At 35.9% G+C, this 72,089-nt stretch overlaps 1 protein-coding gene, 1 non-coding gene and 1 pseudogene across 2 annotated transcripts; 2 read left to right on the forward strand and 1 right to left on the reverse strand.

The window, feature by feature from the left end:
- Window positions 1-18,671: 18,671 nt before the first annotated feature.
- Window positions 18,672-19,631, forward strand: LOC101616509 (annotated as a pseudogene).
- A 13,035-nt stretch (window positions 19,632-32,666) lies between these two features.
- Window positions 32,667-32,852, reverse strand: LOC123461026. Its single transcript, XR_006637354.1, has one exon. It is a non-coding gene; the product is annotated as a U2 spliceosomal RNA (small nuclear RNA).
- A 37,255-nt stretch (window positions 32,853-70,107) lies between these two features.
- LOC101616819 (tRNA methyltransferase 10 homolog C-like) lies at window positions 70,108-71,486 on the forward strand. Its single transcript, XM_012947886.2, is given in 2 exon segments — window positions 70,108-70,580; window positions 70,582-71,486. Coding segments are annotated over 2 exon segments (1,263 nt in total). The 5' UTR covers window positions 70,108-70,193; the 3' UTR covers window positions 71,458-71,486.
- The last annotated feature ends 603 nt before the right edge of the window (window positions 71,487-72,089 follow it).

Here is a 72,089-nt window from a genome sequence, read left to right on the forward strand (position 1 = left end):
TATATATATATATATATATATATATATATATATATGATTAAAACAAGCGAGTATTTGGAAGATTTGTGTTTTTTTTAATTTTTATTTTTGATTTATTTTTATTTATTTATTTGAGAGTGACAGAGAGAGATAGAGAGGCAGAGAGCAAGAGAGAGAATGGGCGTGCCAGGACTTCCAGCCACTACAAATGAACTCTAGATGTGTGTGCCCCCTTGTGCATCTGGCTAATGTGGGTCTGGGGAATCAAGTCTCAAACAGTGGTCCTTAGACTTCACAGGCAAGAGCTTAATTGCTAAGCCATCTCTCCAGCCCTGGAAGATTTGTTTTTGAGGTTTATGTGCACTCTGGCTTGGTACTGCAAAAGTGGGCAAGGTCTACAGGTCTATGCATGATGGTTTTAATATTCACATTTAGTCACTAGATTATGAACAATAACTAGAGGTCATCTGTAAGCTTGGGAAATTTCACAGTGACTAAAGATTTCCTAGGTTTTGTTTTCAACCATACTACTTGATTTGCATACCAAGGTGATAAAAGTGATATAATTATGAAGAAAAAATTCATTCTACTTCTTCAGATTATCTGATTTCATTCATTCCCACTTCTGAAAATGTAATTACTTTTAAAAATCCCTGCTTGAAAGTCATGTAGAGAAGTATAAGATTCATTGATATTGTGATAGTTGTTCTATTTAAATAATGTTTTTTTCTTATTCACTAAATTTTATTTGTGTAATGTTTTTGAGCAAGATAAAGAATGAATGTTTATGTTAACTTTTTCGGATATGATATATTTCATGTTTTAGTAGCACTGACTTTTAAGAGTAATTTGTACTACATAAAATTATTTCTTTTCATTTTGTTTCTGAATGGACACATGTTTATGGTATACAATTTGACATTTTGATAAATGCATTCATTGTTTGAATTGACTAAATCAAGCTAGTTGACATAACTACTACCTGAAGTGTTTTAAAACTTCTGGTATATGTTAAGAACATTTGAAGCAGACTCTCATTGACTTGTAAGTGTATGTTCTGTTGTTAACCACAGCTAAGAACTTGAACTAATTATCCTTTAAGGCATTTTTCAGAACTCAAGTACTTTGTCCTTTGAGTAACATTAACATTTCTCTATCCCCCACCACATTGCTTCAGGTATCATTACATTCTCATATCCATTCATTTATATTTTTTGAGATTCTGTGTATAACTATGACCACATCGTATTTCTTTTGGTTTTAGCTTATTTCACTCTGTAAAATGACCTCTGAGTTCACCTAGATTGTCACAAATGAGGAAATTTATTTTGTTCTTTAACACTGAGCTCTGAAATTACATTGTGTGCATACATACACATTTCTTTTATTGCATTTGCTAGTTTAGGAACATTTAAATTGATTTTATATGCAGCTATCTGAATATGGCTGCCATTTTCCACAAGGACAATACTAACTAATATTCCCACTGAATTAGAGTTTGCTTTTATCACATCATTTCTAAATATGTGAACTCTTGTACTTTAGATAATAGATATCCCAGAAAGTATAAGAGGACATCACATTGTGGTTTTTCCTTTCATTTGCATAATGATTACTGATGTGTAAAGTTCTAATGTAGTTTAGTTATGGTGGCCTCTTACATAGCATTTTCCATGCTGTATTCAATGTCAGGCATCATATTACATGTTGGCAATATAAGTAGATTGGTACCTCAAGATTGCAAATGACCCTATGCAGATTTAGGGAGAAGTAACTTGTCCAAGCTCTATGATATCTAAAAGTAAAGTGGTGACTCAAACTCTACAGAAGGAATTTCACCACTCCACTTCCTCCCACAGCATCTCAATGATCATGATATGTCCATGTATAATTAATTCTTTGTTATAGAATGAGCTGTTCCTGCAAATTCTGTGGGAAGTAAGTATGTTTACACTGTTTAGATTTTCATGTTTAAATTTAAATTATTTTCTATTCTAGTTAAAATACATTCTTTAAGGCAACATAAAGTCACCTTCATTTTATAATAAAACTGCTTGTTTTCTTTCCAGGTTGCTCTTAAAATTTTCTTTTTCTGCTCAAAGGATTTTTTTTCTGACATATATACACTTTTTATAATGATGAAACAGTGCCATCTTCTGTCTATGTCTTATTCAACAGTTGGGAATAAAGGAAGATTGAGTTAATGTAGATGAAGAAAAAGCAGCAAGGAATTTGGAGATTTTACGATCTTCGAAAAATGTGATACATCTCTGAACACTTGCAAAGAGGCTAATTATTTGAAAGGACTCTAGGGGCAAAAACATGTTTAAAACATTTCCCTATGATTAATTATCCAGAACCTTTGAATACCCAACAATGGAGAGAATAGAAAGGAGGCACAAGAGACAAGTGATAGTGACAAAAACAGGTGGCATGCATTTGTAACATAGTTGAAAGAACAAGGAGATACTGCTGTTTTTTTACTGCCACTTATGAACCCTTAAGTCATTTATCACCTGGCCAAACTATGTTTGTTGATGAAAACTCTCCACTTATCTGTATATTGGAGGTTAAGATGTAAAATGGAAGAAGTTTTGTTTCAAAATGAGTGAATGTGTTTCCCTTTATATATGTACCACAAATTTAAGAAAAACGTTGATAGATATCATGGTATACAAACATTTAAATTGACCATTTAGATAAGAAACATATTTGGTAGAAACCACACTAATTTGAAAGGTATATTACACAGTCTGAAACAAAAAACAGAACAGAGAGACATACAAAATCACCAAATCTATCAAAAACATTTGATTAATTACACCAAGATAAGATGAGAACATTTTACTCATTAGCAGTTATAAATAAAAAACTGGAAAATTAGTGAAATGTAATAAATTAAATTTTAAAGATTGACAGTAAAGACATAAAAATACGGGTGCACATTAAAGACAGCTTTATTCCAAGGCTGAAAGAGCTCTCTGTTCAGGAGTTTCTAGGGTGTATGTGATCAAGTTGAATATTCAGAGACAAATTCTTTCCTTGAACAGGAAAATGTATGTGGGAAGATATCAGAAAGCAATATGCCGTCAGTAATCTTGAAAATGTGAGAGGGCACATAGGCTTGATTTGGGTTGAATTATTTACTACTATTGTTATGTAGAATCTCTCCAAATATGTATTACATTTCCAAATATATTTTATTTCACAATTTTATTAAAATGTTTTGTCTGGCAGAATAATCAGTGGTAGATAAAAACCTATTAGACTTTCATGTAATTAATGAAGAAACAGCTTACCATGACTTCAAGATCAGTGATGTCTGAAGCTTGGAAAGTACCTGGGTTTTCAGACCAATATATCCATTTCTCATTATTTTATGTGAGGATCCTCAGACAACTTCTAATCTGTACTAATATTCATATCCAATTGATGCCCTCTCAGTGTATAATATATCAATTTAAAGATATAAAACAATTCATAGAACATTATTAATTCCTGACATACTTTGATAATTCAATTCAAAAAGATTCAAATATGAATTAATTTATGGTGTTCTTGGTTGACAGCACTTTCTACATTTATTAGTTTCAGCACCTTGTTCTCTTTGCAGAAGTTCATGATAAGCTAATTTATAAGACGAATACTTTTATTTAGAAAGACCATTGGGCATTATCATTCACAATGCATTTCAATGTATATGAACATAGATTTGCTTACCATTTTACATGATTATAATTAACTAAAATATTTAATTCTTTGTCTTTTAATTAAAGCTGATTATCTAAATATATATCAATGCAAATGAAAATTACTCTGAAGAGTGTTAAGTCTTTTGATTTCCCATCGAACCAATTAATATTATTTCTCATGGACCAGATGTCAAGCCATTTCACTAGTGTCATAACAAATAAAACACACATAGAGGTCAAGACCACTTCCACAAGGCAAAATCTAGATGGAGTATCTTGGTGGTGTTATTAACATAAAATGAACATAGAAATAAAAATGCTAATGTTACATGGTCAAAAACTTATAGTCAGCCAATATTATAGTAATATTTGCCAATGTCTAAACATTGACGCTGAACAGTTGTGTTATGTACTGTGTGAAGAAAGAAAATGATGCAAACTATAGATTTAGCGAGGTAACTTTGTAAAGTTTATGCTTGTATTAAACTATATTGAGAACTATGCTATAAGTACAATATAGAAATATAACTAGTAAATGTCTGAATTGGAATTAAGGTTTGGAGACTAAGAATAATATTTTTATCATAATTGAGAATCATTCACAAGTGACAAGAAGATTTATAGGAAAAGCCATTTGTATTTTTAGAAGTTTCTCAATTATTTGAAATTGTTTCTTGGTACTTCAGGAAATTATATTAAACTCTAGTGTTACAGAAATAATAGAGGAGCTATTTTTGTTATTATTTTCTGACCCAAGATCAAGCCATGATCACATTTTTATGGTTTAAGAAATAACCCTGACATTAGTCTGTAAGATGAAGTGACCTCTGACAAAAAAAAAAAAAAAATGATTGCAACAACCTAGCAAAGAATTTAAGAATGCTGATATAATAATATAGTCATAGGTATCGAGGGTATGCCTCGAAGTAATATAGTAGAAAACCTTTTGGACTTACTCATATGGTACACAAAAATGTAAGAAGGAAAAAGTGATGATAATGTTTTAATTTGTAATTCAGTGGATGAGCAAGTGGTGTCAATTCATAATAGCTAAGAGCGGGAATCAACCCAGGTGCCCCTCTCCCACTTTCTCTCTCCCTCTACCTCTACCTCTTTCTCTGTCTGTTGTTCTCAAATAAATAAATAAATAAAAATAAACAAAAATTAAATAAAAACACCACCAAGACTCAGGGAAGTTTGCACAAAGGAGGTGGAAAGATGTCCAGAGCCACAGGTTGGGCGTCATGCATAGACGCATTGCCTCCCCCAGTAACTGACTGCGGCTCCCACAGTGCATAAGCCACAGCCACAGGGGGAATGCCAGCAACCCCATTAATGTGGGACCCCAGCACAATGGGGGCAGGGAGGAGGGAGAAGCAGGTACCAATACATGATGTATCCATTCATTTAGTTAAAAAAATGATAATAATAAAAAATAAATTAAAAAGAAAGAAAAATGAAGCCAAAAGTCCATGTGCTTATTTTGTTTCCAATACTATGAGTCATCAAACATTTAGAGTCTAAAAACAATACAAGTCATCACTTTAGAGTTGTGGAAGATATTATATTTAAAGGAGGGTGTTCACTTGTCTAAATTTGAGTTGAGTCCAAGTTCTTACTGGAGAGTCTTTGTGGTTGGGGGGGGCGCTTGTTTCTTCTCTGCTTTGGCTTCTAGAATTTGTCCAAGTATTTGTCCACTCAAGATTCCATCTTCAAAATCAATAATGTCATACTGAGTATTTCTCACATACCAGATATGTTTTCATGGTTCTTGTGTGCAAATCTTCCTGTTAAAAAAAAAATCTATAATGATGTATATAGTGAGGCCAAGTTACAGAGGAATGCACTATATTATAATTATAGGCAACCATGATTTGGAAAAGGTCATTGACACATTGTTACTTGCGTATATTTGTAAATCTTAATATATCATTTTGATTGAGTTCTTGGTGAGTAGGCCTATGTTCTTGTTTGGTTCTCCAGTTCTTGGTTCCCAGACTCTATTCCCCTGCCACTGGTGTGTGAGGGCCTCTGGGACCCTTTGTTGTGCTACATGAGTACACGTGGACTCCAGAACCCCTATACAGGTTTCCCAGGTCTGCTTCCCCCGTGGCTGCTGTAGGGAAACTGGGACCCTAAAGGCATGTGCAGTGAGAGTAGACCCTGGCTTCCTACTCCCTGTATGGTAGGTAGGGAACCACTGTATCTCCATATATGTTGTTGATGCAGGATTTTGGAGTACAGAAAGGGTCTCATAGAGTTTAAGAATCCAAATTTTGGGGTTCTGCCCTAACTTTCATAAAGAGAGAGGTGGTTGTGGAATGTTTCTCCTAAAAAAAGCCTCATCAGCAGAATAGACAACAGAGGACAGAGTAACAGAACTGGAGAACAGGACAGAAGAATTAGACTGAAATTCCAAAAACTCTGTCAAGTTAAAAACAAATTTGTGTGAATAGAGCATGAGGGAACTTTGGGCTACCTTAAAAAGACCAACTATTTGGATCACAGGCATACAAGAAAGGAAAGAAATAAAGGGTAAAGGCATAGAGAACACACTCAACAAAATTATTGAAGAAAATTTTCCCAACTGTACAAAAGAGAACCTGACATAGGTATAGTAAATGTACAGACAGGACCAGAGAAGGACACATAATAATAAATAAACAATATAAACCAGCAATATGACTATATGAGCAGCAAGGCAGCCATACGGAGAATACTGCATGGAATCTTCCACATCCAGAAGAGAATTCAGCAAACACATGAAGAGAGAAGAAGAAATAATAAAAAATAGAATGGGCAGGAAAGCATGCAAAGATAAAGAAATTACCAAACTTTAGAAAACACTCAACAAGACAGGGATTAACTCACACATCCCAGCCATAACTCTGAAGGTTAATGGGATCAACTTTCCAATCAAAAGACAAAGGTTAACAGGCTGGATCAGAAAACTGGACCCATACATTTGTTCTTTAAAAGAAACATATATACAATTAAAGGTAAACACCATCTAATAGTGAAAGGACAGACAAAAATATGTTAAGAAAATGGAAACATAGCAGGAATGGCTATACTGATTTCAAGAAAAACAGGCATTAAAACCAAAAGTAATCAAAAGAGATAAGGAAGGTTAACTCATGCTCATTAAAAGAACAATTCAAGAAGAGGATATCATAATCATAAACTTATTTTCACCAAAAACAGAGACATTAAATTTATCAAACAAAATTTATTAGACAATAAAACAGACACAAATCCCAGTACAATAATAGTGGGGGACTTTAATACCCCACTATCACCAACAGATAATTCCTCAAAGCAGAAAATAAACAGAGAAACAATGGAGCTAAACAACCTCACAGATAAAATGGACTTAGCAGACATATAGCATATATTAGGACATAAAGTATGTCTATACAAAATCAGAAAAACTGACTTAATGCCCTGCAGCATATCTGACCACAGTGCATCAAAGCTAGAGATCAAAACAACAGTAAGAATGAAAACACAGGAACTCCTGGAGACTGCACAACTCACTATTAAATAGTGAATGAGTTGTGGAAGAAGTCAGCAATGAAGTCCATAAACTTATCAAGCTTAATGACAATAAAAGCACAACATACCAAAACTCATGAAGGCTGTGCCAAAAGGGAACTTTAAAGCACTAAATGCCTACATTACAAAAACTGAAAGTTCTCAAATAAATAATTTAAACATCCACTTGAAGGAGCTGAAAATACAATAACAGTCCAATTTCATAAGTATAAAATGGAAAATTATGAAGATCAAAGCAGAAATAAATAAATTGGAAATAAAGAAAGCAAGTTTCAAAAAAATTGAAAAAATGAATAGCTAGTTCTTAAAAAAAAAGTAAAGAAGATTGATAAATCTTTGGCCAAACTCATCCAAAGAAAAAAAGAAAAGACTCAAATAAACAAGATTGATAATGAAAATGGAGACATCAAAACTGACACCAATGAAATTGGAAGAATTATCAAGGCATATTTCAAAACCCTGTATTCCATAAAATTGGAAAACCTGGAAGAAATGGACGAAATCCTTGACTCATATCACTTTCCAAAACTAAGCTCGGAACAGGTAGACTTTCAAAACAAACCCATTACTTCAATTAAATAGAGAAAAAAATTTAAAAACTCCCAAGAATAAAAAAAAAAAAAAAAACAAGTAAAGGATGAGACAGAGACACAACTGTATTCAAAAGACTCTTCATACAAGAATTAAACAATTTATTCTCAATTTTTTTCACAGAATTGAAAAATAAGGAATACTTACAAATTCCTTATTTAAAACCAGGATTATTCTAATACCTAAATCAGATTGAGACCCAAGAAAAATAGAAAATTGTGGTCTAATAGTCCTAATGAACTTAGATTCAAAAATTCTTAATAAAGTCTTTGCAAACCAAATTCAAGAAAATAACAAAAGCATCATCTATCACATTCAAGTAGGTTTCATCCCAGAGATACAGGGATGTTTTGAAATACAAAAATTATTATAATTCACCACATAAATAAACCTAAACACAACAATCACATGATTATCTCAATAGACACAGAAAAGCCTTTTGACAAAATACAACAGCCCTTAATGATGAAAACATTGGAGAGACAAGGAATGGAAGGGTAATATCTCAACATAATAAAGGCCATTTGTATTTCACTTAGGCCCATATATATTAAATGTGGAATAAATTGAAGCCTTACCATTAAGGTCTGGAACAAGGCAGGGTACTTATTCTCAACATCACTTTTAAACATAATTCTTTCAGTTTTAGCTCAAGCAATAAGACAAGAGAAAAAATAAAGGGGATACAAATTAGTAGGGAAGAACTGAAACTAGCCCTATTTATAGATGTTATGATTCTTTATACAAATGATCCAAAAGACTCTACCAAAAAACTTCTAAGGATGATAAACTTTCAGTAAAGTGGCAGGATGCAAAATCAATACACAAAAATCAGTAGCCTTCCTATATGCCTAAGATAAACACATGGAAAAAGAGATAAGAGATGCTATCCCATTTTCAATAGCCACAAAAAAATACCATTGGGTATAACTAACCAAGGATGTGAAAGATCTATAGAAGGAAAACATGAAAAAAATGAAGATGATATAAAAAAAAATGGGTCATGCATTATGGAGTTAGCCCTCAGTTATGGGTAGGAGGAAATGTCTCTGTGTATCATGACCCAATATGTGGCTCTGACAGTCTTTCCACCCCCTCTTCTGCAAATTTCCCTGAGCCATGTTGGGTTCATTTTAGGTCTGCTTCAGTGATGAGGTCTTGGGAGCCTCTGTGTCTCTGGAGAAGGGGCTAGGGGGTAGGGGGAGGACAGGGAGGAGTCTAACAATGGTACCAATTTGACTGTATCTACTGAGTACAAAACTAATTTAAAAAAAAGAAAATAGAGCATAATGACTACATAGAAGAGAACAATCACCCAGTAAATTATAAAATTTATTATTTCTGTGATCATTGTCATTATCAACATTGCTAGTATAAAATTTACTGAGTAACATGTAAATTATTTGATATAGAACCTGGTCCTTGGTCTGAAAAAAATATGTTTAATTCAAAGTAAAAAGATAATTTCAAGGTCAGATGAATGCACAACTTGAGACGTATCGTTTTGCAAGAGAGTAGGAGTGTTGGAGAATAAACTATCGGCCAAATAAAGAGGTGAACTTTGAAAAGAGAAAGAAAGAAAATGGAAAGACGTCACATAATTATGGATTGGAATAATATTGTGAAAATGGCCATCCTACCATAAGCATTATACAAATTCAATGCAATCGCAATAAAAATTCTAGCAATGTTCTTCACAGAAACAGAAAAAAAAATCGTCTTGAATTCATATGAAAGAACAAAAGACTATGAATACCCAAAAAATTCCTTAGCATAAGAAATAGGAGGTATCCCCATACCTGATTTCAAGATATACTACAAAGCCATAGTAACTAAAACAGAATGGAACACACACACAATGATATTAATGGAATAGAATAGAACACCCATCTCTAAATCCAATCAAATACAGCTACTATATCAATTATATCCTCAGTATAAAACCCAAAACTCTAAACAATCTAGAAGAAAAAATAAATGCCATAGGGAAAGACTTCTTGACTAAGATACCAGTAGTCCAGGAAATTAGATCAATACTCAACCACTAAGACTTCTTGAAAATAAAAAGCTACTATACAAGCAAGCAAACCATCAACAGAATCAATAGACATGCCACACAATGGGTAGAAATCTTAACCAGTTTTGCCTCCAACAAAGGTCTAATATCTAGAATCTATAAAGAACTAAACAATAAAAAAATATTTTAAAATGGGATAGAGAATTGAATATCTTCAAAGGAAGAAATTCAAACGGTCTTTACACACTTAAAGGGATGTTCAAGATCTAGTTATCATAGAAATACAAATAGAAATAACTCATATTTTAGCTCACTCCAGTCAGGAGGATATACATCAAAAAGTCAAATGACAGCAAATTCTGGTGTGGCTATTGGGAAAGAGGAACCTTTACTGCCAGTGGGAGTATAAACTGGTATGACCACTATAGAAATCAGTATGGAGACTCAGCTTTATCACTCCTGGGCATATAATGTAAGGGGACTCATTACTACAGAAATACTTGTTCAATCGTGTTGTTTGAAGCTCTACTCACAATTTCTAGGAAATGGAATCACCCTAGAGGCTCACCAACTGATAAATGGATATTGAAGATGTGGTGTACAATTTAACACTACACAGTGAAAGGAACAATGAGATAGTGAAATTTGTAGGAAAATGGATGGAATCCATTTTCTCATCCATGGTAGAAGAATAATTCTGAGGAAGTCGCACAGACTCAGAGAGACAAATGCCCCGTGTACTCTCTCATATGAGATTCCTAACTGGTATTAAGTGGAGATAAGTGTAAATGGTAGATAACACCAGAATTATGGGCATGAAACTAGAGTGAGAAAAGTAAAGAGAAGAAATGGGGTGGGAAGAGAGGAGGGGTTTCCTTCCCAGTGGGTTGGAGAAGAGCTGGAATGTCAGTGGTGGGAAGGAATTGTAGGGGTAGAGTGTGGGAAGGGTGGGCAGTAAATTACATAAAAATCAAGACAGCGCTAAGAATCAGTTTCATGGAAATCCTTATTGTGACTAGCATTCTGCAAGATATAACCACAAATAAAGAGGGAGGGGGCAATCTGAACATAAGGTGGAAAGAGCTTAACCTTACAACATGGATTCTGGCTGTTAAATCCAAAGTCCAAAATCAGAATACCACCACAGTGAGCTGTTATCCAGAAATGCCTATAGGTACACAAAATAATGTAGGTCATATCCAAACACTTGATTATCTGCCAGAGCTTAAATATGAGAACCTATTTCTGAAGACACCACAGGCTGCTGTCACAGGACAATGGATTAACACAGAGTTACCAAAAAGATACCCCCTAATGGTTTCAGAGGGCCCTATTCGATCTGCCAGAGGACAACAGTCATGAATAAGAAGGTGATCCTGCAGACTACAAAATAAGCCAGCCAGACAAGATGTATACACTTGTATAATTATAACATGTAGACTTTCCAGGTAACCAACTTCATTCTGAATGGACATGAGGCCCACTCACTGGGAATAACTCATATCTGGTCCTGAAAACCAAACCAGAATTCAATGGTCAGGAAAGAGTAGGCTGGCAAACCAAAAATCTGAAAAACATTGCATACCCTCTTTAACAAAAATTGCTCTCATATTTGGTTGGAGAATATTTTCTAATTTAATAAATGGTAGACAAAATGGAGGAGAGCCTAGATTCATTTATAAGAAAAGATGAGAGCTGACTGCCAATCATGAGATATTTCCAACTCTACCACATCTGCCAGATTCCAGGAGAAATTGCAGAGGAAGCGACATCATGCATCTGCTCTTACTGCTCCTTGACAACCTTTCCCAGGGCTTTGGTGAAAGATACTTAGAATAATAAAAACTTATGCAGGCAGGAAATCAGAAGCTACAGAGAACTCAACACCAAAGTAGTCTGCCAAAAGGCCTGTCATGGTTCAGGGAATTTTGCAGAAGAGGGAGTGGAAAGTCTGTAAGAGCCCCACAGGGGTAGGAATATCCTGAGGCATGGTTTCCTGCTACAGCATAGGAATTGACTGAGGCCTTCATGACATTACAGTGACTACCATAAGCCCACTGAGGAGGACCACTAGGGTAATGGGTGTTGGGATGAGGGGTAAATAGTGCATAGCATGTAATAATGTACATTTATATAACTATATGTGTATAAAATGTTACATGTATATATTATAAAATTAAAGAAGAAAAAATGACAAATTACAAATTTAAAAGTTCAGAATTTATTTGGTCTTTACTGTGGTCTGTGACTAAATTTAAATGTATGTTGTCTCTGTTACTGATAGGGTAACATTGGCTCATAAGAGAGTACCCTTAAATTATATATACATACATGTATATATGTGTGTGTGTATATATATATATATATATATATATATATATATATATATATATACATACATACATACATACATATATATATATATATATATATGCATATATGTCTACACACACACACACACACACATATATACATATATATTTGGCAAGGCCCACAAGAGTCATCCTATAAACATGTCTGCCTTGAATAATGGGAATACTGCCTTTCTTTTGGGTTGTAAGTTGTAAGCATCTATAATTTACAGTTTCCAGAACTGCTTCTTCTTACTGGACTGGGCCTTGAGATATATATATATATCAATTATGCTCTTTATTATGTCTAAGGATGGCCAGCCATATGTCCTGCTGTTATGTGTTTGTTTCGCGTAGTTTTCTTTATTTATAACTAAATTCATGTCTATTATTTGTTTGGGTGTATATAGATGCATTTTAGGATAATACTAAATTACTAAAGTCAGTGTTACAATATAGTTAAATGATTGATAGTATAGCTCTAAGCACTTGGATTTATGCTTGTTCATGCTTACTACAACAACTAAAAAATTACTTTCTAAATATATATTATCACTTACATCTGTAATGAAAAGAAGTTACTTTTGGATTACTTATAATTAACTTTGATAGGATTGAATGATATATTCATGACTGAAAACAAAAATTCATGATAAGATCTGGCTATCTATAATCCACCTCTGGTTATCCTTTCAGAGCATGTGTAAATCAATGTATATTGCATACACTGGAAAACCTTAGTTGTGCCAAGTGTATCACTACAAAGAAGGCACTTTCACTATATACTATGTTCATGTGCACAACTAATAGTAGAGGTGATTCTTCAAAGAGAATGCACATAACTGGGTGAGGTGAGGTTCATGGTGGATATAGAAACATGACAGCAACAAATTTTGTCACATTGTTGGACGTAAAACATATCTGTGACATAGTGATACCAAGGTTGGAACAAGACTGAGTAAAAAAGGAGTGAGAGAAGTAATATTGAATGGGAATCATCAAAAGATGCTAAAATAAGTATTAAGGTATGAAATATAATAAATAAATGATTACCAAATATCTGAAAAGCCAAGGCTTTATTCAAACTAGAAAAGTGTACTCTTAATTTTTGCATAATAAATATTCACAAATAGTTTAGTTTTATACAAATTTTGTTATATAAATCTTAACAATAATTAGTTTGCAATACAGATTGTTTTTGTTTTGCTTTATTTCTATATTAAACAGGCTCAGCTTAAACATACACACACACACACACACACACATATATATATTTATATATATGTGTATATATATATACATTTATATATATATATATATATACATTTATATATAAGTGTATATATATGTATATATATGTAATAGGTAAATATTGATTAATATAATGTGATCTTCATTTACAATGGCTAAGATATAGTCCTGGACCCATTATTCAGTTTATTTTAGGTTTTTATTTAATTTTTTATTTTTTTGAGAGTGAGAGAGAAAGAGGCAGAGAGAGGGAGAGAGAGAATGGGCACACCAGGGCCTCCAGACACTGCAAACAAACTCCAGACACATGAGCCTCCTTGTGCATCTGACTTACATGGGTCCTGGGGATTCAAGCTGGGGGTCCTTTGGCTTTGCAAGCAAATTCCTTAACCACTAAGAAATCTCTCCAGTCTCCATTATTCAGTTTTGTTCACCTGTGATTCTTGTTTCATATCACTTTCATTTTATTGCATAAGTACTTTTTGTCCAGTAAGAAAGAAGAGTTCTGGGAACTGTAAATTATAGATGCTTCCAATTTTCAATCCAAAAGAAAGGCAGTCTTCCATTTATTCAAGACAGACGTGTTTACAGGATGACTCTTGTGGGCCTTTCTGCATACTTTGCCCATCTCTAATCATTAACTCTTCTCTTATGAATATGGGGCAATATCTGGAGTTGTGGAGCCTAAACACTCAATCTTCAAAGGTAGATTAAACTCTGAAGAATGAACTATTGCAGGAAAACCCTCAGTGAGATATAATTTAAAAACACCAAAGTGATTAAGAAACACCCAGTTCATCATTGAATTCTTGGAAACAAAAATAATGAATTATTCTGTTGGAATTAGAAAAACATTAGAAATTTGATTTTGTGGGTCTAATATCAACAGTTTGAATCTTCTTTAAACCACTAAAAATGTATAAGAAAGGTAAGGGAAAAGGCAAAGGTTAAGTGTTCTGGGATAGAAAGATAACAGATGCCACTTACATTGATATTTGGTACCAATGAATGTCTAATGTGTGTCACTGATGTCTTTTTAAATAGGAGACATAAACTAAGGTACATATTCTTAAATACAACCTAAGCTCACCTGGAAAAGTGGTATGTTCCTAGGCAAATTTTACTCCTATATGAGAAGACACAAGTCAGAAAAAGGCCTCCAGGGTAACAAGACTTGGGATAAGGTGTAATAGTATATAACCTGTGTGTGTGTATGTGTGTGTGTGTTAAAATAAATCCTGAAGTGCATTTGTACATTTGCACCTATATCAAGTTTTTTCCTCTATGTTTTTCAGTTTTTTAGATCTCACTTTATGGTATTTCAAAAGCAGGATCCAGAGTCCAGACACTTGTAATACAAGCCAATGAAAATAACGAAAGAATTGCTTTTAAAAGTTAAAAATAATTTAAAATATAGACCACACTTCAATGCTATATAATATGTCATGTTAGAATAACTACTTTCACTTGACCAATTCACACACACACACACACACACACACACACACACACTTTCTCCTGCAAAGTTCAGTGTTCATTTCTATAGGGTTAAAAGTGTTTTATTCCACAAAGCAGTTTAATGAAAGAAGTGAGAGCATACAAAACCAGAAATCTCAGTAAATCTTAAGCACCAGTTGGTCCTTTTAAGATGCTAATTCAGATGCTCAGAAAACTAACTGCTTACTTTGCTGTATTCCCTAAATGTGCCCTTTTAAAGGAACTAAATTATAATAATTTAATGCACATTTTCTTTCTAATACATTCATTACCTTAGCAGGATATGAAGTGCTTATAGATGCCAATAAATGAGAGTCACACATTTTAAATGTAAGTAATTCTTAAAGTTCAAAATAGAAATACTTCACCTATTAACCATTTTATATTCTGGTTAATTCCTGGAGATTTTGTATTGTATCAGCCTACAGAGGTAAGCTGTATTTGCTAAATCAAAGAAAATTTCTGTCAGCATTTTCCCCTTTGTCTATGTCATTCGGGGTTTTTCCTTTCTTTTTTCTTTATTCTTTTTTTTTTTTTTTTTTTTTTAAGAAGAAGAAGTCAAATGAGGCAGTATTTAATGCTAGTGCCCTGAGTTGTTATAAACATTAACAAATGGAAACATGAACTAAATAGTTTAGGCAGGTGCTTGATGAAGGCAGTAGGGATAGAAAATTCAACAAAAAGAAGTTTCTAGTGGACTCAGTTTTTTTTACAGCGTCATGTGAAGCTACCTTTGTCATGTTCAAGTTTTTGTTGATCTTGTCCCTGTAGATGTCTTATTTTTTCCACTTCCATTTCCACATGAATGTTTCTGAACAGGTGAGCTACCTGCCTCTCTCCCTTTACATGTCAAGGTCAAGAAGTACACATACAGGCAGTTCTGGAGAACTAGCAGAACAGACCCAACATCTAAATTATCATTTCTTTGGCTTTGAAGTTTGCTTAGCTACCTACCATCAATGCAGGCTCATTAGTCACGACAATACCTTGTATTATTACTATACTAAGTAGATAAAACCAAGTTGTTTGTGTCATTTTCATGATATGGTGTGTTGGAGAGGAGGAGATGAACCCTAAACAGACCTTTGCCCTGAGATAACCTCTGTCTTGAGCAACTTCTGACCTTTCCTCATCCCCCTACCCTGCCACACCTAACTGATTCCATCCCCCCACTCCGCCACACCTAACTAATTAACACCCTGCCTGGCAACTGCAGAGACATGAGAACTGTACCATGAATTTTTGGAATAACCACAAACTGTTCTAGGCCAAAGGCCAAGAAGATTCTGTAACTTTCCACCACCTGCCTCCTCCAGCCCCCCCCCCCCAAAACCCTAACCCTAACACTAACCCTTAAAAAGGCAGCTGTGGCTCAATAAAATTGGACTCTTGACAAGTGTACATTTGCTTGAGTCTCTTCCTCTCTCTCGCCCATCTTATTTCAGGTTAGGATCCTCCTCGCCCCCATGAATAACTAGGTCCCGGGACAGGACAATGGTGTATAATCCAATACATTGAAATTCTACCTTTCATTCTAGCTATATTTCAGAAGGTAACCATTAGTACAGTTTCTTGGGAAAACCTAGGTAATACAATGATTCATTTTGATCTATTTTTTAAGGATGCAGAGAGGTTTTTCAACATTTATATCAACTAGTAGTAAGCAATTACTTAACTGTGGTTTAATATTTAGTCCATTGTATTATAGGTACATAAGGTATATAAAGAACGTTATATACAAAATGATACACTAAGGAATTATTATGGGTTATATAATAATAGAGAATTAATATTAAGGACAATTTATGTTCTATAAATAAAATTACGTGTATGCAAATATTTCCGAGCTAAAGGAAGTTAGATGGATATTATTAATCCAATATAAAAGGGCAGACCTACAATAATTGACAATATATTGATATGGAGTTGGCTCTCCATATTGGTATGGAGCTGAGATGGGCTCTGGGTGGGCTTAGAACCCCTGACCCACTGGCTCTCAAGCATCATGCCCTTGTCCATGTTTAGCACAGAACTGAGAAGTGAAGAGCAAGAAGAGTAAATTATGAAAGAATTACTAAGCTATAGTTATAGGAAAGGTAGTAGAAACACAGGAAAGTTGAGGAGAGAAAGAAAGACCAGAAAAGTCTCACCTGGAGGCTTCAATCACGTCCTTTTACACAAATTAGACATCTAATTAGGATGAGCCTCATGACAAGCTCAAATATATGTGATGGGTCTTTATTGGTTGCAGTGCCCAGGAGGAAATCTGACATAGGTAGGACTCACACTCCGGGTATGAATGTCCACAAAAAGTTGAGAAAGAATCTGTACGAACCATCTTGGATGAGTCCAAAGCAAAGCAATGTTCCACTCTCACCAGGGCAAGTGGAACCCATGTTCTCTTCCTTTGGGCCTGTGCCCCTAAACTGCAAAAGAAGGCTACATTGCTTCTAATTCATATTAATACGACCTCACTTTAAAAATCATTTTTCTTGGGCTGGAGAGATGGCTTAGCAGTTAAGCGCTTGCCTGTGAAGCCTAAGGACCCCGGTTCGAGGCTCAGTTCCCCAGGTCCCACATTAGCCAGATGCACAAGGGGGCGCACGTGTCTGGAGTTCGTTTGCAGAGGCTGGAAGCCCTGGCGCGCCCATTCTTTCTCTCTTCCTCTATCTGTCTTTCTCTCTGTGTCTGTAGCTCTCAAATAAATAAATAAAAAATGAACCTAAAAAAAAAAATCTGTTTAAAAAAAAATCATTTTTCTTATCTGGTTCTGGACTCTTCTTTTGTAGGAGGTGTTTTTATTTTTATTACCTTTACAATCTTGATGAGTGTGATAGATTTGTTTAGGAGATTAATCTCCTCTGAGTTTAGCTTTGGTGAGAGGACAGAAAGATTGTTACAGCCACATGTCAGGACATTATACACAGAAATTCCCTCTTACCCATATTTAATGGCTATCCCCGCAATGCATAACCAACACATGAGTCAATTTATGTTTATGTAATTATCCTTTTCCCTCTAACAATTATATATATACATAAACTACTTAGAATTGCCACATATTCTTGTAATACATTATTCTGTCTTTAAATTCAAATACAAACACCATATTTAAATGGGTGCAAATTTGATCAATACTTTTGGCAAGTGAAGTAATATGTATTTCTAGTATTATTAATAATACTCAAGAGAAACACAATTTAATTAAATATTATCTCATAACAATATAACTTACAGAATTGAGTAGGATTCTAAATTTATAACACCTCATTATAAATCTGTAAAAGTTTGTTTATTATTTAATTAGTGTTATGACTAAAATCTATATAGAGTTGTGAGTAATAGATTGCTGTTCTGTTTCAGTTTTACTGGGCAAACTTTTATCCAGATATTTGGTCATTTTTCTGGTTGTGACTATGCGGGTCATTTGGATAAAATAAGTATTTAAACGAATAAAATAAGTAAAGCAAATTGCCCTTCTTAAAGTAGCCGGGGCTGGGGGGCGGCGGGGAGTGGCTCCAGCCTCGGTGATGCGTACCTGGGCTTTCACCTGCCGGAGCTCAACCACATCCTCTCTGTCCACACTAGTCACTAGCCACTCTGCTGGGTTGCTTTTCCCCGAGGGCCTGTGGCCTGGCTCTGGCTCCAGCATGTCTTTCTTTGGGGTGCCGTGGCGGAGTCCCCACGCAAGAATTCTTCCCCCGTGAAGACCCCAGCAGAGACCCCAGCCCTGCCACCATGAACTGGGCCCTGATCCCACACATGCCCATTGCCGTGGGCTTCTGGAGCCTACACCAGGCTGGCTCTGCGCGGCTCTTCTTGTCCTATATGTCCTGGGACCACACAGTGGGCCTGTCCAGCACATGGGCATGGCTCCTCCACTGCTCCCCAATCACCGCCTACCTCCTGCACCATCACCTAGAGGTGATTTTTGATGTAAGACATCCATGCTGAAGAAGCCAGCCCTGTCAGTGCAGAAACAGATCCACACTTTATACCTGGTCAGCATCAGTGGCAACCCAGCCCTCATTCTTCCTTCCTGACAGGAAGCTGCAACAAATTATCCAGTTCACCCAAAAGTACCCACAACATCACACAAAGATTGGACTCGACAACCTGGGATAGTAATCAGTACTGGAGCAACTGGCACTGGGGTTTCAGATCCGGGTGGTATTGAATCCTCAGCGTCTGGCGTTGGCAAAGCTCCTGGGCCGAGCAGAAGTCTTCATGGTGGATGAGGGGGCCAGCCGAATCCATGCCACGGACCATTTGGAGATCTGCCATTCTGCCATGCTTCATTGGAACCAGACCCTCCTTACCATTTCTATCCTTCCCAAGAGCCGGAAGATCCACAGCCCCCACCCTGACGTCCACATGATCCCTTACTCTGATCATTCTTCCTACACTGAGCTGCGTGCCTTCGTTGCAGTGCTGAGGCCTTGCCAGGTGGTGCCCATTGTCAGTCAGCAGCCCTGTGGAAACTACTTTCGGGACAGCCTGAGTCCTAGGCTGCCTATACCCCTCAATTCAGACTCTGTGAAGCAATATATGAGTGCTTCCAGGAAAGTGAGCATGTTCTGGCTATTAGAATGGGAGCCAAAGAAGCCAAGAATCCCAGGTGTTGTGTTTGAATCCCCAGAGGAAAAAGGAGCACCAGAAAGAAAACCTTTCCCCCTAGAGGGAAGACCTGAACATTAAGGCTTAGGATGTGACAAGGTTACCGGTTACTTGAAGGCACTGACTGTTTGATTAAAATAAAGCTCTAAATGATTAAAAAAAAAAAAAAAGGAGCTGGGGCTATCCTCCACAGCTCAAGTTTAGACTAGAAACAAAAAGACTGATAAGAGAGAATTCTCTCTGCTTGATGGGCTTTGCACTAGGAAATCAGTATGTTCCTACCTATGACCTAGAACTAACTGCTCTCCCTTCCTGGGTCTTGAGATTATACCTTGAGCTGCAAGTACAAAATCAGCTTGCTGGCCCTCAGGTATCTGGCCATGGACTGGAACTTAACTGTTGTCCCTCCCAGATCCTCTGATTGCTTATTTACTCTATAGAAATTTTGACTGGTCACATGAGCCAATTTTAATATAACTTCTATGTTTATGTAATTATCCTTTTCCCTCTAACAACTAAAAAAATAGATGAAAAACATAGAAACAAAATAAATCTCAAAATTATGAAGGCAAAAAATAGTATTTTTCATTTGCCATTTAAGTTTATCTTGCAAGTAGTCTAATAGTCCCCAGTTCTACAGAAAAAGAGTAGGAAGATGTAATTGAGGAGGATAGTGAAATATTTTTAAGACTATATGTAGACATGTCTCTAAGGGAATTATGGTATCTTATATATGGAAATTCTTGACTGCTAATTAGAACTGCTGTGTTGTTCAAAACTGAAGCCTAGACAGGGTGTCTGAAACTCCAGTTTCTATTCTCAGACAACTTATGACTCACTATACAAATTCTGGATTTCCCCTTAATTCTGACTGCACTTGCTTTCTCTAATTTCATCAAAATGACAGAATTAGCTCTTCTAATTATATATTTTTCAATAGTAGTCATGATAAGTTTATATTCATATTGATTGGCTCAAAATTTCAAAATATTTTCATCTAAGCACCCAGGAGATGGCAGTCCTTATTCTACATGCTAATGTCAAATGTGAGAAAAAATATCCACAATGCTTTTCTTTCTTATTAAAAATTAAAGTAAATTATAAGTGAGGAGAAAATTTAACTGATATCACTTCAGATTGTGATGACATCTAGAAAACAAGATGCTGTAGCAGAATGGGAAAGTTTTGTTTCTGAGAAGTTGTCAGTTCAGCATCTAGCAGCAAAGATGAAAACAGAGAAGAAAATCAAGGATGAGTCTAGCATGTTTTTGAAACTGAATTCTTTTTCTTCTGGCCTGGTCAACAAAATTATCCAGTAGGTTCTTTCTGTAGATTGGATATTAGCAAGCAACTGACACTTTGAATGCTTTGCACAACATATTGAGAGGCCATCACTGGAAAGCACCATGACTATTGAATTTAATTAGAGCAGAGCTAGCTATGAAATGATAAGAAAGGGCAGAAGTCATAGGTGATCAAGAATATGCACCTACTACGGTATGACACTGCAATTTTGAAATGCAACTTTTTCAAAAAACAGAATTTTTTTATTCATACAATAAAGAATTCGGGTTTGGTTTTCAGTGCCTTCACATAATGTGGTTTATGTTTCTAAGACTCCACTCTGTTGTGTGAAAAATGATTTTCAAGTGAGTCACAAGAGCTCAAGTAATACATGAAAATCTGAAAGTTGAAGCTTATAACAGCTGGAGCTATTGTTGTAGAATTGGGTGGTAAACTACAGGTTCCTCCTAAATTAAACAAGATTCCTACATTGTGATGGACAGACCATAAAGCAAAAGGAATAACATGAAAAATCAAATGAAAGTAAATCCAATACGATTGCACAGTCCCACACTGTATGTATTTAATCAAAACACAGAAGAGACCATAAGATCAGACCCCAACATGAAAATACAAGGTATACAACCCTGGCTAGGAAAATAGAATATGTAAAAACTCAACAAAGGCCCCAAAATTATATGAATTCTGTCCTTGCTAGATTAGACCAAAAATAAAGGAACTAGGAAGGGTTCCAAAGACAGTTAAATGATCTGAAGGAGAGTGAAAAAAAAAAAAAAAAGACCTCAATAACCAGTTGTCTAAGCTCAAAGAAAATATAAAGAAATGCATGGATGAATTCCAGGAAGCATTAAAATATCAGAAAATGACATTTAAAGGGAACTATGCAGAAGGATGGAAACTATACATAAAAAGAGCAGTGGAAAATACAAATCAAACATACCCAAAATTCTATAGAAGCTCTTAACAATAGAGTCAGCCATGTGAAGGATAGAAACTCAGAATTGGAAGACAAAACAGAAGAAACAGTTTATAAGTCCAAAAGTTTCAATAAGTTCAAAAATTTTGTGAACAGAACATGAGAGAATTTTGTCCTAATATTTGGATAATGGGAATACCAGAAGAGGAAGAATTTCAGACCAAAGACATGGAGAACTTTTTCAACAAAATTATTTAAGAGAATGTTCCCACTCTTTCAAAAGCAAGTCCTATCAAATTACAAGAAGCTAACGGAACTCCAAAAGGACTGGACCAAAGGAGAAACTCTCCAAGACATATTATCATTAAGATTCTAATCATAGATCACAAACAAAAAGTCCTAAAAGCATCTAGGAAGAAACAATATGGTACATATAAAGATAACCCCATCAGAATTAATTCAGACTTTTCAATGGAAACTCCGAAAGTCAGAAGGGCTTAAAATATAACACTGCAAAGTCTAATAACTTATGGCTTCCAACACAAAATGCTCTACCCAGAAAAAAGTATACCTCATAAGAGTTGGTGTAAGAAAAACTTTGTATATTAAAACTCAGCTTTGCAACTATATGAACACAAAGCCAAACCTGCAGAGAGAATTTCAGGGAATTATCCACACAAAAGAATCAAATCATCAACCTCAAGTGCCTACAAGAAGCAGATCACAATAAGCAACTTCAGAGAAGGCACAAAAATCTACAAAGTTCAAGAAAACACCAAACCTCATAAACTACCACAATATGGCAGGGATTAAATCAAACCTCACGGTCTTTACCATAAATATTAATGGCCATAATTCATCCATCAAGAGACATAAGCTAACAAGGTGTATCAGAAGATTAGACTCCTCAATCTATTATCTTCAAGAAACCCTCTTCACCAATAAAGGCAGGCACTTCCTCAGGGAGAAAGAGTGGAAAACGATATTCCATGCAAATGAAAATATGAAACAAGTAGGTATAGCTATACTAATATCAGATAAAATTGACTTCAAACAAAACATAATCAAAAAAGAAAAAGAAGGCCACTTCTTATTTATCAAGGGAAGTATCCAACAAGAAGATATCCCAATCATCAAACTCTCTACACCAAACACAGGTACACTACAATTCATAAAACAAAGCCTACTTGATAACAAAACAAAAGTAACCACCAACACCATCATAGCCAGGTACTTCAATACTCCACTGTCAGCAATACATAGATCATCCAAAAAGAAAATCAACAGGGAAGCAAGAGAGCTCAATAAAGCCATAGATCAATTAGACCTAACAGACATCTACAGAACATTTTTACTCCAAATCCACAGATTACACACTCTTCTCAGCAGTCCATGGAAAATTCTCTAAAATAGACCATATACTGGGTCCTAAACCCTGTCTCCATATATTTATGAAGATCAACATAGGTTCCTGCATGATATCAGATCACGATGATGTATTGCTAGAAATTAACAACAGAAAGTATGACAGGAATCTTGCCAGCTCCTGAAAGTGAACAACACATGTTTAAATAATAAATGGGTAGTGGATGAAATAAAAAATGAAATAGCAAAATTTATAGTAATGAATGACAATGAGAACACACATACCAAAACTTATGGTACACAATGAAGGTGGTCCTTAGGGGAAAATTCATAGCTCTAAATGCCTTCATAACAGACAGAGAGATTCAAAATCAATAACCTAACCATCCACATTAAAGGCACTGGATAAACAAGATGAATCCAACCCACAAAATTCCAAAATGGAGATGGGCGTGGTGGTGCATGTCTTTAATCCCAGAACTTGGGAGGCAGAGGTAGGAGGATTTCTATGAGTTTGAGGCCACCCTGAGACTACCTAGTAAGTTCCAGGTCAGCCTGACCTACAGTGAGACCCTACCTCTAAAACAAACAAGTAAACATAAAAACTCCAGATGGAAAGAAATAATTAAGATCACAGCAGAAATTATTGAACTGGAAACTAAGAAAACAATTAAAAATTGATAAAACACAGAACTGGTTCTTTGAAAAAATAAACAAGATTGATAAACCCCTGGCCAAGTGAAAGAGAGAGAGAGAGACATTAAATTAACAAAGTTAGAATTGAAAAAGGAGAGATCACAACAGACAAGAGTGAAATTGGGGGAATCATCAGGACTCATTTCAAAAACTCTACTCCATAAAACTGGATAATATGAAGGAAATGGATAAATTCCTAGACACATAGCACCTACCAAAGCTAAACTCAGAGAAGACTAATATATGAGACAAACCTATTACACCCATCAAAATTAAAAACGTTATGAACAATTTCCCCAAACAGAAAAGTCCAGGACCAGATTGCTTCTCAGCTAATTCTATCAAACCTTCATGGAAGAACTAAAACCAATTTCTTTTTTCTAAAACTGTGCCACACAATTGGAGAACAGGGAAAGCTCCTCAATTCCTTCTATGAAGCTAGTATCACCCTAATACAAAAACCAGGCAGATACAAAAAAAAAAAGAAATAAAGAAAAGAAAAGAAAAGAAAGAAAACTATAGGCCTATTTCCCTGATGAACTTAGATGCAAAGATCTTGAACAAAATCATGGCAAACTGAATTCAACTACACCTCAAAAGCATTATCCACCTTGATCAATGCATGGATGGTTTATATCACAGCATAATAAAGGCTATATATAAAGCTACTAAAGCCCAAATAATACTTAATGGGGAGAGACTGAAGGAATTTCCATTGAGATCAGGAACAAGAAAGAGGTGTGCACTCTCAACTCTGCTCTTTAACATGTACTGGAAGTCCTAGCTCAAGCAGTAAGACAGGGGAAAGAAATAAAAAGAATAGAAATTCAAAAGGAAGAAGTTAAGTTAGCCCTATCTACAGATGACATGATTCTATACATAAGAGACACAATAGTCTTCATCTCAAAACTCTTAAAAGTGATTAAGCCCTTCAGCAAAGTAGCAGGATACAAAAAAATTAGTAGCCTCTCTATATGCAAAAGACAAAGATACAGATAAAGAAGTAAGTGCCATTGTCCAAATTTCAAAAGTAACAACAACAAAACACCTTGGTATTACATTAACCAAGGATGTCAAAGACCTATACAATGAAAACAAAAACACTCAAAAAAGAAGTTGAGGATGACTTGAAAAAATGGAAAGACCTCCCATTCTCCTGGGTAGGCAAAAATAACATTGTGAAAATATAAATCTTACCAAAGGCAATATACAGATTTAATGTAATATCAATAATAATTACAACATTTTCCTTCACAGAGATAGGAAAAAATTATCTCAAAATTCATACGGAATGTAAGAAGGCCTTAGATATCCAAGCATATCTTCAGCAAAAGAAATACCCCTGGAGGCATCACCATACCTGATCTAAAGCCATACTGTAAAGCCATAGTAATAAAAATAACATGGTACTGGCATAAAAACAGGGTTATAGCCCAATGGAACAAAATTGAGGACATGGACTTTGGGTCAAGTAACCATAGATACTTGATATTTAACAAAGGCCCTAACAATGTAAGCTGGAAAAAAGAGAGCATCTTCAACAAATTGTGCTGGACAATTTGAATAACCAGATCTAGGAATACATTTAGCCATATACAAAAATCAAGTCCAGATGGATCAAAGACCTCAATGTAAGAGTAAAAATTCAGCTACCACTAGAAAACAAAAAAATAAAATAAAATAAAAGAGGAACTTTCCATGAGGAAAAGACTTCCTGAACAAAACACCAGTAGCTCAGGACCTTAAACAATCACTCAGCAATGGGGATCTCATGAAGCTGAAAAGATTTTTCACAGACAAATTTACAATTAGCAGAACCAATAGATTACCCACAGAATGGGAGAAAATTTTTGCCAGCTGTACAACTGATCGATGTCTAAATTCTAGAATCTACAAAGAACTCAAAAACCTAAGCACTAAAAAGTCAAACGACCCACGTACAAAATGTGGAAGAGAACTGTACAGGGAGTTCTCAGAGGAAGAAATACAAATGGCAAAGACACACGTAAGAAAATGTTATCATCCTTAATCATCAGGGAAATGCAAATTGAAACAACTATGAGATTCCACCTTATCCCTGTAAGGATAGCAAACATTAAAAAAAATCTAATGAAAACAAATTCTGGTGAGGTTGTAGAGAAATAAGAACCTTCATTCACTGTTAGTGGGAATGTAAGATGGTAAAACCACTTTGGAATGCAATATGGAGACTCCAGAAAATGTTGACTATAGAGTTACTGATAGACCCAGTTATTTCCTTATTGGACATTGACCCCTGGGCATTCAACCACTTTTATAGCTGCTCAGTTCATAATAGTTAAGATCTGGAATCAACCCAACTGTTCATCATTAGACAAATGGATAACCAAGAGGTGGTATATCTACATGATGGAATTTTACACAGTAGTAAGGAGAAATGAAACAATGAAATTTGATGGAAAATGGTTGTACTTGGAACAGATCATTCTGAGGAGACTCACCCAACCACAGAAAGACAACTGTCACATGGTTAACATACCTAATAAGCTTCTTGAGGACCAGGAAATGGGGGAGGCAGAAAGGGAGCTTAGAGTAGAGGGGGGACATAAAACTGGACCTCAATGTAAATGGTACCATAAAATCCTATATCCTAAAAAAAAAAAAAGATTAAAATGTTGTACATCTATAAGGTCCTTAGAGGGAACACCTGAATCACAAAGTCCTGGAGAGTGTATGATGAAGACTAACCTTAATCTTCTCTTCTCTCTCTCTCTTTCTCCCTCTTTACTCTTTCTCTTTGATATTACCTATCTACCTATCTTTTCCTTTGGTTCTGTCCTGTAACTCCCAGTACCAGCATGCCACTAACTGTTGGTAGAGAGACCTACAAGTTTTCCCAAACAAAAACAAATTTCTGTCAGAGTACTTGACCCACCAAAGGTTAATGGTAAGACCCTACCACCCACAACACTGTATGCTGTTGGTACGGAAGATGGAGTGACCTGGCTGGAATCTGGAAGTGAGTCAGTCCCCAGACACTTAGCTCATCTAGTGCCAGAAGTTGCTACCTGAGTGAATGGGAGAAAATGACCAACATCTGTCCAAGCCACTAAGCTACTCAGCATCAAACAACCTGATGTGATGTTCACACAAGTGCAATATCTAGTCAATGGATCTGAACCCATCGCCGGAACTGGGAAACAAGTCAGAAACATCCAAAAAATGAGCCAGCTCTCCAATATTAAGCTCCCACAATTCGTGGGCTAGAAGAGGGCCTACACATACTAAATTCCTTCTAAAATAATAATGAGTATCCCATTTAGCCAGTGCTGACTTCACTCTCTATTGGAGAGTGTTTTTTCTCTTTTTCAGATGGATGATGATCCTGAGGAGAGAATCAGCCCATCACACCTCACCAAGGCCCCAGCTGAAACCAAAAGTAACTGGGGAAATGAGCAAGAGTGCTGCTTTCTTGGTCAACCTAATGCCACAGCAAGGGTGAAGGAGATAGACACAGAGAATACTCAACTCCTACCAAGCCAGAGATCCAGAGACATAGAGGCTCCCAAGATCTCATCACTGAAGCAGACCTAAAACAGACCCAATATGGCTCAGGGAAATCAGTGAAGAGGGAATGGAAAGATTGTTAGTGCCACATGTTGGGACATTGTGCACAATGCATGACCCACATTCCCTAACAAGGAGGGTCCCTACAAAGGGGAAAGGACAAGGAGGAGATTAAGATGGTACCAACATGGCTGTATAAATTCTATGCACATAACTAATTTAAAAAAATAAGAAAGAAAGAAGAAAGACTAACACCACCCAGAATTTCCTAATCAAGTCCTCCTAAAATACGTAATTCTCAGAATCTTTGTGCTTTGTGGGTATATTTTGGATCTTTAGAAAAAAAATTAAACTTGATATTTGTTTTGCAATTATTATCCAAATTTTACCAAAGAGAAAATTCATGTTTCAAAATTACTATTAAAAGTCATGTAGCATAAGTGTATTGGAAATACATACAATCTATTTTCAAAGTACTCGGTGACTTGCTGTTGATTTAATTTTCTGAATTTCCAAATCCCATTGACATAACTAAACAGTGTGAAAAGTGCTTCCATGCTGGCTATGAATAATGTAAATACTAATTTGCCTCCTGTCTGGAAAGACAGAGTCAATCATTTGCAATTTAAGAACATGAATGTGATTATTTTGACAGTACAATCTCAGCTGGGAGCCCAACATACATTTCCAAATGATGTACCAGCATGGTGCCAGAATGAGAGAATAACACCGTCCAATCAGTGGTTTTAAAAATATTTTCATTTTTTTCCTTTTGGCAATAATGGACATTAGACATTGATAGTTTTGTTCTGAATGTTAATATATATATATATATATATATATATGTGTGTGTGTGTGTGTGTGTGTGTTTATATATGTACACACGCACACACACACACACACACATATACTCAAAGTTGATTTCTGGAGTTAAAAAAAATCACAGATTGATGGGAAACTAATAAAACAAACAAACAATGACCTTACTGAGCATGTGAATTATCCCCAAACTTTTCCAGGAATTCAAAACTTCTAGTACTAGTACACTTTGGCTTTAGTGTTCATAATTAGTGTTAGATTTAGTGTTCATAATTTCTAAGACACATCACATGATATAAGGTGTCAAATCTGAATTTAGGTTAAAAGTACTTGTGACTTACATACTTGTTGTTCCATATCCCTCACTCATGCATCTTGATTTTGGGAGAAGGTGAGGATTACGAACAGAGAGGTCCCTGCAGGAGACACACATGGCAAGGGCAATGTGCAGACATCTGCTGTAGCAGCCGGTGAAGATCTGAGGTCATCCACCACTGACGTGACTTCTGAGAGGATCGTCTTGCACCTAGTCCTGGGCTCACACAGCATTTTTTTTTTTTTTAATTTAGTTGAGAGCGACAGACACAGAGACAAAGACAGATAGAGGGAGAGAGAGAATGGGCGCGCCAGGGCTTCCAGCCTCTGCAAACGAACTCCAGATGCGTGTGCCCCCTTGTGCATCTGGCTAAGGTGGGACCTGGGGAACCGAGCCTCGAACCGGGGTCCTTAGGCTTCACAGGCAAGCGCTTAACCACTAAGCTATCTCTCCAGCCCGCTCACACAGCTTTGAATCCAGTTTCCTGGAACAAATGGGTAAACTGAGCTCTCAGAAGGGAGAAGCAGAACTATGAGCTTGAGGCTGACATAAGCCGCATGGTGGAACCTTGTCTCAAAAATCAAAAGGAAAACTTATAATAGCATCACTGAAGGAAATTTTGAATTGTAAGCATCCCATTACAACACAGTGGGTTCCTGAACCATAGAAACTGAGAAGATAAATAGTTGCATTCAGCTATGTATTTGAGAGAATAATTTCAATATCAACTCACTTTTTCATAAACTTGTCTCAATTAAAATTATATTTTAAGTTTTCAATAATGCTTACAAAAATGCTTAAAATATACATGTATATATATATATATATATATATAGAGAGAGAGAGAAAGAGAGAGAGAGAGAGAGAGAGAGAGAGAGAGAGAGAGAGAGAAGAGAGACTCAAGAGATGGCTTAATGCCTGATGTAGAGTGGCACATGCATCTGGACTTTGTTGTGGCCCAAGGCCCTGGTGTAGACATTTTCTTTGTCTTTCATCTGTCACACACACACACACACACACACACACACTATCTCTTTGCTTGCAAGTAAATAAACTCAAAAAAAGAAATCGTATATATATATGCATACATATGTATATATTCATGTACTTATGAATTATTCTACATTAAATTCTGGAAATCAATCTATTCTTTTCATGAACTCATATCATTACATAAAAAATAAGAGAAAACTATTGATAATATTATATGATAACAAGTTTCTACTTAGGATCTTTTAAGTATTTGCTAAGAAGATATTTTTCCTATTTTTATTTAGTTTTATAACGTCTTAAAAATTAAAGGGTAGGAGGAAATGTGTCTCTGTCATGACCCAATGTAAAACCCCACAATGCATGACCCATGTACCCCAACAAAGAGAGTCCCTGTGGAGGAGGGAGAACATGGAAGAGGCTTACAATGGTACTAACTTGACCATGTTCATTGACTACAAAAATAAAAAGAAAAAATAATAATAAAGTATAAAATATTAAATTAAATAAAAATATAAAAAAAACAATGCATCTGCATTTGAGCATTTGAGCATTACAAGAGCTTTAAACTGTAAAAGGGGAAAGTTGTGACTATAAGATGATGACAGTGTGTGATGTGTTTGGCAAGCTCTTCAGCAGCTTCCTGATCTATATTTAAGGATTCTGACTGAGGATAAAATATTAGATGGGGATTTAAGAAAACAGTTTTCTCAGTGATGCTGAGGGGCCAAGGTAGTGTTGGCAATGGTAATGTTCATGGAAAAAAATTAAAAATAGAGAAATAAATTAAAATATCCCTTACATTGTGGACCTCTTAGAGATAAAGCACTAAAAGCAAGTTGTTCCAAATAAATGTTTTAATTGTTTAAGTAATTCAATAATGATGAATTCCTGACTAGTCAGACCTTAAAAAAAAAAAAAAAACTTTGTGTTTTATACATAGGTGTGTGTCTGTATTTGAGTAAGCTTCTTTCATTGACTTACTTCACTAGAGCTTGACTCAGTAGGGTATTGCCAAAAAAGTGTGGCTTGGGACTGTGCTATAAGAGCAATCTCTGTATCACAATGAAAATGGTTCAATGAAACATTGAAGGGTAATTCTTCAGCCATCATTCATAATTTTCTCTTCCATGATCATACACCATCCAATTTTTATGTAGGTATATAAAATACACATAAAGTTTGATATTTACAGTTTATAGATGCAGTCTCTCATAGTGGAGAAGTTAAGATCATCTAAGGCCTATTTATAAGGGCACAAATCCTTTTCTGGGGGGGGGTCTACATTTTCATGACATCATCACCAACAAAAACTTCCCTCAGAAAATCATCACATTATTTTCACAATTAAGCATATGACTGTTATAAGTATATAAAAATTTAGATCATAGAAGAAAATTGCATATAACAGTCAAAATTCAAACTTAGCCATGGGACATCAACATAGTCACACTATGAGGTACAAGTCACCTTCATTACAATTTTGAGGGTTCTTTTTTATTTTCTAAAATAAAATAAAGATACATTATATGTATGTGAATTGTAATTAAAATGCTAAACTCTCTATTGGGAGACATCTCTTCCTAACTTTGATGTGTATATTAAATAAAAGTATGGAAAAGATTCCTTCCTTCATAAATTAGCAACTTTTATCATGAATTTATTGAGTGGTATAATAGAAAACACTCTTATTGATCATTTCTAATTTACAGTCCTTTTGTCAAACTCATTAAATTTTAATTCTAAAGGCATTCTTGATAATGTTTGGGACATGTTTTCCTGAGGCTGCTTCAATATTTATATTTTTTCTCCAAATATTTTCCAGTGAAAACAACACCTAAGTGATTGAATGAGATGAACAGATTGAAAATATTATCCTTATTATAATGAAATCATGTACATCCTGTAGGGTTTTCTTTCAAAAATCCTATATAAATTCAAACAAAGAAAAACCTTAGAGGGTAAACAGCTTTGATGGAGAGAATACATGTGCTCAGAGTTTGCATGTACTGTTCATCCACCCAACTCTAGTAGAATTTCCTATAACTCATGCTGGCAAAAGATGAGGCTGACAGATCAATCTTGATGCAGAGACTGAAAGACCAATTGTGAGAAAGAAGAAAGTAAAACCTTGTGAGAGAGTATGTAGAGTAGGCATAGTCTCATTTCTTATTTTCTGGCTCTACACTTCAGCAAGATCACTGTAATATATCTTCACATGTCAAATCAGTATGGGTAAACAACATGTTTTTTTTTTTTTTTTTGCTTTTATGTTTAAATTTCTGAGTTTATTCAATTAACGTACTTAAGATGCTTGAACGTCAATTCTATAGTCAAGACAGTGCAAGTCTTCCGAGCTTGAGTGGCTCTGTCTTTCACTCCCAAGTTGCAGACAAATGAATTGGTTCACTGCCAAGTATGCTTTGACCCTCAGTGCAAAGAAAAGAATATGCATTTTGGAATTTGAACCATGAAAGCTGAGATGTTTCTTCAGTAAGGGCCATAAGTAGATCTGGTATTCTGAACAAAATGAGGGATTTGTTTCTGGTTTCTAAGAATAAAGAGGGAAAACAACAATGACAACAACAAAAAAACTTGGCATTATTACAAGAAATAAACTACATGTTGTTAAGGCCAGAAGCTGACTTCTGAATAATTAGTAGAACACAGAATGAGACTCAGAGAATCAACCATGTGTCCATCAGAGAACCTGGTACATCAGAAATAGCTGTATATCTTGTAAAACTAGGAGGTAAGATTACCTCCTGGAAATTGTATGAACAACAAGACAAGATGACTGCTTATTCCCAAGACACTTAGGGTTTAGGTTCTGAGCCATTGAGGACAATGCCCAGGGAATGGTAAACAAGCACTGGAAAAACAACATGACAAGGAATTTTAGATTTCCCAGTTATCATAAGCAATAAGTATGTTATTTTATTATTAATATTCCCATATAACTTTTCTGCTAATGTGTATTAAAAAGGAATATCAAGACACCCAATTTAAAACATTTAATTACACATTAAAAATTAATAATGTTGCATATTTTCATGGTTTACTCATAAATGTAGAAGGATCTACACATGTATCTTCTCACAGACATGGCCATATAGGGCACTTCTATGGATAATTAAATTTAAAAATAGTTTTCTTTTCTGTGAGGGCATACATCATTCCTGGAGGTTCTAAAATACAAGGTGGTTATGTGGGGGGAAGAGAAGAAGTTCCTACTCCTTCTTACTGCTCCAAAAATTTACTAAATAGATAATCATTGGAAATAGGACAAGGAAGTTACTCAACTGAATAGATTCTACACTTAATCTTAGTCAAGAGGCTGAGAAGCAATCATATATGTATTTTCTGATTATTGTGACGACAGATGAAGGTAATATTTCTCAATAACCTATTTGTGAATGCAGTAAACCATGTTTTAAATAAGATAATTATGTACCATTCCTATTATTATCTCTAGAATCTAGATTAGCTAAAAGGAAATCTTATACCAAATTCATTAAATATGTAAGCTAAGGAGGTCATGGCATTCATGACCTAAACACATGTTATTATATACAGAAGACCTTCACAATATTGAGCACAACTATCTTCTATTGTGGATTGTGGAAGAGGGATATATAAATGAAAATAAATTTATAAATATACATATAAATAAAATAAAGAACTAACTGGGGCTGGAGATATGGCTTAGCAGTTAAGATGCATGCCTGAGAAGCCTAAGGATATAGGTTTGATTCTCCAGGTCCCATGTAAGCCAGATGCACATGGTGGCACATGCATCTGGAGTTTGCAGTGGCTAGAAGCCCTGGTACACCCATTCTCACTCACTCTCTCTCTCTTTCTCTCCCTCTTTCTGTTTTTAATAAATATATAAAATAATAAATTAAAAAAAGAACTAACTGGTAAGTGGAAAGGATTCAGTGGAAAGGACCCAGGGGACAGAAAACAAGGGAAGGTAATAGGAAGGAGTCTGATCAAAATAGATTATAAACATCTATTTAAATTGTCAATCACAATGTGTAAAAATGTGGTAGTCACTATGAAAGAGTACAAGATTTTTGAGGTTTATAAAGTTTAAGTATTCATAGAAATATTTGAAATATTTTGGCCAATTAATATTATTTTATTTTTTCTTAGCAAAAGTCACATTATACAAGGGAAATAATGATTCATCCCTAGTAAGCAGTGCAGGCCGAATTGTAGAACTCTCCCACATTTATTCTCTCAGGATGTTCACAATATACCTTGTCACATACTACATGTAGAACCTTCACGTTTGTGAGTAAATGACTGCAAACTTAATTTTAGAGAAGAAAAGAAAACATACGCTAAAGTATTTTTTCATTGTTTAACCCATACCTTTAGTTCATTTTTCTATGCTCCCTGAAAAGAATAGTGGGTGCTCATCAGTTTGTATTCACCTTGCTGTGGAAGGATTGTCCTCTTAGCTTGAATTGACAAGAACTCTGCTGATTTAATTTTGGATGGAATACCTAGTTGAAATAGTAATTATTTTATAAATATCATGGACATTGAGACATAAAAGAATTGAGAGTTCCTCAAATTCAATTGTTTCCCTTTTGAGAAGTGGAGATGGTTCATGTCCCCAGTGATACAGCTTATTAGTACAAAAGTTATATCCAATAAAAAAGGGGCAGGTTTTCAATATAATTCTGGTTTCTGAGGAGTGATTCTGTTAAAGCAATATTTTGATGTTGATGGTCACATCTTATTTCCTCAGTGACAGTTATTAAGGTCATATTTATTGGAATTTAAAATCTAAGGTATGGTCAGCTTCCACGTTGCCCTGAAATGTTTGTAATTTATAGTTCATTTTCCTCTTCCACCTTACGATTTCAAGTGACCAAAAGTGAATCATCCTTTAAAGACAATGGGTAGAAGCTATATACTATCTGCTGACAAAATCTAATAATTGGTCCTTAATGGAGGAACTGAATGCTTTCAAGATGTTTATTTTTAAAATATTTTATTTTTATTTACTTATTTAAAGGAGACAGAGAAAGAAGCAGATAGAGAGAATGGGCATGCCAGGGCTTCTAGCCACTGCAAAATAATTCAGATTTGTGTGTTATTTCATGCATCTGGCCTACAAGCACTGGGGAATCAAACCTAGTTCCTTAGCCTTTGAAGACATGCGTCTTAACTACTACACCATCTCTCTATCTCTCAAGGTGTTTACTAAATTTATGCAATTCCATATAAATTAATAACATTTAAGATAATATTGAGAAATTGGCATTGTTGTAGATGCCTCTAATCCTATCACCCAGGAGGCTGGTGCAGGAGAATCATGTACTTGAGTCCAGCCTAATCTTAAGATCATTGAAAAACCAGCAAAAGAACAAAACAAAATAAACAAATCAACCTGTTAAATGAACATACTAGTAAGTGCAGAATTATTTCAGTTTCAATTATTTATTTAAAAAGTACAACTTTATATGGTAAAGACTTCTTCATTTTCTTTAGAAAAGTATAAAAGCTATGATAATGCCTTTCCTTGACACTCCCTTTTACTTATTTCAAGACAGGAGATATTGCTTTGTTAATTTCTTTCCTTGACATTGTAAATCGCATTGTGACTAAGCATCTCTCAAACTTATGGGCAATTTTCATTCTGTTTACATGCCTCTATATTAAAATGTTCTGGATATTAAAATCCATGACACAAATAATCAAATGTAAGAAAGGAGAGAGTCCTCAGATGTCACTGAAAGGAAAATAGATAAGTAAAATCTGTGGCAGGATTTTAACATGCACAGAGCACTGGAAAACTGTATGTCAGAATTTGCATAAGTATTTCAATGACCTGTCATCAGCTTTGTTCTGGAGATGGTATAATTTATTCATAGTTTTAGTGATGCAGGAAGATATTTTGATACCTTTTCTTTAAAAAGAAAGATCCACTTTATATATAGGCAAACAAAATATACATAAATGCACATATAGAACATCGATATACCATCTTTGCAACAACCATATACACCATATGAATACATACACTAAAAATACACTGCCTGAAAGAGGTGAGAGTATTTTGTAATAAAGTGTTTTAAAAAGAAAGTAGGTTTTGAAATGTGTTTGTTAAGCATCAAGTTGAGAAAAACAGATTGATGAGACGGGATCTAATCTGGCAAAGGCATAAATATTAAGATCAAACTAAGGGCTACCAATTGTGCTTGCAGAATATAGAATTTATTTCATTAAATTCTCATGTATGAAGATATTGATTATGTATCACTACTATTATTTATACTTTATGTTAGAGACCTAAGCATTAAAGATGTTGAACAATACAGACCCCTATGCAAAGACAGATTACATTTTTCCCCAAAATAGTATCTTCCCACTAGAATGTCTAAAACCTGCTCCAGGGTTACATAATTTAAAACATCCTGACCTTCAACTTATTTTTCAAACCTGAAATTTTCTTAAAAGCATAGTGATCATGTCTTTTTTTTTAAATTTCAGTCATTTTTTTTTTTTTTACAGTGGTATGTTTCTCTACCTTAAATATCTGCCTTAAAACTTCTGTCTGTGACCTATTTGTATTCATTCTGCTTTCCATCAAAGGCATCTTTGCATCTGTGGTGATCATCCCTCTTAAAATATTGTTTTAGACTCTTTCAATGTTCTGGTTTGTTTTACTGACTATCGTGCATCTTTCATAAGTCAAATTTCATGTGTCTAAGTTTCTTCACAAGTTCTTCAGCCAAACCTTTTTTTAACAGTGTTACTCTGACTCATGGTGAATTATCACAATTTTAGAGATGAAGATTTGTAAATATGTCTGCCTTGAATATCTATTTTTGTTCCTAAAGTCATCTAGTTGAATTAAAAACATATTATGATGTCAGTTAATATTTCCTTTATTTCCATTACTACAAATATCATAAATTTCTATCAATTACATCTCAACAAGTGTATTTCAATGAAACTCTTTCCTCAGTCACTAGTTTAGTTTCTTGTGCATATTCAAACCTATTTAAATACATTGTACAGAAGTACAGTGTTCTTGTTAAAAATCTATTAGGGATTCCTTAATACCTAATCATAATTCCAGGTCTCCTCCATGGTCTTAAATCCTTTGAGCATCTATGGTATTCCTTCCACCCACTAAGAAGTACTTCTTCCATTATCTGTCAATGCTTGCGTTGTGTCTTACCAGCCGAGGACAAGTTACTTTTCTTTTATTCTCACAGAAAGATTTGTTTACATATTTCCTATGTTTTTATCAAATGTTTCTTGTTAATAGCAGATATTCATCATAGGTAAATTTGAATTGAAGTAACACAAAGTGGGTTCCTTAAAATAGCAGACTTTAATTGCCCATCCATGGCAACGCTCTTTTCTTCAGCATGTTTCATTAGATTGCTTGATATATGAATTATTTATTCAAAATTTTGTTAATCACAAGTTCCATGAAGATTCCAAGGAGTGAATTGTTGAATCACTCTAAATCTCTTGCTGTCCCCCATGACCTTGTGAGCTTTTCCCTCCTCCACTGTTCATCCTACAGTGCCCTTCTCTGGGCTAGCATCCATTTTCATCTGACACAAGGATGTCAAAGTAGCAAGTGAGAGCCATAACTTCAATATTGGTGGAAATCTTTTGTCCCTCTAAGGACTTTCCCTATAATGACCAACATCCCTAGATCTAAGATCTCTAAAGAATCATTCACAAAGGTCCCACCTTGATTATTTAAAGGGATGCTGACTCAAATATACCCACTGTCTCCTTGGCTTGCAAAGCTATGTACTGTACATTTTGGGTAATACCATGATGTGACAACTGATTTCCAGGTGTTTTCTTCAAATAAGCATCAGTGCAGTGACTGTTAAGAAGTCATCCTACTTTCATGGCCAGCTGGCAAGATCAAATCATCAAAGCACTACAGCCTCATCCAACCCCAAAGCCAACATCTCTTACTCTTCTTTTTCTTAAATTTAACACATCCTGCCAGCTTTAATGTAAAATATGTTCAGATTCTGATTTTTATATGGATAAATTACACTTGAATCCAAATACCAGGAGTCTCTCACCTCTGGGACCTGAAACTGGGCCTTCTTCCTACTGTCCTTGTCCCAGTTCCTTCTGTACTTACGATAATTGGTTTCCTTAAGAATCATCTCTAATAAAAGTTCTAGGCAAAGTCACCCTTCTGTTCACACCAGCCTATGGCCTTTACATCCTAGAATAATACCCAAAGTTTTTATAAATTATAAAGCATACTTTTTATTAAATAACCTATCTCAATCACACACCTTCCTTTACATTGTGCACTTAATAGACAGGAAAATGGATTTTTTCCCCATCATATTACTGAATTATAAGAATTGCTGAAACACCCCTGAAACAACACTACATCAGTGTTATCTGATAATTCTATAATTTATTTTCTTTTTACTGATGTTATATTTATTGCATACATGCTACTGATTATTTATGGATATATATTTTCATGCTGCATATTTCTCAGAATCACTATTTAATGTTCATGTGATGTTACCTCCTTATTTATATATATATATATATATATATATATATATATATATATATATATATATATAATTTATTTGAGAGCGACAGACACAGAGAGAAAGACAGATAGAGGGAGAGAGAGAGAATGGGCGCGCCAGGGCTTCTAGCCTCTGTAAATGAACTCCAGACGCTTGCGCCCCCTTGTGCATCTGGCTAACGTGGGACCTGGGAAACCGAGCCTCAAACCAGGGTCCTTAGGCTTCATAGGCAAGCGCTTAACCGCCAAGCCATCTCTCCAGCCCTATTCATTATATTTTTAATGCTTCTTTCTGATCTAGATATTATTGTAGGTTCATGGATTCACTTTCATGAAAAGAAGACCCTATGAACACAAAATGTAGAAGCCATGTATGAAATATATAACTGAAAATATGCATAATTCTTGTTAGCAATTCTAACAACATATATTTTTTAACATGATTTAAAGGTTTTTTTTTTCTATTTAAAGTTTATAATGGTAAATGCTATAGGAAGGTTGTCATGAGAGGCCTCCATGACAATGAAGGAATTGTATCCATTTATTTTTCCACTGCACATGCTGAATGTAAAAGGGCTTTTGTTTTAGCAGAGGTTAAAATTTAGTTCCCTCTGTATAACCTTTATATGTGTCAGGAGTAAAACATGTAGAAGTAACAAAATCATTTGTACAGTAGTCACTTCTCTGCTACTGGTCGTCATGATTGAACAGTCAGCTATATAACCTCACAGGCCCCAGAGACTAATATATCTGAAAGCTATCAATGCCATGTATTCCATGGGGCAATTCAAAATATCAGGAACATAAAGCCAACATTTCAAAAATCAATTATTTCACCAAAATTTATGACAATGAAATCATAGTCACAAGATGGAACATTTGTTATTTAATACTTGTGTTATTTTAATGGCTATTTAATTTCACTTAATGTTTGAGAAAAATTTAATTCTATCTTCAGTTTATCTCTGCCACTTTGGCATTTGAATATTGAAAAGTATCTATTAGGTTAATTATTTATCTAGGTCTGTACCAAAATGATAAGATGAAATTTAAAAATTGTAATGTGAAAAAATATAGTGTAGCCATTTGATATTTAATTTTATAATTATATGAATAGGTTATTTCCATTTTCATCAAGATAAATTTAATTGAGCAATTCATAAAGAAATCTTTGTAAATATAGTCTATTTAAAATTTTTTTTGTTTATTTTTATTTGAGAGTGACAGACAGAGAGAGAAGAGGCAGATAGAGAGAGAGGGGAGGGAGAGAGAGAGAGAGGGAGAGAAAGAGAGAACCAGTGTGCCAGGGCCTCCAGACACTGGAAACAAACTCCAGAGGCATGTGCTCTCTTGTACATCTGGCTAATGTGGCTTCTGGGGAATCAAGCCTCTAATCCGGGTCCTTAGGCTTCACAGGCAAGTGCTTAACCACTAAGCCATCTCTCCAGCCCAATATAGTCTATTTCCAATGCAATCATTTTATAGAAATATTTCAGAACTTACATATATAAATTATTTCTCTAAAGACCAGTGAATTGGCAAACAAACAAAATGAAACCTTGCAAATGTCTTTTTTGTTTGAAATTTTCCCATTAATTATCTTATTTCTTTTCAATTTCAGTGATCAGCTTCAAACTTTAACTCAAACTTTACTTATAACATTTCCTGGTGGGTATTAGTCTACTGAGGACACCTGAACAAGAAGATGCTCTAGAAGGAAATATTTCTGATAAGTAAAACATACTAAAAACAAACACATTCATTATACATTTGGATGAGTTGCCTCCACGGTTCCATTTCTATTGTTAAGTGCCTTGGGTATTGTGTTATAGTATGAGAAAATAAATAAATAGAGCATAGTGTGGTGGAGCAACTTGCAAATTTATTGCACAGGAATAGCTCAGAAAATGTGTTTTCAATGAAAATAGAATTAAAATCGCTATAAGAAGATGGATTTTTTATTATTATTATTTTAGAGAGAGCAAGACAGAGAGAGAGACTTTGTATGCTAGGGCCTCAGTCACTAAAGCTGAAATCCCAATGCTTGCACCACCTGATGGGCATGTGTGGCTTTGTGCTTGCCTCACCTTTGTTAATGTGGCTTACATGGGATATGGAGAGTCAAACATGATTATTTTTAGGCTTCACAAGCCAGCACCTTAACCACTAAGATATTTTTATCACCTTAGTTATCTCCTGGGATATACTTTATGCAGAGGACACTATTCACCTTGCACAGATTATTTTATTATATAAATTATTTTAATCTATTAATTTTCCATTGGGTACACAAATAAGATTTAGTAACTGTGCTGACATCACATTGCCTTATTTACTTCTGATGCAATCATGCCAGGCCATTGTCTTTTATGTAGAGTACAGTTATTAGAAAGTCTCACTGACTGCCATCTATATCCACTTTCCAGATTCTATATAGGGTTGCAAGTAGCTTCTATCATAGTGTGGCCTCATCACTTTTGCCACATTACCCTGTGCGATTCTCACTTACAGAGTGAGTTTTTTAGTCAATTGGACTTGTGCTGATCGTTGATAAGACGTCAATAGGGCCCATCATTCCTAACAGTGGATCTGTCACTTCAAACATTTCATACATTTCAGACAGAAAAACACTTTTATTATGTATTTAACATATTGAATATTGGTCATACTCCCATAAGTTTATACTCTTATATTCCCTCACATTACCCCCATTCCATTGAGGGCACTCCTCAGTGGTGATATCAATATTTGTTACTTAGTTTTGAAATAGAGTATCAGTTTTTAGTTTAAGTTGACCATGAACTACTATTGTCCTATTGTATATTATTGTTTGGTGAGATTATATATATTCATCACCACACATCATCCATATTTATTATATGTTTGATGTATAGAATCTGAACATCTTGAGTAACTGTGAGCTATAATTTTCATGAAGTTAAAAATTTGTGTTGAATAACTCTACCCTTTGTCCCAGGCTACAAATAAAGAGTATTTTTGTTTATTTGTTTCTAATTATTAGATTTTCAAGTAGCACTAATCATTTGAAATACTAGTTATTGGGATAATAATAAGAAATTTTGAAAAACTGTTTCCTGCATTATGAAATAAAAACAATTTTCCATAACTTTTTATATTCAATATGCATATCTTATGCTTCTTTTTTTATATAATGTATCTGAGTAAGCAGTAATGATGTGTGGATTTTCAAGAAATAATATATTATCTTACACAAATTATTAAAATATGATATTACTTTTGCACACTGATTTTTCTCCCTGATATTTAATTCAGGCATTGGCTTTCCCCACCATATAAATGGCTGTAATCTGTAAAACAGTGAACATCCAGTGGCCTCTTGACACTAAACTAACCCTACCAGCAATTGTAGTACATATTAATTTCTTGTTGAAAATGAAATTGAATTATGGAATACATTTGGGTAAATGAAAATTTGTGGGTAAGAGAAAAGGTACTCTGCAAATAATACTCAGAATAGGGCCATAATTAAGAATGTAAGGAACTATAATCACAATGTTGTGATTCCTTCTTATGTCAGAAGCAGGGTTTTTTGTGGGACAAAAAATTTTATTTTGGCTTACAGACTCAAGGAGAAGATCCATAATGGCAAGAGAAAATGATGGCATGAGGAGAGGGTGGACATCACCCACTGGCCAACAACAAATTGACCACAGCAACAGGAGAGTGTGCCAAATACTGACAAGAGGAAACTGGCTAACACCCATAAGCCAGCCCCCAACAAAACACTGCCTCCAAGAGGCATTATTTCCCAAATCTCCATCAACTGGGAACCTAGCATTCAGAACTCCTAAGTTTATGGGGGTACACCTGAATCACACCACCACAGAGCCCTAGCATTCCCCTAAGGTGCAGGCTGCTCCATCTCTACGTCCTCTGATGTGCACATGAGGGTGGTGATAGAGCTGATTGGCCATGTAGCTCTTAAGTGTTGGTGCCAGTGTAGCCCAGGAACACATGTCCATATGCTGTTGTGCCTCTGCCTCCTGCCCTTCATCTCTGTTTACCTGAGGATAGGTACATGCTGGGTGTGTGGCCTGCTCATTCCCTTAAAGTCTATTGTTCAGGTGTAGTGTGTGGATTAACACACACATGAAGAAGTCCTTGCATCCTCTGTCTCCCTGGAGGCAGCTTGGGGTACCTAGTTGTTTTGCTCTGCTTAAGAGAGACTATCAATCCCAAAGGTCAGCCTCTCTTTCTTTCTCTCCCTCCCTTCTATATTTTTGTCAACAACTTCCATAAATATACACAGTATACCATGATCATAATACCCATCACCATCCTTTGCACCATCTCCCTTATCCCCCTTCCACTGAAACTTTTCTTCTTTCCAACTAGTCTCTGGTCTGTTTTGATGTCATCATTTTTTTCCTCCTATTATGCAGGTCTTATGTAGCACTAGTCACTGTGAATTCATAAAATCCATGGCCACTTTGTGTCTCAAAGACTATCATAAAACACTCCTCCCCTTCCTTTGGCTCTTGCATTCTTTCCACCACCTCTTCTGCAAGGGTCCCTGAGGGATCTCTTTTTAAGCTTTCTTAAAATGAATTTTTCCTTTCACCCAGAGCAGACTTACTAAATCCAAAATCTCAATATATGGATTTCTGATCCTCTGACAGGCAGCATTATTAACTCATATTCTCCTTACCCACATCTCTGTGGGTCACTGTTATTCATGGGCCTACCATCCCCACAGTCTTTAGGTATCATTGCCAGCCAAAAGCTGACTGTATCCTCCCTGATGTCTTTCACACTGTTGATAGGAATGCAAATTAGTTATGGCTAGAAGCATGGAAGTACCTCAAAAGTGTAAAAACAGTGTTCTCTTCACTATGTGTATTAAAATTGCAACAGCTGACCACCACTGCCCTGCTGACCACCACTGTCCTGTTGCAGATGAGCTCAGACTGCTTCTGGTTCCCAGTGTTCCACCATACACGATTTTAGGCTGCTTCAATGCTTGGTGCTTCAGCATCCCTCCTAGTGCCAGTGTAGGTAGCTTTGGTGCATCACCTTGTGAGAGCTCAGGCAACTTTGGCACACCTGCCATGCAGGAGTTCAGGCTGCTTGGCATCAGCCACAGGCTGCTTAAACTTCCTACTGTGCTTGATCTCAGGTTGATCCATCCACCTACATGTTAGCTCAAGACCACTCAGCCCATCAGTTTTCTTGCTGGCTAGCCCAGACCAACTTCCCCAAAAGGCACCACTTCCCCTGCTCATCGAGACCACAGTCTTACTCTCCTTGCCCATATACTGTGATAGGCAGACCACAGAGCAAAAGAAATAACATGAAAAATCAAATGCATGGAAATCCTGTTAGATCACCCAGTCCTACAATGAACACCTGAAATCAAAACATAGAAGAGTCATTAGGATCAGAACACCAAGCTATAAGAAATGCAACCCTGACCAAGCTACTGGTAGAAAATGCAGAAAAGCAACAAAGGGCCGATAATCATGTGGATGTTGCCATCACCTAATAGATAAGAAAATGGAAGGAGTTCAAAGACAGTTAAGATATATGGAGGAGAGAGAGAAAAAATAGGAGACCTCAAAAATCAGCTGGCAATGCTAAATGAAGACATAAAGAAATGCAAGGATGAACTCTAGGAAGCATCAAGAAAATCAGAAAATGATATGAGAAGGGAGCTTGACAGAGGGATGGACACTATACATAGAAAAGTAATAGAAAATGTAAACCTAATAGAACAAGTCCAAAAATCTCTAGAAGCTCTCAAGAATAGTCAACCATGTGAAGGATAAAAACTCCGATCTTGAAGACAAGATGAAAGAAACAGTTTGAGAGTTCAAAAGTTCCAATAAGTTCAAAAATTTCTGTGAACAGAATATAACAAAATTGTGGTATACCCTTAAACATCCTAATATCAGGATAATTGGAGTACCAAAAGGAGAAGAAATTCAGACCAGAGGCTTGTAGAAATTATTTAACAAAATAATCAAAGAAAACTTCCCCACTCCTTCAAAAGAAAGGCCCATCAAGATACAAGAAGCCAACAGAACTCCAAACATATTTTACCAAAGGAGAAACTCTCCAAGACATATTATCATTAAGACTCTAAACATTGACACCAAAGAGAAAATCCTAAAACAGCTAGGGAAAAGCAGCACATCACTTTTAAAGGTAACCCTATCAGAATTACTTCAGACGTCTCAATGGAAACATTGAAAGCGAGAAGGGCCTGGAATGAAACAATGCAAAGTCTAAGAACCAATGGCTTCCAACCCAAACTACTCTACCCAGCAAAAGTATCCCTCATAATTTATGGTGAAAGAAAAACTTTCCATGCCAAAACTCAGCTTTATAATTGTATGAATGCAAAACCAAACCTACAAAGAGTATTTCAGAAGCAAATTTTTGTTGAAAGATTTAAACATACATTTAATTTCTCAAAAAAGCAAATTCAATATCAGAATTTTTAATTTATATAGACACAGTGTATACTTGAGGACAGATTCATGTATATTTTCTACCTTTGAGAAGTATATTTATAAAAAAATTATCAATTACATGCTCTTGAAAGTTACAGTGCTTTTATTTTTATGCTCTTCTCTTCTTGGCATGTTTCCAGTGTATAGATCTATCAGAATGAGGATTGCTACCTTGGGAACAGCAGCACAACTGGTGTTCTGGTGCTCAGGGGTCTACTGTATATACTGTATACGTCACTCCTTTTACTCCTCCTAACCCCACAGTGTCAATGTATGATCACCAATCATGCTTGTCACTCTGGATAAAGCACTGGGAAGGAAAAATTAATCGAGTCTATAATTCATCTTTTATAATGTCTCTCATTTATTGATAAGGATATATATATATATATATATATATTGATTTTAAATTCTCTACTTAAAAGTCCTAGAGAATTTTCTTCACAAAAATTTGATTGTGATCTGTATAAAATATAACTGCATGCATATTCAATGATGTTTCCATAACACTGCATGTTATCTTTGCCATGTAACTATTTTATTAGAATTTCCCATTAGCATAGCATCCAAGAGTATGCTGTCAACACTGGGAGTTGAACAACATGTAGATTTACCACTGTCCAGGCAAGTGGATCTAGGTAACATTGCTGAGTTTCCTGAATTACATGCTAATCATTTATCTAGTAACACAGGTTCTTAAACAATCACTCAATCAATGGGATCTTAAGAAGCTGAAAAGTTTCTTCAAAAACATACAATAAACAGAGCCAATAGATTACCCACAGAATGGGAGAAAATATTTGTTGAATATCCAACTGACAGAGGCCTAATTTATAAAATCTACAAAGTATTCAAAAACTTAAACAATAAAAATTCAAACAACCCACTCACAAAATGGGGCAAGGAACTGGATAGGCAGTTCACAGAGGAAGAAATACAAATGCCAAACACACACCTAAGGAAAAGCTCATCATCCCTAATCATCAGGGAAATTCAAATTAAAACTACTATGAGATTCTACCTTACCCAAGCAAGGATAGCAAACATCAAAAAATTCAAAGAAAATAAATGTTGGCAAGGATGTGGAGAAATAGGAGCCCTCATTCACTGTTGGTGGGAATGTAAGATGGTGCAACCACTTTGGAAAGCAATAGGGAGGCTCCTACAAAAGACTGGCTATAGAGTTACCAACAGACCCAGTTATTCTTTCACTGGGCATATACCCTAAAAGCTCCAAACCTCAGCTCAGAAAAATTTTCTCAAACATGTTTAGAGCTGCTCAACTTGTAATAGCCAAGAGCTGGAATCAACCAATATGTCCATCACTAGATGAATGGATAAGATGTGGTGCATCTACATGATGGGATTCTACACAGCCGTAAGGAAAAAATAACACACTGAAATTTGTAGAAAAATAGTTGAGCCTGCAACAGCTTATTCTCAGTGAACTCACCCAATAACATAAAGATAATCCCCACATGGGTTTTCACTCATCTACAGCTCTTAACCTGAATCTACCCAAGTCACTAACGTACCTACCAAGCATCTTGAGGACAGGACAATAGGGAGGGTGGAGAGGGTAAGGAAGGAAGGGGGTACATAAAACTGGACCCAAAAGGCAATGGTACCATAAAACTCTACATCCTACATCCTAAAAGACAGACCAAATGGTTGAACCTCCACCAGGCCTTAGAGGGAACACCAGATTCACAAGGCTCTGGAGAGGGTATGAAAAAAAAAAACAAAAAAAACTGTTCATTATCTCCTATTTCTGCTTTTATCTTTCTCTCTCTCACCCTCTATCCAGCTTGTCTTTCATCCCTCTATCTCTTTTATATCACTTATCCGGTTCTTCCTCCTCATCTTGGCCACTGACCTGAAACTCCTGGTACCAGCCAGTAGTAATCACCACAATGAGATTTTGATCCCAGAGACTTACAAGGTTTCCCAAAAGAAAACAGATTTTTGTCAGAGAGCTTGAGGACCCACCATAGGTTAGTGGTAAGACCCTACTACTGAAGACACCATATATTGTTGGTATGTAGCATTGAGCAACATGGCTGGAAGCTGGAAGGGAGTAAGTCCCCAGACATGTCTACTGCCAGAAAAGGCTATATGAGCAACTGGGGGATAAAGACCAATATCTGTCCAAGCAATGCATGATCTATCTTACTTAGCAGCAAACAACCTGATGCGATGCTCATATAAGTGCAATAGTGGCACATAGCCATGGTGGGAAACCAACTGCTCTCAATTTGGCTAACTGATCTCCTCAGTGGAACACAACCCATAGCTGGATCTGGGACACAAGTCAGAACCATATCCAAAATGAACCTGCTCTCCACTAAACTATCTCTAAAAAACAATGGTTAACATATCTACTTGGTGCTAACTTTACTTTCCATTGGAAAATCTGCTTCTCTTTTGCAGATCTATGCAGATCCTAAGGAGAGAACTACCCCATCATACCTCAAAAGGGCTCCACTGAAACTAAGGATAATTGGGGAAACATTCAACAATGCTGTTTTCTTGGTGAACCGGGAACTAGCACAATGGTGAAGGATGTAGACCCAGAGAATAATCAGCCCCTTCCAAACCAGGTATCCAGAGACACACAAAGGTGTGCACAATCTCAACAGGGAAGCATACCTAATATTAACTGAACGTGGCTCAGGGAAATTTGCAGAAGAGGGGTTGGAAAGAATGTCAGAACTACACGTTGGGTCATGATACACAGAGACATTTTCTCCTACCCAAAACTAAAGGCTAACCCCACAATGCACAACCCATATACCCCAGCAAGGAGGGGGGAGGGCAGAGAGGAGGCTAACAATGGTACCAACTTGAATGTATTCACTGACAACAAAATTTAAAAAATAAATGAATAAATTTTTTAAAAAAAGAAAGAAATGCCCAATGCAGCCTGGGATTATGGGAAACTAAATAATAATAATTAATAATAATAATAATAAGTGGCTGGCTGACTGACTTGCTTTCTGCAAGGCATACCTCTTTTCTTTAATTTGGTGTGACCTTTAAGCTTTGTGTTAACAGCCAGCGTATATGATTTTGGGAAAGATAATGCAGTTGTTCTCTGAGGTTGCATTTTACTAATATCCCATGATTATGCCTTAGATTTTAGCAGCAAAACATTAGAGATGCTTTGTTGTTATTGTTGTTGCTTTTCAAGCAGCATAAATTCCTTGGAAGGTGACTAAAAATGCATTTCCCACTCACACGTACAAACCCGAGACCCTGATTCATCTCTCTAGAGGAAAACTTTACTTAACATTGATGAACTCTTAGTTTGCTTTAATTTCTTGTTAATACTGGTACAATCTACATAGAAGTGAATGTTCATGTCTGTAAAATGCTCATTGTTTCTCTTGTGCATATACCCAGAGTTGGGACTGTTGGATCATTGCCTCTTAGGTATGAAAAGATGCAAATTATTTTCCCAGACCCTAGTGTTTTGCAGTGTAATGGAGATAGTCAATACACAAACGATGCATGCTCTGTAAAGGAGGTGCAGAACATGAGGAAGTAAACTCAGAGTAGAGGATGTACTTTTTCTACTTTGAAAGCAAAGATTCCTTCAAAGAGAATATAAGGTGAGTTTCAACATTCTAGATCTATCCTTTCATTTCTGGAGTCCTTCATAAAGGATGGAAGGTGAACCTCAATGTTCATTGTAGATCTGTTCCTTCATTTCTGGTGATCTATTGCAGATCATCTTCCTTAGGCTCTTCAATGCTATTTATTTTCTGTAATAAAATATTGATTAAAGATTTATGGTTTATTTTCTTCCTAATAGAGAAGTTTAACTCAAAAATATATCATTCATCAGCCTCTTATACATGCTCAGTGTAGTTTATAGAACTTTATTTTGGATATTTTCAAACATCTTAAATTATAACCAAACTACATAGCTATTACCAATTTTCAATATATATATGTTTATATATTTATATATTTATATATTATATAAATTAAATTATATACATATAATAATAAATGAGTTGTTACATATATTTGTTCATTCACTCCTTTAATTTTATTTTGAAATATATCTCAGACAACTCATAATTTTAATTTTTTAGTTTGCTCCATTCAAATGAAATAAAAACACAATATTAATTTATTTTTTTTCTCATTTCCTTTTTTTTCTCTCTATTTTTATTAAGATTTCCATGATTATAAAAAAATATCCCATGGTAATACCCTCCCTCCCCCCCGACAACTTACCCCTTTGAAATTCCCTTCTCCATCATATCCCTTCCCTATCTCAATCAGTCTCCTTTTATTTTGATGTCATGATCTTTTCCTCCTCTTATGATGGTCTTGTGTAGGTAGTGTCAGACACTATGAGGTCATGGATATCCAGGCCATTTAATGTCTTGAGGGTGCACATTGTAAGGAGTCTTACCCTTCCTTTGGCTCTTACATTCTTTCCACCACCTCTTCTGCATTAGACCCTGAGCCTTGGAAGGTGTGATCGAGATGTTACTCAGTACTCCAGTCACTTCTTTCCAGCACTATGATACCTTCTGAGTCATTCCAAGGTCACTGTCATCTGACAAGATAATATTCTCTACCCAAAGTGAGAGTAGCATTATTATAAGGGTAAAAGAGAAGTGCTTACTGGGCAGCTTGATAAGCATAGTATATATATATTTCCAGACATCAGCAGATGTTACACCCCTAGGGCTCATGACTACTCCTTTTTTAAGTTTTCAGTATCAGGGATGTATTCTCCCCCATTGAGCAGGCCTACAGTCCAATTGGAGGGCAGTTGGTTTCCACCATAACAGACCTGCTACTATTGCACCCGTTGGCTCATTTGGCCTGGCTGTCCAATTATAAGGCTTGCAGTGTCCACTGTTGAGTATCTTCACTTGTGGTATCTCTTTCTCCCATTGAACTACATGTAGAATGGCTTCTTCCAGCTTTCTGTCAGTTGGTCTACTTGGAGGACGTTATCAGCTCAGTTCCAGCAGTATTTCTCAGTGGCCTTGCAGCCCAAGTATGCAGAGTCTTCAGCAATAGGGTCTTACCATTGATTCCTGGTGGGAAACCGAGGGCCTTGGCAATGGCCTATAATGTTTTGGGGGCATCAGGGACCTCCCTGGCCAACAACTCACTGGAGATTGGCATTGAAAATTTTCTAACAATAATCTATGGCCCTGAGTGTTCCCTGCCCGAAACTGGAGGATTCCATATGATTTACTTGCATCTTCTTGGTTTTGATTAGCCCTCCTTCCACTTTTCCTTTACTCAATATCTTCCCCTGACCTCATTTTGGGCCTTTTCACACCTGTGAATCTATTCTTCTACTTAAATATATATACAATACCAACCTATTAAGTGCCCTCCTCCCTTCTTTTCTCTCCCCTTTATATCTCCCTTTTAACTTACTGGCCCTACTGAGTTTTTTCCTTCTCACACAGAAGCCCAATCATCTGTAGCTAGGATCCACATATGAGATAGAACATGCGGTGTTTGGCTTTCTGGGCCTGGGTTACCTCACTTACTATAATCCTTTCCAGATCCATTCATTTTCCTGCAAACTTCCAAACTACATTTTTCTTTACCGCTGTGTATAACTCCATTGTATAAATAGCCATATCTTCATTATCCACTCATCAGTTGAGGACATCTAGGCTGGTTCCATTTCCCAGCTATTATAAATTGAGCAGCAATAAACATAGTTGAGCACGTACTTCTAAGGAAATGAGATGAGTCGTTAGGATATATGCCTAGGAGTACTATAGCTGGGTCATAAGGTAGATCAATTTTTAGCTGTCTTAGGAACCCTCACAATGATTTCCACAATGTCTGGACCAGATTGCATTCTACCAACAGAGTAGAAGGGTTCCTTTTTTTCCACATCCCCGCCAACATTTATGATCATTTGTTTTCATGATGGTGGCCAATCTGACAGGAGTGAGATGGAATCTCAATGTACTTTTAATCTGCATTTCCCTGATGACTAGGGATACAAAAAAAAAAAATTATATGTGTATTATACCATCCATATTTCTTCTTTTGAGAACTCCCTATTTAGCTCCATAGGCCATTTTTTAAATTGGCTTGTTTGACTTCTTATCATTTAACTTTTTGAGTTCTTTTTATACCCTAGATATTAATCTTCTATCAGATATATAGCTGGCAAAGACTTTTTTCCCATTCTGTAGGTTGCCTCTTTGCTTTATTCACAGTGTCCTTTGCAGTACAAATCTTTGTAATTTCATGAGGTCCCAGTGGTTAATCTGTGGTTTTATTGCCTGAGCAATTGGGGTTATATTCAGAAAGTCTTTGCCAAGACAAATATGTTGAAGGGTTTCCCTTACTTTTTCCTTTAGCAATTTCAGAGTTTCAGGTTTGATGTTAAGGTCTTTAGTCCATTTGGATTTAATTCTTGTGCATGGAGAGAGAGAAGAATCTTTTCTTATCCATCTACAGATACATATCCAGTTTTCCCAGCACCATATGCTGAAGAGGCTGTCTTTTCTGCAATAAGTATTTTTGGCATTTTTATTGAATATCAGGTGGCTATAGCTACCTGGACTTATATCTGGGTCCTCTATTCTGTTCCATTGATCTACATGTCTGCTTTTGTGCCAGTACCATGCAGTTTTTGTTGCTATGGCTCTGTAGTATAGGTTACAAACAGTTATGGTGATACCTTCTGCCTTATTTTTGTTGCTTAGTATTATTTTAGATATTCAAGGTTTTATTGTGATTCCAAATGAATTTTTGGATTGTTTTTTCTATTTCCGTGAAGAATGCCTTTGGAATTTTGATGGGGATTGCATTAAGATTGCTTTTGCTAAGATTCCCATTTTCACAATATTGATTCTTCCAACCCAGGAACAAGGAATTTTTTTCCACTTCCTAGTGTCTTCTGCAATTTCTCGCTTGAGTGTTTTATAGTTTTCATTGTAGAGATCCTTTACTTCCTTGGTTAGGTTTATTCCAATGTACTTTATTTTCTTTGAAGCACTTGTGAATGGGAGTGATTCTCTGATTTCATCCTCTGTATGTTTGTTGTTACCATATAGGAATGCTACTGAGTTCTGTGTTTTTATTTTGTATTCTGCTACATAGCTGTAGGTGTTTTTCAGCTCTAACAGTTTACTGGTAGAGTCTTTAGGGTCCTTTATATATAGAATCATGTCATCTGCAAATAATGATAACTTGATTTCTTCCTTTCCAATTTGTATCCATTTTTTGTGCATCTCTTGCCTTATTGCTATGGATAAGACATCCAGTACTATACTAAATAAGTGTGGGGACAGTGGATACCGTTGTCTTGTTCCTGATTTTGGTGGAAAAGCTTCCAGTTTTTCCCCATTTAGTGTCTCATTATGATCAAAAGAAGAAAAAGATTTCCAGACTAGTGAGTCAATACAGCCTAATATGTTGTTACAACAGAACCTGTTGGATACAGAAAAAAGTAGATAATAAAAGTAGATAATAAAACCTAGCGTAATCTGAGGAACACAGCTTTACTGTGAATATTGAAAAATTCTAAGAAGTTTGGGATCATGACATAGAAGATGTCATCAATAGAACATTGTGGGTATAAGTTAATATTTGACACATTTCAGTTATGGAGTGGTTTGGGTAGGTAGGAAGCATGTTAGCTATGAATAATAGTAAGGAAATACTATACCTAGGAAATAGGTCAGATCAGCCACTTCACTGATAGCATCTGCTTCAAGTGGTCCAATTACATCCTAGACTATCTTTCTCCAAGTGAAAATAAAAACTCAATTTTTTTGTACTTAATGTACATGTATGTAAATATGTGTGGATCTGTGCCGGAGCCTGCCAGCTGAAAGGGTTCAAGCCTGATGGGGAGTAAGGATTAAGGAAAGACAGAAGAAAGAGTGAAATCATGGACTCCAGTCCAGGGCTGAAGCCAGGACTGAAGACATAATTTATTTCACAGCATTCCTTTTTATATCTTTTTTACAAACAGTTTTTCCATGGACAAAGATTTTATGAGCTTTACAAATTCTTATCAAAAAAACCTTCCTGTTACAGAGTTTTTGCATTTCAATCATTTCTCAGTACAAAGGACCAGCCAATGGCTGAAGATACCTAATCTTGCTTACAGATAGGCTGTTTATGGTTGTGCTAATGTCTTGCTGCCAGAGGGCTTCCACACTGAAGATACATATCTTACTTGCAGGAAGGCTGTTAAAGTTTTGCTAATGTCCTGCGCCCAGAAGCCCAGGGATATGGATACAAGTCCAGCCAGTATGGCTCCCGACAGATCTGTGTGGTGTGTGTGTGTGTGTGTGTGTATGTATTTGTGTGTGTGTTCACATGTGATTGTGTGTATAGATGTATGCACGCTACAGCACATGTGGAAAGGTGTAAGGATTCCAATAGATGATATATTGAGGGTGTTCCTATCCAGTAATAAGAAAATTATCTCAATATAGTGTATACTAACTGATATGTCTTGTGTGCCATCACATCAAAGTTACTAAATATGTCTATAAACCCTGTCAAAAGTGGACTAATTCCTGAACTACATCTTCACAATATCTAAGTTACTTTATTTATCTGAGCACTGCCTACGTGAAAGGAGCCCAGACACATCGATTGAGCCATCTAATTTATTACTGTGTCACCGAGGAGGATGGAAACCAGCAAGAGGTCTTGCATGAAAGGACACAGGTTCTCTCCTTAGACCTGGCCAGTTCAGAATGCTTATCAGTAATCACAGTGAAGATATAAAGGGCATGATGCCTCAGTTCATGAAGAAGGAGGTTGAGAAAACCCTAAGGGTTTTAATAGCCTGAAGCCCTTTATAGCCATAAATAATTCCTGAACTTTGATCCAAATGTACTCAGCTACACAAGCATAAATATCATAAAATAAATCTTAGCAGGGTCAAATATGGCTGAATAAAGGGAACAAAAGTGGAAGTCAAAAGATTTATTGAATAGTAAATTCAGTGAAAGCCAACAGTATGAGTCTGAATTAATATAATCTGTTAGGCACTGTTAATAAAAGTGTAATATTTTCAAAAAAGAAACCCCAAACACTTTTATGTACAGAGAAGAACCAGATGTATTTAGAATATTAATTATATCTGATATACACATACACACACACACACACACACACACACACACACACACATATATATTTACTTTGGTAGTAAATTTTTCATAGTTGTAAACATTGCATGAGCCATTGACCCACTAAAAGTATGTCATCCCTCATTCTTTAGGAGAAAGTATGTCATCCCTCATTCTTTAGGAGAAAGTAAGTCATCCCTCATTCTTTAGGAGAAGAGGTTAGTATTCTTCATTGATCTATCATGAGAGGATGTTAACTAGTGGATCTTAAACTAGAAAAGGAATAAAATCTCAGCAAATAATCAAAAAAAAGAGTTAAGATAGAAGATTTTTGAGAGATATCTCTACAATTTAAGAAAGAGGGAAATAATAATAAATTTAGAAGGGATTAAACACCAGATTAGCACAGTATTTTTTTTTTAAGGTTATAGGAAAAATAGTTGTTTTCCTTTCCTTTTAAAAGTTCTTTGTATTTGAACCCTGGTTTTGAAATTTCATATCACACATGTTGCAGTCTGGTTCGCATTGCTGGTAGAAATCACCCAACAAAGAGCAGTTTCTGGAAAAAAGAGATTTATTTTGGCTTACAGGCTCAAGGGGAAGCTCCACGATGGCAGGGGAAAACGATGGCATGAGCAGAGCGTGGACATCACCCCCTGGCCAACAGAAGGTGGACCACAGCTACAGGAGGATGTGCCAAACACTGGCATGGGGAAACTGGCTATAAAGCCCTTAAGCCCGCCCCAACAATACACTCCCTCCAGGAGGCAATAATTTCCAAATCTCCATCAGCTGGGAACCTAGTATTCAGAACACCTAAGTTTATGGGGGACACCTCAATCAAACCACCACAACACAACTACAGTAACAACACACCATTTTTCTTGCTCAAATTTTCCAGTCAATAAGTGGTAAAGGAAGATGCATGAAGATATAATTTCATTACCAGAAAGTTAAGTGCACATATATACCCCATGCAGGGTACTATAAAATCACAAATAGCTGAGATTTTGATATAATTCAACTGCAAAGTTATAATGGGAAGCTATAAGAATCACTTTTTTAAATATTAGCCTTTATAAAGAAAATAATATCTCCTCATTCTCAGTGATGGATATAGTACTGGACTGAATCCAAGAAGTGTATTTATATACACAGGACATAACTATGGAAACTTAAAGATTTAGTACCTATGAGATTAAGGCATCTCTATTTAATTAAGCAGACATCCTTGCTACCTGAAATGGTAGACCTTTCCTCCTTTGATCAAGTGTCAGGACACCCATTTGTCTAGTCAATTGGATACAAGGTTAACCACACTATAGCCCGATTCAATTATTCTCAGGATTTAGTGATTTAAAAAAAAAAATAAGGTGAAATATGATCTTGGTGGATAACAATTCCATATTATGTTTGTTCAGGTATCACATTTATCTTGGCATTTATCTGCATTGTTCCAAAATGCTAACCTGGGAGATATGGTAGGAGTGTGCACAGTGACCCTCTTTGGTATAGAAGAAAAATGGAAGTACAAACAGATGATTTAAATAGCCTCCCAAAGCTATTCTATTGACTCTTGGTTAAATACCTTACACTACACATTCATACTTGATCTTGTGAAGTGACATTGGATCACATTTCTGAATACCATGTTTGCATTAGATATATAGGTACTTGTAATCCATCCTATCTTAAACTTTATATTAAAATATTTGAAATAGAACTCTGTGCTATCTACTTGGAACTAATTTACCATGAATTGAGATAATATTTTTACAGATTCCTTCCCCCCACCACCATTGACAATCAATTAAGTTAAGCCATAAATAAGACTTAGAGGAAAGAGAAAGAGCATTACATTAAGATTAGTGAATCGATATACGCAAAGAGTAGGGGCTTCTTTGTTTGATTATTTGAGATGAAAAGAAACTTATTAAGCATTTTCTTTTGTTCTCCTTTCAAACCACATATCAAGAGGAATTACCAGTTTCCCATTGTAGAGAGATAGACAGGAAGGAAATTCTCTCCTGGGCCTAACTGTGTTATTCAAAAATGTGCCTACATGACTTCATATTCATACAGATTTCAAAAGGATAACAAATTAGTGACATTCTCTCTCCCTATCTCTGCCTTCATGTAGGGTGTAAACCGACGCTCAAGGACGCTCACGGCTTGGAAAGATTCCTCACTTCTCTCTTTTCCTATAGGATCTACAGAGACTTTTGCCACTTATATAGTTGTTATTTTCACAAATTTTCTTATGTATTTTTTTTTTTAATTTTTTTTTTAAATTTATTTATTTGAGAGTGACAGACACAGAGAGAAAGACAGATAGAGGGAGAGAGAGAGAGAATGGGCGCGCCAGGGCTTCCAGCCTCTGCAAACGAACTCCAGACGCGTGCGCCCCCTTGTGCATCTGGCTAACGTGGGACCTGGGGAACCGAGCCTCGAACTGGGGTCCTTAGGCTTCACAGGCAAGCGCTTAACCGCCAAGCCATCTCTCCAGCCCTGTATTTTTGTTGTTGACAATTTCTGAGGTGTAGGATGAAAAGAGAAACAATGGTTTTATCTTTGAATATTTCACAGAATACTATTTATGGAAGTAAAGCATTACATTGTAAACTCAATGGGATAGGAGTACTTTTGTGTGAGGTTAGGCGATGGATGGTTTCAGATAGGCATCTAGAACAAGTTAGTGTTTGCTAGAAGCTGTCTATTCGCCTTAATGTTGAAATGGACTTGTATCAATTATTCAAAATCATCTGGTTCAAGAAATTCCTCTTTACAGCAATAGCAAAATAATGAAAAATAGCAAAAGAAAAAGGTTGCATACTAAGAGATTCAGATGACATGGCTGAGTAACTTATCACTAAATAAGAGCTATTAGATTTCAAAACTCATCTCAGTCAAATGAGGATTTGAATATACAGACAAAATATGGCTGAGGCTACAAGTGGAAAGTGAGCTGTAATGAAAGAAGAATATCAGTATTAGCAATCAGACTGAAGTCAGGGGTAACACTATTAATGATTCTTAGTTTGCAATCATTTTAATTTTTGTGAAAACACATTGATGAGTGAAAAGTAATCTACGTGCTGTTTATAAAATTTTCTAAAACTGGGCTGGAGAGATTGCTTACTGGTTAAGGCACATGCCTGCAAAGCCTAAGAGCCAGGTTCAATTCTCCAGGTCACACGTATGCCAGATGCACATGGTGGCACATATATCTGGAGTTCATTTGCCATGGCTAGAGGCCCTGGCATGCCCATTCTCTCTCTTTCTCTCTCCCTCTCTCTGTCTTAAATAAATAAATAAATAAATCCAAAAAAGACTTGCTAAACGTTACCCTAGCAGGAAATAATGAAAGCTTAAACTTGTACCAAAAAGCAACAATGTATGTACTAATATCTCATTTTAAGCTAGCAGGCTTGTTCCCATTGTTTTCCAGTAATTTATGTAAAAATACATGCAGAGACTGCAAAAATTAGGTTAAGAAAACCTTGTTAAACTTTTCCAACCATGCCTGTTATAGTGTTCAAAGCAATTACTTTTGTTGTCAGAAAGAATAAAACTTGCTACCAACCAAGAGTGCAAAGACCCAAACATATTGCCACAGAAATGATATACAAATAACCTTACACATTCTGAGGACTTCTCTCTCTCTATTTGTATAGTTGAGATTTCAGTCCTTTGTTGTTAAGATTCTTTATGTTAAAATTGCTGAAGAAGGTGGAGTTCAGTTTGCCCATTGATTTCAGGAAAACCAAAAGTGTCCTATTGCCTAATGTCTTGAGTCAAACTATTTATATATGGTATCATATTAATATAAGAATTGTACTAAATTAGGATAACATTTTGCATTGGTATGTTACATATATTGCAAAGAAACATATTACTTTTTCCAAGAAATCATAATGTGAACAGTCTTTTATCAATAATAATATAAAGTACATAAGTGTTTTTCAGGAACATTTAAAGTTTGTGTGCAGGGGCAGACTTCCACATAATGACCATTTTCTACTGCTTTCATGAAAATGGAATTTTTCTGTGAAAACACAACATTATGTATTTTTTATTTCTTTATGAGAGTGATTCAAAATCCAGAATCAATGAGTTTTGCTAGCAGTCTGATAGTACAGATTTCTCAACTCTTAGTGCTTTCCTGCCAACCCCCAAATCTAACACAAGTCAAAGAACCAAAGGTTAATACTAATAAGTAATAATACATGCATATTCACATATATGGTATATGCTATATATATGATAAGTATTAAACAAAGAAACCAATGTCATTGTACCTTTGTCTTTTAGAAATAGGATTCTCATCTTTATTGTGTGGGTTTCATATTAAGGGACTCATTCAAGGAATTAGAATTTTAGGCTTACGTCCCCTGGATGAGTAAGCTGGCAAATGGGCCCAAATACCTCAGGGACATGAATGATTGATAAGGGCCCCTTCTACAGCTACTGGAACTCTCAAACACCTCTAAAAAACTCCCATCTACTTGTCTCCTGCCATCCCAAACATGATAGCATAGATCTCACTGGGAAGCAAGACAATTTTAATTCTATCTCAATAAGAGAGCCTCTACATTTTCTTTGCATGGGAAATAGATTTTCAGGCATGCACTTCTATGCTTCTTCCTTGAAGCAAGACAGAGTTGGGAATCCATTAATGAATGGTACAAATTAGATAAATGACCCAACTCTCTTAATAGGCACTTGGCAAAGACTCGAACACTGTTATGTATTGTTAAGCACTGTTACTGTAATTACCTAAGATGATAAGAGCTGGGGAATGCAACTCTCTAATGAACAGTTGTTAGAGTCTCCCCTGGTGTTCAGCTGCTTGACCTGATGGCTGGCAGGTAAAGAAGCCGTGTTTGACAATGAGCCATGTTGCCTGCCTGGTGGTCCTGCAGCCTTGTACACTACACAGACGCCTTCAGGAAGCTGCATCAAAGCCACAGCTCCTTCTCTAAGCATAAAGCTGGCTCCAAAACACTATTCTAGCAGTAACTCTTTCAAAGAGCTCTGGCTGGGCTTTTTGTTGTTAAAAGTCATGATGAACTTTAGTAACCATTTTCTCTAGGCCACAGAGGGAAGTGTTTCTCTTCCTACACACACACACACACACACACACACACACACACACACACACACCTACCTCTGTCTACATAAGTACACTAGTTTACTTTTCAAGTCACTAGGGAGACAGTCGTCTATGCTGTTCCCAGGTGTTGCAGCAGGAGGATACTAAGAATTCTCTCAAATAGGATTTTCTTGTCCACTTTTATACTTTCTCATTAGTAGAAGATGTAGCCCGCTAAAATGAAGAAGAGATGTAGGCTGTGGTGGCCAAGGAGCAGTGACGGTGACAGGGCAGCAGCCATGTCCCTGGGGCAGGGATGACAGGCAGCAGAGACAATATGGCAGCTGGAGAGTTGGACAGAACAGCATCTGTCAGCAGCGACAGGGAGCAGATGTGACCCAGGAGCACAGTGGGACCCAGTTGCTAGGAGGGCTCCAGAGAACTGTCAAGCCTTAACAGTCCCTGTTTATCCCTAGCAGAGTGCCTAGCCCGCTGATGCTAAGCTTCACAGGAGCTGAGGTTTCCCAAATTGGATGTGCCTGATCATGAGCTTTCCCGTGGCAGACACTTGCCTGTTTCTGCTACTCATGGCTGCTGGAAACTAAAGATTGCAAATGTTGCCAGCGCCAAAGCCATTGTTTAGAAAAGTTCAAAGCAATAAGCATCCAACTACCTAAAACCACGAATTTCTGGCTTCTGAAAAGGGGAGCCATTGGTTACAAACTCAGTATTTGGGTCTGCCATCCCAGCCATAGGCACGTAAGGGATGGATTAAAAGCATTTCTCACTTTCTCATGATTTCCACGTGAGTAGCAAAAGAGATAGGGATTCCATATATGTATATTTTTTTTCTTCATTTAGGTGAAACTTATTTTCTAGTATTTTCATAGCAACATTGTGAGTGAGATTAGCTTTTTACACCATAAATACCTGACAAAAGCTTTTTAATCTCCTGTATTAATATGTGGCTTAGACTTGGAGGTTGAAAATTATTTTTCCAAGCATTCAGATCAGAGTGCATTGGTTTATTGTGTTTAAGCTCCTGGCATTAGTCTTTAAGAGTCACAGGAATTTATTTTTTCCTGACTGTATGTTGTGAACTTTTAGTTATTATTTTGTTCAGCTTTATTTTTAAATCCTATAGGGGGTATTTAGGATATGTTTTTCCTACAACTAAACCTAATTTAAACACATGAATTAAAATATCTATGCTTCTATGTATTTAGCAAAACATGGTGTTTCAGATTAAAGCAAGAATAGTCATCCATATCCTAGCAGGAATGACTCCACCTGGCAGCAAGTTACCACTTCTGCATGTCAAACTGAAACCAAATAAGGCATTCTTTCTGAACTTGGACAGTCTTTACTAAGAACAGAAAAAAATAATCCCCATTAAGGGAAAGGACAGATTATATATAAATAAAATTTCCTAGAGTTTAGTTGTACTTATCTGTGCCTGTACACACATCAACAATACAAACCGAATCCAACAACACATCAAAAGCATCATCCACCTTGACCAAGTGGGATTCATCCCAGGAACACAAGGGTGGTTCAACATATGGAAATCTGTCAATGTAATACACCACATAAACAAGGTTAAACATAAAAACCACATGATCATTTCAATAGATACAGAAAAGTCCTTTGACAAGATGCAACATCTCTTCATGATCAAAACATTGGGTATAATTGGCATAGTTGGTACATATCTTAACATAATAAAGGCAATAAACAAAGCTCCAAAGGCCCAAATAATACTTAATGGAGAGAGACTGGAGGAATTCCCATTAAGATCAGTAACAAGACAGGGTTGTCCTCTCTCACCTCTGCTTTTCAATATAGTACTGGAGGTATTCTTTAATGGAAAGAAACTTTCCCATTATTGATTAATTTTCAACTTTAGTGTTTTACCATGGAATTTGAGGAGTCCAGAATATTAGATATTAATATAGAATATAATGCAGTATTACATAACATTTTACATATGATGACATCAGATTACAAGTAAATTAGAATACAAAAAGCATTTCTCTGTAATTAATTCTTATTGTATATAACATTATTTTATTATTTCTAGTAGATGTTAGAAACCATATGTAGCTTTTCATGTTTTTGAATTTGAAGATTTATATTTTCCTCTTTCTTTACTCTGTTTGGTTTTGCATGGATGCAATAATTCTGTTATATTCCTTATAAAGTGGTTGATATCATTTGTAAACATTTGGACTTTTTTTTTTTTTCCTGCTTCCTGCATTCTCTTGACTTTCTCCCATTTTCTCTATGTATTTGTTGCTTTAGTCCAGTTTCATGTTATTTGTCATCCATGTAACTCAGGCTCCCATTTCATAGGGAATGTGGTAGTAGGACATTTTATTTTTTATTTATTTTATTTTATTATTAATTAGTTTTGTATTCAGCAAATACAGTCAGTTTTGTACCATTAGTAGGCTCATCTGTGACCTACCCTCTCCCCTTGGCCCCTACTGGTTGAAGTATATGGGTCATGCATTGTGGAGTTAGCCCACAGTTATGGGTAAGATAAATGTCTCTGTATATCATGGCTCAACATGTGGCTCTGACATTCTTTCGGCCCCCTCTTCCACAAAATTTCCCTGAGCCTGTTGGGTTAACTTTTGGTCTGCTTCAGTGCTGAGGTGTTGGGGGCCTCTGAACATGCCCAATATCATCTGGTAGGACATTTTAATTTTACACTGGAAGACATCAGTTGGTGGACTTCATGGAATAAAATATAAATAAAACAGTTTGGTTCCTTTGTGATCTTCTTTGCGATTTTTCAAATGCTATATTAATGCTCATATTACTGTTAAAGCTATTTATTTTTTTAATTTTAAAAATCCTGGCATTTTCTCCCACGGGTGATAACAATGAAAGTTGGATGAATGTGCCCTGGCTGGATGAATTTGGGAACAAAGGAAAACCTTAATCAGAAGATTTCTTCTGAGAAATTGGAAGGCTTTCATTTACCTTTAGGTTTTAAGGTGCCTAAGCTTTCTATATACATTCACTTACTATATCTTTTCTTGTAGATTAGTGGGATAAATAGTTTGCAAGTAGAGGGGCCTAAAGAAAGAGATATTGGCTCTTGCCATGCTCCCTCAGCAGGTAGTATTGAGGTAGGATCAGGCCCGCTAGTTCCTCCCAAGGGGTTTAGGAGGAGGATGAGTGTCAATGGCTCAGAACCTTTCCTAGTCACTGGAGAAAAACCACAGAATCAGGAGTCCTGTCGAAGCAGGAACTCGCTTTATTGTTACAGGCAGTTGCCTATATAATGTTGAGAATGAAGGCAGGGATCTCAGGAAAGGATGAGGTGTAAGGGCCAATAGCACATCTCGACTTTTGAAGTGATTGGTTCTAAGCACGCGCAGAAACTCTAATGTTTTTGCAGAGGTAGAAGGCCAGAGGCAATTAGGCACCCTGCTGAGTCCGAGCTGGCCAGAGACATGTTGCCAAACTTTAGCTAGGCTCAGGAAGTCCCACTTGGCCTCTCAATGCCCAACAGGCTTTGCTTTTTGGGATGCCTCCCTGGGGAATTTAACCCCCATGTGTTTTAGCCAATTATTAATCTTGTTCAATCTCTTTCAGAATTGTGTTCTTGTATTTTTCTGTAATTTCTCCCAGCCTGCATATTGCATTTTTCTTGTTACATAGCACAATTTACTCAACTCCAGCAGTGACTCTATTTTCAAATTGATAATCAAAGTCAAAGGGCAAAAAAATCAACTTCATTTACTAAGATACTTATTTGGCTTTAAGGAAAATTAGAAAAAGAATAATATGTAATGGATGTATAGTACCTGAACACTGCTTATGTTTCAAATTACTTTGAACTTTGATACATATGATGTATATGGTCACATGAAATGTGTATTTTAGGGGATACATTAATTCATATTTACAAAATCATCAACTTTGAGTCTCTGCTACTTGCATTATATACCTAGTATTGTATTCATATGTCACCTTTATGTTTTTGTAGCTTGTTACGTTTTCTGATTTAGTTATATATAGTAGTTATTCCTCAATTACCAATTACTTGGTTTACTACTCCCATATACCTTAAATTATTTTTTATCTTCTCTTTTTTTATTAAGTAGAAACTTTGTATAGATACATCATATGTTGGTATCATCATTCCCCTCCTCCCTCTTCCCACTCCACTGACAGCCACCCTTAGTGAGATTGGTGGTACTCACCATGGAGTTGTGGGTTATGAGTTGTAAGAGCAGCAGTCAGTTATTGTGGGGGAGGGACAATGCCTCTGGATATTCTTCCTACCCTGTGGCTCCTACATATTTTCTGTCCACTTGTCTGCAAACTTCACTAAGCCTTGGAGAGTGAGTTTGATTTAATTCTACTTTTGTGATGAGTTTTCAGCAGTTTCTTGATTTCTGCTTTGTTGCATTTTGAGAATCCTCAGTGTCTGTCTCCAGCACCTGTATACAGGTTGTCAGGATCACAGTGCAACCAGCCCACTTTCTCACCTTGCCAGTTCCTCTGTGGTTTCACCTGGATGCTTGCTGCTGGGCAAGGGGAGGTTCATCACTTGCCAAAGAGTCAGTTATCTATTTTCCCTTTGTTAATAGATGTTGGTTGTCCTCAGTTCTCCATGCTTTATGAAGTAGACAAACAAACAAACCAAAAGATTCTCAACCAGAGAGTTAGATCAGGATAAGTAAAAGGGGATAAGGATTTTTTTTTTTTTTTTTTTTTTTTTGGTTTTTCAAAGTAGGGTCTCACTCTAACCCAGGCTGACATGGAATTCACTATGTGGTCTCAGAGTGGCCTTGAACTCATGGTAATTCTCCTATCTCTGCCTCCTGAGTGCTAGGATTAAAGGCATGCAACACCACACCTGGCTAAGCATTTTTTTTTTTTAATTTTGAGAAATTTTGATGGGTATAGCCTTACTTATGAACAAAGGCTAGTGAGATCTTCTCATGGGAGTCCATAATCTTGGGCTCCATAGGATTCTGTCTTGGGTTGCAGTTGCAACTATGGGTTCCTTTCCATTGAGCAGAACTCTTAGCCAATCAGAGAATAATTAGTTACCCACTTAGGCTGTGTGCCCAATCACACAGGTGTGAATACCTTGTGAGGCTGGTTGCTTTCATACAGCAATGTCCTCTGCTTGCTTATAATGTTGTTGGCCATTTTCCTTCAGCATTTGGGTTGCACTTTTCAGCATCATACAAGCTAACCAACTGGGAACTGGCATCTTTCAAGATTCAGCCTAATCTCTGGATGTTCTCTGTTGTCAGCATGTGATGTCAGGTAGGTAATCAAATCCTTTAACAGAAGTCTATCTTGTTTGGGGACCGTGTAAGTCTCTCCAATCAACAGTGCAACATGGGTTGTAACCAAATACTGGCACTGGGAGTTACCAGCCACAGCCAAGTTTTTTAGGGTTAGGTTTCATCTTACCTTGTCCAGGGCCCTTCTTTCTAGATTTCTTTGTACTCTTATTGAGTGTTATATCTTTGAGTCTGCTATCCAGCAGGAAGGTTTTTATGGTACCAATTCATTGTGGATTTGTTGTGTGTATATCTTTCCTCTCCTGTTCCCTTCCTCCAAAACTCTTCTATCTCTCTTATCTAACCCTAGAGTTTCTTGTCAGGTATGCATATAATTCAAGCTGTTCCTGGTTAGGAACCACAAATGATGGAGTACATGTGGCATTTATCTTTTTGTGCTTGTGTGAGTTTGCTTAGTATGACCCTTTCCAAGTCCGTCCACTTTCCTACTAATTCCATTATATCATATTTCTTTACTGCTGAGTAGATTACTCTCAAGATCCATCTTATTATTTATCTTTCAGAGGAAATAACACTGAAATACAATACTACTTTAGTTTGACTAATGATCCATCTACCATCCTACCATAAGAAACTTTTGAATATATTGTCTGCCTATCTCATTATCTGAGATTCTTGATCTGGATTTATCAATTCCTATCTCCAATTTATTCCCATTAAGTATAATTGTAGGCATCAACTTGCACATGTTTTAATCTTTTTTATGTAATTAGAAATTGCTCTGTTTCTCATACTTGGACCAGTTTCATTCTAGAGAAGAAAAAAAAATATGTGGGAAAGGATATGCTGATATAACCCATAAAACTCGAAGAATAAAAAACAAACCAAAGATTTTTGTCATTTATTAATTAGTCAAATATGTTATACAAAGCCTAGAAGAAGAAATAGAGCACCTCGGGGCCAGTTTTACCATAAATTGAATCAAATTATCTGCAGAATTTCTACTACTTAATACAGTTTTCCTTTTATACTCCTTATGAAAGAGGTAATGGACATTTGAAGATGTGTTTACAGACATAAGATAATTAAATGATACTCATTTCTGACTGCACTTAAATTCAGAATATATCACAATGTGTACATTATTATTGACTATTTCCCTATAATAAATAATATTCAGCCATTTGCTTATTGAAGTTTCAAGGAAATTCTAGATTTAGTTTTTACTAAAAAAGGGAATGCAGTGAATCATGGTTTTAAAGAGATCACAAAAGCCAAATTGTTATTTGTCTTGTAATTGGGACTCTTTGCAGAGGTAACACAAAAACTTTTCATTGCCAGTATGTGCTACTTCCAATTATCATGATTTTAAGATATTGTATTATAAATATGGACAATAGATAACTTTGGTTTTCTAACTCCACCAAACCTCAACCTTTTGGGGGTTCAGAAACATCAAAACCTATACCTTACTGAAAAATAAATTCCTTACTCAAATATCCTAACAGGAAAGTTTGTGAACCTAGCATTTAAACCAATTCTCAGTCTCCAAATATAGTTTTAATTGTCAAACTTTTACCTTAAACAAGGACAGTTCCAACACAAAGTCACAGTTGGAGTGTCTGTATTTAATAAGAACATTAAAATGTAAATATCCCTTATGATGATTCAAATCATTAAGTTTCAGAAAACACCAAGCTTTATGATTGCAAATTTGTCAAGGCAATTTAGCAAAACACACAAGAAACCTATTAAGTAGAGTATTTTAGTGTGCCAATGTTTTATTAGCTTAACAGATCTATTTATTTTAGGAGACCCTGCAGCCTTGTAAAAGACATTTTATCTGGTACACATGATGTAACCTTTTAAGATAATTTGCATACTGACATCAGCTTCTACTTCTAAGAAGTTGTTTTACTCCGTTATATGATATCTGTGAATAATTTAGTGCTGAGGGGCCAAATTAAACTGAATTTGATGTGTGTGCCATTTTTCAGGCTAGGAAGCTATAAGACTAATGACTAACACTTCATACCTTTTATTGCGTCCAAGAATTATAGCATCAACAAGTTCTAGAATTTCTTTAAACTATTTTCATTGAAAATACTGGTAGACTCCTAGACTCTGATATGTAATAGACTCACTATCACATTTGTTACAGGGAAATGGTCCAAATAAGAATGGTATAATGAAAGTTACTACAGTCAATGTCTGAAAGCAGTTAAACATGGAGTTTCAAGTTGTTATCTATCTGTGGTATCACAGATGGCTCAGGAGGTTACCTACCCCTGAACAGGATGTGTTGAAAACAGAAAATTGCACCAACCAAGGGAGTTCACCCAAGCTTGAGCCTCTGTAGACACTTTCAGTAGGAGTTCTTCATGTAAACAAAATGGTCATTACATGGTTATATGTAGTGTGAGATATGACAGATCTTTGTGACCCAAGGACTCCAGCCATTTAAAAAAAAGATTATTCTTTCTGGCTTGTCCATCTCTTACCATAGCACTGTCGGGTGTAACCTTATTTTCTGTGAGCACATCTGGTTAGAAGAAACTGTCAGGTTTGGTTCAGAGTGTTAATCATGAACAGACATGACTTCCATTCTTGATTTTTCATGTTTTCAGGTTAGATACTAAATCCAAGTTCTAGAATTCTCTTTAGATGAAAGTTCTATATGGAAACAATAACACAAAAGTGTGTTTCTATGAGTTCTACAAGACATTGCAGCAAATTCATCAAACCCATGGGTCTATGGAAACTCAATTTGTACCACAAGCACAGGTAAGGCATTGTTTTTAGAAAATATGTATTTATTCATTTATGTGTGTGTGTGTGTGTGTGTGTGTGTTGTATGTGTGTACATGTATGTGTTTGTGTGAGAGAGCAACAGAAGGAGAGATAATCATGGGCATGACAGGGCCTCTTCCATTGCATATTGAACTGTAAAGTCATGCACCACTTTGTGTGTCCAGCTTTACATGAGTACTGGGGAATCAAACTTATGTCAGAAGGCTTTGTAAGCAAACAGATTCCTTTAACAACTAAGCCATTTCTCCAGCCACACAAGTATAGAATTCTGAGACTAGCAAGTAGCATATACTAGAAGGATCCTCTAATCTCAGACTGAGCATTTAAGTTTTAGGTCTACTCTTATCTTCAGTTTGAAATCATACTGAATGGAATTAGAATAAGCCAGCTACTATCCCCTCTGTATTTGGATTCTTGCTTGGGGAAGGAAATAGATCAAGCATATTTTTAAATCATAGAAGTCACCTATTTTATGTTGTAAGAATAATAGAAATATTTTTAATTCCATAAATATATGAAAAATGTATCATTGTATTAATTCTAAGGGTTCATGTTTCAAGATCGACAATCGAATATGATTAGTAGTCTGAGCAAAATCACAACTAATGAGATGCAAAGCAGATCTCAGCAGTTATGACTCAGCCAGTCAGATGGCATTTGAATCAGGCGTGATGACATGCACAATGTTAGCGTTTTTGGTTGAAAGTTAACATGGGATCTCATGTGGTCCTCTCATTTTTAGAGGTGAAGTAGTTACCCATTATAGCCTATTTAAGCAGCTCCCTAACTTATTTCTAGAAATTGATGTAAACTTTCTCAACTACCACAGTACCATACAAAAGTCTAAATCAACAAATATAGATTAAAGACATTCAAAATGAAACAATGACATTTAGGAGGAAATATGACCGACCAGATTGATCACTAACAAACCATAAAATTATGCTCATGATTATGATAAGACAGATGTGGCAATCAGAATAGGTACCAGTGGACATAGGAAAAATGCCTCCCATAAACATGAAATTTCTGATGGAAGAAAACAAGGTAGTTCTTTTCAATAGGAATTGAAAACTGAGTGGAGGAAGAAGCACTCATCTCTAATCATCAGAGAATCATTTGTAAATTCACAGGATATTGGGCACTTGCTGTCTTTGCTCAATAGTCAGGAAAATATGCTACAGGTGTCAGACCTCTAACGCGATATATTTCCAGGTCTGCAAACAAGGTCATTGTACTGTAGAGTACGTGGGTGAGGCTAAGGAAAACCTTCACTGTGAGGGTAAGAGGGAATACAGCACAGCTTGGCACTCAATGCTAAAACTACAGAACTAAAAATCAAGATTTGAATAGTTGTGCAACCATTAGTCTCCAATACTTGAAATTGATCTTTTATCTTTATCTTGCCTTTATTGCATGAAAGGTGCTTATTTCATGAAAAAACACTAGAACACCAATTGTTGATCATATACAGAAATTCATATCTTACTTTAGAAGACACATAAATGTGAGAAGGGGCAATGAGAAAATATTCACATATTATAGCAAGGTCATAGGGTTTGTATTACTATGGCTCTGTAGTATAGCTTGAAATCTTGTAAGGCTATAATTCACAGAGGGGGGAAGAGCTATTTATAGAACGGTTTGCTTTAAATTAAAGGCAATACAATGAAAATGTAGTAAAATGAAGTCTTGAAAATAGCAATAGTGTTCAACACATGGTAAAGAGATCATCTGTTGTCTTATGAAAATAGGCAGGTGAAGAGTGTTCATGGCACAACTGAAAGAGCCAGTTGGCATCACATTTTCTGTAATTACCATGTTTTCTCACACCTGCCCTCGAGTGTGGAGGTACATGGCCATGACTGTGTGTTAGCTGAGGAACTCCAAGTTAAATAGCAATGGTATAGTCATGAGTTCCAACATGCTCAGTGTTTTTCATAGACTGTTTCCGTAGAGAAATTAAAGGAATGGAAATTATTAAATTTGAAAGTTTGAATATAATTACAGAAATAAATTTAGTATATGTGAACTTAAAATGTTGCTAATATGTATACTGTTAGTATTTCCTCTCATTTCTAAACTGGAAGAAAAGAAATAATTCAGAAATCACAACAGATTTTTTTTAGATACCACAGAAAAAGACTATGTTTTGAGTGTGAATTAGAAAGTTAAGAAAAAGTTGGGATGTCAAATCTGCTTTTGAGCTCAGCTTAAATATTTCAGTAATTTTGTTCAGAATGAAAACATGTTTTATCTTTGAATTAAAGCGCTTAAGAGATACCTGAAGAGACTAAAATTAGATCTCTGGCTACCTTTGACAGGAAAAGAGCAAATAAATGGAGAAATTTACATGTCCTGCTAATTGTGTGACCTTCAGTTCAATAGAAAATTTAACACTGTCAACAAAAGGTAGGATTTAATTTACTGAGTATGAGTTGTTAGAAACCACATGATTTGGGGGAGCCTATATTTGCATAGCAAAATTTATTAGCTGTAATTAACTAACCTTTAGAAAATTCATTTTTAATTTCCTCCTGTCAAGATGTCTTTAAACTGGAGTTAACAAGCATTACAGATAAGTGCTGAACCAGAGTAGAAGCCATGACAGCTCCAGCTTGATAAAGCTGTTGCATTCCAAGGGAATCAATGAGTTGCTATCACACTGATCACTAAGCAGCATATGGAGGAATACTTGATATGATTGCTAAGTAGCACAAAACCAAGGTTTTATAAGATAGCAAGCTAAAATACCTACAAGTCAGTAGTGTTGGATCAGCAGTATTTCCTTAGACTTTTCCATTTTTTGATCACCCAGAGTTCATAGCTCACAAAGTCAAGAATAAAAGATACATTATACATATTATAATATATATATATTATAATTTTAAGTTATAATATCATATTTTCATCATAAGTGACCTGTATTTCCAATAGGATCAACTTATTTCTGCTATAAGCATAAATTATATTGTCATTGAAAATGCTAATTTTTATTATAAAAGGTATGTTATGCCTTAATTTTTTGATCCGACAGAATTGTCTTGTAGCTTACTGAAAAACAATCAGTGTCATGTAACAATAAAGAATTTGACCCCTTTGTGCTTCCTATACATAGTGCCAACGCTCTACCCAGAAGATACATAAATATCTGCTTTGCCTATTTTCAAGGCTAAGAATGATCACAGTTAAAAAAGAATTAATGGAGCTCTTCGGCGGGGATTGCTGGTGGCGCCGGCCATGCAGTCCTGGCGCGCGTCCTCTTGCCGGCGGGTTGCGGCGAGAAGACGGCTTTGTGAGCGGTGTGCGCTAAGCCCTCAAGTACAGGAAGCCTAGGGATGTGTAAGCTTCAAGGGTTTAATTAGATGTCTATTTTCTTCAAAATGGGTTTTAGTGTCACTTTCTTGAGACCTTTTACCAGGCTGTTGGCGCCATTTACTCTTACTAGGAAGAGAAGGAATTTGCATTCAACGATTCTACAAAGATACATATCTCCCAAAATACCTGCTTTGTCCTATTCTAGTAAGACTAGTGCATCCCCTCCTGGAGAGCTAGAGTTGGATGGGTGGAAAACTACAATGAAATCCAGCATTGAAGGAGGAGGTGTTTTGACAGTCTCAAACAAGGATGAAGATAGTCTGGCTGCCACCAGAGAATTAATCGAGATGTGGAGACTGCTTGGCAAAGAAGTACCAGAACACATCACTGAAGAAGAGCTCAAAACTATTGTGGAATGTGCTTCTAAATCATCCAAAAAAAAAATATTTAAAATATTTGTATACTAAGGAAAAACTGAAAAAAGCTAAGCAGGTAAAAAAGAAAGTGAAAGCAGAGGCAAGGGAAGAAGCAATGAGAGCCAGGTTGCTCGAAAGCCCTGAAGGAGATAAGCAGCAAGACTTTTTTTTCCTCCGACTGTGGGACAGACAAATGAGCACTGCCATGAACTGGAAGAATGCCCAGGCTATGCAGTTTGGACAACCTCTGGTTTTTGATATGGCTTATGATAAGTACATGAAACCCAAAGAACTAAACAATACTATTTCTCAACTTTTAGAATGTGAAGGATGGAACAGAAGAGATGTTGATCCTTTCCATATCTATTTCTGCAGTCTTAAAGTAGATGGTGTCTACCATACAGAATTGGCTAAACGTTATGGAGAAAAATGGGACAAATTGCTCTTAACAGCAACAGAAAAATCTCATGTAGATTTATTTCCAAAGAACAAGATTATATATTTAACTGCAGATTCTCCCAATGTTATGACTACTTTTAAGCATGATAAAATTTAGGTGATTGGATCATTTGTTGATAAAGATTTGCAACCAGGCACATCTCTAGCAAAGGCAAAACGTCTAAATCTAGCAACAGAATGCCTTCCATTAGATAAATATTTACAGTGGTCTATTGGTAACAAAAATCTCACCTTAGACCAAATGATCCGAATCTTGCTGTGTCTGAAAAACACCGGAAGCTGGGAAGAAGCTCTGAAGTTTGTTCCCAGGAGAAAACATAGTGGTTATCTGGAGATTTCTCAGCATTCTCAAGAGTTTGTCAACAAGTTAAAGAACATAAAGACTTCTAATTCATTTCGAAAGCACTATTCAAATGTACATACACAGGAAAGGTGACCTCAGAAAATTTAATAGCATAAAACAGATTGGATGTACAGTTCTAATAATGTATTCTTGAGTTAAGTTCATTTTCTCTTAAAGGTAGTTTCTCCAGACTACGATAAGATAAGATAAGATAAGATAAGATAGATAGATAGATAGATAGATAGATTTTTTTTAAGACAAGTTTGATAAACTTGAAGTAAGCCCATTAAAACAGTTATGCCATGAAAAAAAAAAGAATTAATATTTAAATATTCACAACCATATTTGCTCTTTGTTAGGTTTTTTAGTTAATAGGAACTATCTATGTCTATGGTTCTTTAGATTTGATGGATTTATTTTTAATAAGGAAAAAGATACAATGAAAGCAATTCAAAACATCCGTTTTTCCCCTAGTGTGATATTGATGCTATATACAGTCATTATAGTGCAAAGGAGCAAAAATCATGGTAGCAGGTGGCAGTATGAATTTAGATTAGATCCAATATTCTGGGGCCCTGCAGGAGAGCTCCTGCATTGATTTCTTGAGTGTACATATGAGTCACAAAATCAACTGTTGAAATTTAGTCTAGCCATTTATGTCTTCTTTTTTTTTTTTTTTTACCAGAAACTTGTTTTCTGCCAATTTATTAGAGGCTTTATTCACT

This window comes from Jaculus jaculus, chromosome 5 (assembly GCF_020740685.1).
Source record: "Jaculus jaculus isolate mJacJac1 chromosome 5, mJacJac1.mat.Y.cur, whole genome shotgun sequence".
Lineage (NCBI taxonomy): Eukaryota > Metazoa > Chordata > Mammalia > Rodentia > Dipodidae > Jaculus > Jaculus jaculus.